Source organism: Scylla paramamosain, unplaced genomic scaffold (assembly GCF_035594125.1).
Source record: "Scylla paramamosain isolate STU-SP2022 unplaced genomic scaffold, ASM3559412v1 Contig91, whole genome shotgun sequence".
NCBI lineage: Eukaryota > Metazoa > Arthropoda > Malacostraca > Decapoda > Portunidae > Scylla > Scylla paramamosain.
Window position 1 is genome coordinate 223060 of NW_026973756.1, and position 60948 is coordinate 284007.

The 60948-nt window shown below is 41.1% G+C and overlaps 1 protein-coding gene and 2 long non-coding RNA genes across 4 annotated transcripts; 2 read left to right on the top strand and 1 right to left on the bottom strand.

Annotated features, from left to right (window-relative positions):
- Nucleotides 1-2214: 2214 nt before the first annotated feature.
- LOC135098908 (basic salivary proline-rich protein 2-like) lies at nucleotides 2215-9753 on the bottom strand. Its single transcript, XM_064001318.1, has 3 exons — nucleotides 8924-9753; nucleotides 3448-3589; nucleotides 2215-2337 (listed from the first exon to the last, which is right to left on the bottom strand). The coding sequence occupies exons 1-3, from the start codon at nucleotides 9751-9753 to the stop codon at nucleotides 2215-2217; spliced, it is 1095 nt and encodes a 364-aa protein (XP_063857388.1).
- Nucleotides 9754-27953: 18200 nt separating this feature from the next.
- Nucleotides 27954-45361, top strand: LOC135098899 (uncharacterized). 2 transcript variants are annotated; one of them, XR_010267483.1, is made up of 4 exons: nucleotides 27981-28100; nucleotides 37976-38169; nucleotides 38517-38611; nucleotides 44682-45361. It is a non-coding gene; the product is annotated as an uncharacterized LOC135098899 (long non-coding RNA). The 2 variants fall into 2 exon arrangements; XR_010267484.1 differs by lacking the exon at nucleotides 37976-38169 and having other exon boundaries at nucleotides 27954-28100.
- Nucleotides 45362-47276: 1915 nt separating this feature from the next.
- Nucleotides 47277-49755, top strand: LOC135098898 (uncharacterized). The gene is made up of 2 exons (XR_010267482.1): nucleotides 47277-47966; nucleotides 48477-49755. It is a non-coding gene; the product is annotated as an uncharacterized LOC135098898 (long non-coding RNA).
- Nucleotides 49756-60948: the final 11193 nt, after the last annotated feature.

The window sequence follows — 60948 nt, forward strand, 5'->3', positions numbered from 1 at the left end:
TTGTCGACAAAATAACAACTTCGTCACTTTATTTAATTTCACTTTTTCTTACCGGCACGCGCAGGTTTGCATTGGTATTTCATTTAAGACTTAGAAAAAATGTAAGAAACATGTACCAAATAATAATATCCAACAAGAATTAGTGTTTTCTTTATTTATCTAGCAAGTAAATTTTTTTTGTATTTATAATCTGTAATATAATCTAGTCTGGCTGTGTTTCCTTTCTCGATATTATTGTGTTTTTGTGGTACCGTTCGTAAAAGTTACAGATTGTTTTTTTTTTAGTTTTCGTTATTATTACTGAGTTCGGTAATGTTTTTATATTTTGTGTATTAGTTAAAGTAAAGGGTAAGTCAGAAAATGTAGTCTTCTTTCTTTTCGCGATTTTCAAAATGAATTGCGTTACGTAAATATAAGCCCCGAGACGGCCATTTTCCCTGCCTCCCTCTCTGTCTGTACATCAATATTCAGCTAAACTCCCGAGTGTTTCCAGACTTGAAGTGAAGAAAAAAGAGAATTGACCACGGAAATAGATAAACAACCCATAAAATGCCTCAAATAAGGCACTGAGTACTGCCCCGTTCAGAGCACCCACTCCGAAAACGCGACGTCATCAGACCTTCCCCCTTGGCCGCCACTGTGTGTGTGTGTGATTCACACACAGTGTGTGTGAATCACACACACTGCTTGTTACCCAGCAAGCCGTCTGCTTGTCACCCAGCAAGCCGTTTCCCTACGGAAAGAGCTCAGAATGATCTTCGGGTAGGACTGTGTGTGTGTGTGTGTGTGTGTGTGTGTGTGTGTGTTTGTGTGTGTGTGTGTGTATTGCGCTACGTAAATATAAGGGCTGAGAGGCAGATTTTTCCCTGCCTCCCTCCGTGTCTGTACATCAATATTTAGCTAAACTTTCGGGTGTGTTCTTAGATTCAGACGTGAAGGAAATCCAGAGTGAACCATGAAAATAGATAAATAATCCAAAAATGTCTCAAATAAGTTGAAGGATTGCAGGCCCGTTCATTGCAGGCCATGAAAACCCTCCTTCCCCCTCCAGTTCCCTCCCCAGCCTGCTCCTCCCTGCCCCCTCCCAATCCCGTGCCCTGTGTCACTGCCCACCACCTTACCTCTCCTTCCTCTGCCCTGTGTGTGTGTGTGTGTGTGTGTGTGTAATGGGATATTGTAACTTAACGGTACTAACATTCTCTCTCTCTCTCTCTCTCTCTCTCTCTCTCTCTCTCTCTCCTCTCTCTCCTCTCTCTCCTCTCTCTCTCTCTCTCTCTCTCTCTCTCTCTTCCTTCTCCTCCTCCTCCTCCTCCATATACTCTTCTAACACATCCGTGACAAAATTTCTTAGCTTTTTCCACACCTATTGGTGGAACTCCTCCAATTTCCTCCACCACTTCACTTTCCTCCATCTGCCCCAGACCTTCCTTCATCCCCCACCCGTCTCACCTCAGCCAGGGGGAGGCAAGGGGAGGCATTGAGAAGGAGAAAAGTGAGGAAAAGTAGGAGGGAGTGGGAATATGACATGGAGGAAGGATTACAGAGATAGACTGGCTGTGTGTGTGTGTGTGTGTGTGTGTGTGTGTGTGTATTATGAGTGTGATAGTGTGGTGCTAATAGTAATAGTGGTATTGGGTAGTAGTGGTGGTGGTGGTGGTAGTGATCAAGAGTATGGAGAGAGAGAGAGAGAGAGAGAGAGAGAGAGAGAGAGAGGAGAGAGAGAGAGAGTCACTCAGCATATGAAAACTAGCAAATTACAGACGAGTGGTTTGGTAGTTATGTGATTTGAAGGAAGACGCGTCACCTTGTTTTCCGCCGCACACCCCTCGAGGGTCGCGTGGCGTTGCCTGGTGCTGAGAAGAGTTTATCGTGCAGCAGACGTGAGCACATTCATGAACCTCGTGATGTCTTTTGTGGCGCTGTGATGTAAATCCGGAACATGTTTGCTCGGTGGTCACAAACGAGGGAAAACAGGTTGACCTTTGTGTTCTGTGGTGGTGTTTTCCCCACGGATCGCTGCAGCCACACGTGCCCTCAGTCACCGTGAGTGCCGGATGTGTGCAAGCAGCGGCAAGCAGGAGGGGGTGTGCGGCAGCCTGGTCACCAATTGTCCCACGTTGTGCTGCCAGTGCGATGTAACCTTCCATCCTTCGTGAACGTTTTAAGGCAGCGGGGCGTAACAAAAAGAAGGTTTGTGCAGTCCAAACATATCACTCACAAAACGTAAACATGAGGTGGTCTCTCCCCTGGGGTGGGCGTGGGGTGGGTCTTCCCATCCCCGGGGTGCGTGGGGCGGGCCTCTCCATTCCGGGGGACGTGGGTGTGGGGTGGACCTTCCTGCATCGTCACGGGAAATATGCAAAGCAGGTCTTGTGGTATTGATAGCTGGATGTCAGGCCGGGTGCGTGCACGTCCCTGCCGAGCTGCCCGTGGGGGAGGAGAAGGAGGAGGAGGAGGAGGAGGAGGAGGAGGAGGTGGAGGTAGGAGGAGTAAGAGGGCAGGAGAAGGAGTTTGCATCGAATATGACAGTGTCTCTTCTTAAGTTAAAATAAGAGCATGAAGCTTCCATTGCAAGAGATAATGAAGGCAGGGCGTGGCAGGAGCGGCAGGAGTGGCGGGGGAGGATGAGCGGCACCCACACGAGGCTGATCAGGCAGCAGGAGGCGGCGTGAGAGGGAACATAAAAGTGAAGGAGGAAGAGTAACAAAGAAAAAGATAGAATACCAGTAGAAAATTAACAAATAGGCAGGTTAGCAGGTGAGAGGCTGCATGTGACTCGTTATTCCTAAGTGCTTGTTAAATGTCCCCTTGTTGTGTTGCCTTGTGAAATGCAGCAATTGTTCGCTGGTAAAGGAGACCCGAGGCTTGGTTGCATTTCTTGTTTGTTTGGTGTGTTGTGTTTTTGTTTGTTTTGTCCTTGAGTTAGACGCGTATTCACCACCATCGCTCACCTCTCACCCCATTCTTTGTCAACACCACGCATTATTCCATACATCACCAGGCCCGCCCATCACTGCCACTTACTCCTCTCATCACGTCTCACCGCCCGTGCCTCCGCCTGCCGTCACTCGGGGAGGCAGGGGGGGAGGGGGAGGAGTAGAGGGAGTGTTCTGGGCAATCACGTGTTGCCATATTGGAAAAGTTAGTTTTTTAAGTGCAGTTAGGGAGTATAACTGGAACATTTCAACCAAAGTCTATTGTAGTGCCAGCCAACTCTCTTTTACCCCCACGAAGAGAGAGAGAGAGAGAGAGAGAGAGAGAGAGAGAGAGAGAGAGAGAGAGAGAGAGAGAGAGAGAGAGAGAGAGAGAGAGGGGTGGTACATTATTGGTAAAGGCGACAGAACTTGTTTTTCATTTAGAAGTTTCCTGCATCTCAGTTATAGTCTCTCTCTCTCTCTCTCTCTCTCTCTCTCTCTCTCTCTCTCTCTCTCTCTCTCTGTCGCTCACCTGCAGCCACACATCCCGCCTCACCTCGCCACCCACCTCCACCCGCACAGCTCCACCCCGCCTCGTCCGCCACCCACCTGCACCCACACACCCCCGTCTCGGCCTCCGTGATTTGCTATAACCTGTACCTATTTTCTTTATCCTACCGATTGCAAATGAAACTCTTAATGGCTATGTGTTGAGCGTAATAAGTGATATATATATATATATATATATATATATATATATATATATATATATATATATATATATATATATATATATATACACACAGAGTGTGTGAGTGTGGGTGTGTGAAGGAAGACAATGACAGAACAAACACATAAAATGAATCATTACAAACAAAAATAGACGCAACTTAATCCGAACAGAGAGAGGTTAGGGACAATGGAGCTGCCCTCAGAAGCCAGTCTACTGAAGGGGCGGTGCTGGTGGCGGTGATAAAGGTAGTGGTGGTGAGGGTGCGTCGGGGATTCACGGGCGAGTGGAGGCTGAGTCACGAATTGGAGTGTCGGAGAGATGCAAGACAACCAGCCAGGCGTGAGGGGGAGAAAGGTGCCGTGAAGTTGTGGTGTTTGCAGCTCACAGGCTCTCCACTGCAATTTCTACGCCATATTTAAGTCAAAGCTGGCTCGTCATCAGCTCGACACTCTTAATGCAATAAATATGCACACATAAAAAAAAATACAGTAAGGTTTTACTCAGGTAGAATATAACAACCGTGCTGATAATCCCTTTTCTTTGCAGGTAAGTGTGCCGTCACCTGTGTTCACGGAGGTCAAGGTAAGAAGCCACTGACCCACCACTCCTGCCCGCCACTCCGTCTGCTCGCCTTCACTTGGGTTAGGTGGAGTTTTTTCATCGCCTTCGTTAAGACCTTGATTCGAGCGGAAAAGTTTTGGTCTTCCGCGAGTCCATAGTAATTGCGACCCGTCTGAATTAACTAGCAGTACTTGGTTTAATTTCGAGCAATACGGCAAGGTGTGAGGTCTGTAAGGATACCTAGCGGGCAGCTCAGCAGCCTATTCACGGCCAGGCAGGCAGACAGAACAACACTTCTTTAAGTCAGCCCGCAGCACTCTTTACCTCCTCCGGTCAGGGTCCAGTAAAGTTTGTGAGGGGGGATCACTGGAGGCTGACAGGCGTTAGCAGAGTTATCTGTGGTGCGTAGGGACTGGCGGAGTTCCGGTACAAACCAATGGGAAATTAAGCACGTTAGTTATCAGAGTCAACGAGTCTGAGGTGAGGAGAGGGGGAAGGTGTACACGTTGTGGTTGCCGATAGAGAGAGAGAGAGAGAGAGAGAGAGAGAGAGAGAGAGAGAGAATGGTGGGGGAAGGAGAGAATTGCCAATATGACGTGTGGGGAAGTCTGAGAGTGTTGGATGAAAAAAAAAATAAAGTAAAAACTACTGTGATGATGGTAATTTACTCCGAACGAGACCAAGACGACTTTACTTAAGGAAAATTGCGGCCTTTTAATGTGGAAAACTGCCAACAAACATTTACTGAGATGAGGTGGGCGGGAGAGCCATTACCACGTGTGTGTGTGTGTGTGTGTATGTGTTTGGGTTGCCATCTCGTGTCATTGGTGCTTCGGACAATGAATCCCGTGTTTCACTTTGGGCTTGACTGCTTGAGGAGTCAGTGCAGTGTTCCCAAGTATCGTGTTAACTCCCACTACTGACAGACAGACAGACAGACCGACACACAGTGTTGCATGTCTCACCGAGCGTCACACAAAGAGCTACGTACATGCTGCTCATTACCCTCAACTCTTATGACCATGATTTAATTAAAACAGTGAAGGTATAACATGAATCTTTAATTAAATTACTTGCTGTAAACAAGCAATCCTCCCTCGCAAGCGGTCCGCTGTAAAAACACTTAATGAGACGCGCGGCTCATTGATGTGCTCGTAAAAAGTAAATCATTGCAGTTTCATATACAAACGAACACGGCGTGTGGCGTGGACCTCCTGCAGGCACAGGCACGGCTATAAACTAATATATAAGCGAAACGTGTCGCGCCAAACCCTCTAACACATACACGGATCACACAACACAGCCAGCCAGCCACGCGGCAGTGTTGAACAAGCTCAAGGCTAGGCTGTTCGCTTCATCATTCTCTCTCTCTCTCTCTCTCTCTCTCTCTCTGTTAAAGGCTAAAATAATGTGAAATGTAATGAAAACCTTGCATTTAACGACGAGAGCATTTCACTGTGTGGCGACAGTTGCTCGATGAAAGTAATGAAGGAACATGAACCACAAATTAGGCAAAGCGTTAACATATTGGTGGAGACTGCTTGAGTTAGATATGAAGTAATGGAAACACGTCCGCTCGGGAGAAGCAGTTAATGCAAACTCACCCCATGAATCTGAAAGCAAGGGGCTGCTGCTGATGAGAAGCATTGCTTTTCATAAACACGTAGTATCATGGGAAGGATTTGCAGCATTTTCCAGGAAGCGTGTGCTCGGTGTACTGACAGGTCGTGCTGGTGAATTAGTGACTGCCACTCTTGAATAACTTGTGCAACATGACGACATGAGAACGTAGAAGTGCTCTCTCTCTCTCTCTCTCTCTCTCTCTCTCTCTCTCTCTCTCTCTCTCTCTCTCTCTCTCTCTCTCTCTCTCTCTCTCTCTCTCTCTCTCTCTCTCACACTGCCGTGGCGTCTTAGGTGTTCTATTTTTTTCGTGGCGGGAAGAAGGATGTGAACACGCTCATTACTGAGAAACGTTTTGCATCCTGCCATGTCAAATTGTTATGAAACACACACACACACACACACACACACACACACACACACACACACACACACACACACACACAGAGAGAGAACAACAACAATAACAACAACAACATAATTGAAGGGGGTCATATTGGGGTAATAATATTGGTGTGGCGGAGAATTTCACGGCAACAGCAGGAGCAGTCCCCGAGCGTCTAGGCATGAATAGTACATCAGCCTATTACACACCAGACTCCCTCCCTCCCTCCCTCCCTCCCTCCCTCCGTTCGTCCGTCCGTCTGGTCTGTCCGTCCTTGCCTCTCTCCTTGCCTTGCTAGTTGTGTTGCCTCGTGATGAGCTCCTGAACATTCCAGGCTGCGTAACAAGTGTTTTAGTAAAGTGATACTGGCTACAGCTTATCTGGCCACGCAGGAGAGAGAGAGAGAGAGAGAGAGAGAGAGAGAGAGAGAGAGAGAGAGGGGAAGAAGAGAGAGAGAGAGAGAGAGAGAGAGAGAGAGAGAGAGAGAGAGAGAGAGAGAGAGAGAGAGAGAGAGAGAGAGAGAGAATATGTATTTTTTCAAGCAGACGTGTTTTAGACAGAATTGTGTAACACCTTCCACTAATTAATGCGAATTACCACGCGGGGAATCACTGTCATGCTTCACTCACAGTGCTATTCCATTTTTCCACATTTGCTTCCTTTTTTTTTCAGATTTCGTTATTTTTCATCCTTGTACCTTTTTATTAATTTTTTTCTATTTTTGTTTTAACTAATATTTCATTATCCGTATTCCTTTCTTTCTTTTCACAATTTTCCAACCAAACTCATCATGCCTACACTCCTTTCTTTCTCACCACTACCCCGCGCCCCTCATCCCTTCCGCCCTCCTGCAGCAAGCCTCTAGGAACTTTCCCCGCAGCCCACCGATGTCCACTCACGCTGATTTAGGTGCGCGCATTCCAGGCCGCTGAAGGATGGTAATGAGTGAGGGGAGGGGCGTGGGGAGGAGGAGGAGGAGGAGGAGGAGAAGGTGGGGAGGATTTTTTTGAGTAGTGAGCTTATCTCTTGGTCAGAGTACACCTGGCCGCGAGTTTAAGTTAAGGTCCAATTAGCATTAATCAGGTGAGGGAGATGAAGAGGGATGCCGCCTGCCGTCTTTGCTTTTAACTTTACCCCAACACTAAGAGAGAGAGAGAGAGAGAGAGAGAGAGAGAGAGAGATGGAGATTAGGGAGGTGGACAGAATAGAGATGCATCAAATCACCTGACTAACGAGGCATAAATCAAGGTATGCGCTCTCTCTCTCTCTCTCTCTCTCTCTCTCTCTCTCTCTCTCTCTCTCTCTCTCTCTCTCTCTCTCTCTCTCTCTCTCTCTCTCTCTCTCTCTAATTGAAGGAGAGAGAGAGACGTTTTGCTCCCACTTCCTTTGCTATAAGGTTTATTTTCCAATACTTCGATCATACGGTTTATTTTCCTATAACTTTCAATAAGGTTGTTTTTCGGGTAGCTTTATTTATTTTCCCCTACTTCGATCATACGGTTAATTTTCCTATACTTTCCATAAGGTACATTTTCAAGTACGTATATTAATGTTCCCATACTTCGATCATTCAGTTTATTTTCCCTTAGCTTCCAATAAGGCTCATTCTCGAGTAATTTGGTAATAAATATGCGAATAATAAAATATGCGAAGAAGAAACAAAGGAAAACTGGCATGCAAAAAACGTGATTCCCTCTCTCTCGCTCTGTCTCTGCCAAGGCAGCAGGTGGTCACGAAAATACGTGCATTGCTCACATGATGGCCGCCGCACACGGCGGTGTTGTTATTTACTTGTCCTGATAGCTTAATCTAACCTAACCTAACCTAACCTAACCTAACCTAACCTAACCTAACCTATCCTAATCTAATCTAATCTAACCTAACCTAACCTAACCTAACCTAACCTATCCTAATCTAATCTAACCTAACCTAACCTAACCTAATCTAACCTAACCTAATCTAATCTAACCTAACCTAACCTAACCTAACCTAACCTAACCTAATCTAACCTAACCTAATCTAACCTAACCTAACCTAACCTAACCTAACCTAATCTAACCTACCCTACCCTACCCTACCCTACCCTAACCTACCCTAACCTAATCTAACCTAACCTAACCTAACCTAAACTAACCTAACCTACCCTAACCTAATCTAACCTAACCTAACCTACCCTAACCTAACCTAACCTAACCTAACCTAACCTAACCTAACCTAACCTATTCTAACCTAACCTACCCCTTTCCCCCTCCCCCTCCCAAGACAGCACTCCCTCCCCCTCCCGGCTGTCTTCCCTCCCCCCTCCCCCCTCCCACCTATCCTATCCCCTCCCCCTCCCCCTCCCCCTCCCACCTAACCTATCCCCTCCCCTCCCCCTCCCCGGGCAGCCGACTGCCCTGTGGGGCCGGCTGCCCCCCTCAGTCAGGGAAGTACTCCAGCAGGGCGGAGTACACCACCAGGGTGAGGGACAGGGTCTGTGCAATGGCGAGCAGGTTGTCCCACAGGCCGTGGGACAACCTGCTTCCAGCCCTGCCCCTCCCCTGGCGAGCCTTCCCTGGCTGGGGGAGTTGGCGCTGTGGTGGGGGGGAAGGGGCCACCACTCCCTTCCCCACTCCTCGGAGGACGAGCCCCGCTCCCTCGTCCTCCGCGGGGGTCGTGGCGCTCCTGGCCTCCTTTTGCCCCTCCTCCGGGCTGGGGGCCGAGACCCACAGGCCCAGGCTATCCTTCCCCGGGCTGGCCGCCACCACCTGGCCAGCCTCAGGGGCGGGTCCGGCCTCCTTCCCCGGGCTGGCCGCCACCACCTGGCCAGCCTCAGGGGCGGGTCCGGCCTCCTTCCCCGGGCTGGCCGCCACCACCTGGCCAGCCTCAGGGGAGGGGCCGACCTCGTGTCCCAGGCTGGCCGCCACCACCTGGCCAGCCTCTGGGGCGGGGCAGGCCTCGTGCCCTGGGCTGGCCGCCACCACCTGGCCAGCCTCAGGGGCGTGGCCGGCCTCGTGCCCCGGGCTGGCCACCACCACCTGGCCAGCCTCTGGGGCGGGGCCGGCCTCCTGCCCCGCCTCTGGGACGCGGACAGCCTGGTCCTCTTGGGGGGCTTGGGGCGGCTGCCCACTCTCTTGCTGTTGCAAAAGAGCACGGGGCAGCCCTGCCCCTGCCCCCCGTGGACACCCAGACCTCCGGCCAGGCTGAAGTACAAAACGGCGTGACGCCCCGCCGTAGTGTACTTCAGTCCGGCCAGGAGGTCCCTCAGGGGCAGGTCCTGACAGAAGACTGTTGCGCCTCCTGCCAGGCAGTGCACCCTGATGGGTGTCTCCTGGTCCAAGGCGGCCAGCTTGTCCATATTCAGGCTGGCCGCCTGATCCGACACGAGGGGCTTCGCCCCCCTCGGCCCCTTGCCGGAAGGTAAAGGAGGCCAGAGAGCGCCTCCCCCTCCCACAGCAGCCCCCCGAGCGGGGGCGGGACAGCCTCACGGCGTCCACGCCACACTCGCCCAGGAGGCTCAGCCGTGCCTCCACTGACAGTCGACTGCTTTTTCCTCCCATCCTAGTTCTCATGAAATTAAAAATGTACCTTGGTTCAGTTTTGGCTGAGTGGCGAAAAGTAGGATGGTGGTGAACAGACCGCCTGAGAGAGAGAGAGAGAGAGAGAGAGAGAGAGAGAGAGAGAGAGAGAGAGAGAGAGAGAGAGAGAGAGAGAGAGAGAGAGGTTGATTGATATTGATTGATTGATATATTTTGTTTGCCTTTTGTAACATTAATGCATTTCTGCATTTCATACACAGTTCAATACGTAAGGCCAGGTCCATCAAGCCGAAGCTTTTATACAGACCTGAATAAAGAATGACACAAGTAGCGCAAATGTTTACACCCTGACTTGTTCCTATTTGAGCCGCCATTTTGCACATGATAGAGGTAATAATAGACTACTTGTTTTGTTGTTTGCAGCACATGACACAATAATGAGTGATGGAGTGTATAGTATGCTATACTGTGCCACATATATGTTCACATACGTGAACTTGGCGAACACAAACACAGGTAGACACACTTACATAGATACCCACAAACATACATACCACAACATATAACTGCATACATACACACATTCATATGTACATGCACAGACACACACACTCACACATATGCAACCTGTATGCGAACATACGTACAGCATGATGCATACATGCGGCCACACAATACACGCACACACACACACACACACACACACACACACACACACACACACACACACACACACACACACACACACACACACACACACACACACACACACACACACACACACACACACACACACACACACACACACACACACACACACACACACACACACATGGCCACATACAAACCTGTGCACATACATACACATACTCACATACATACATAACAAATGTATGCATGGTTACATACATACTTTGCCGTAACATATGTTATATTAGCCAAAGTTTTCTATTAATGATATCATTGTTGGTGATGTACATACACACGTCCACAAGATGTGCACACCTGACATGTGTGTCTGTGTATCAACACATAACAGCACATGATTCACAGACATTGCTATGGTTAACATTCATAGTTTAGAAGTAAGAAACATTTCACTTTGCTTTTAAACAAATTGATAGAGGTTAGTGATTTAATATCGTGCGGGAGGCTGTTCCACTCCCTGACGCCGCGCACACTCACACTTCTCTGTTCGTGGACAGTCCTACAGAGAGGAAGTTTGAGGTCATCTGGCCTTCTATTGTTATTAATATTATTGGATAGTAATTTATAAGATGTATTATTGGGATATATGTAAATTGATTTGAAAAGAAATATACAAGTTTGCAAGAATATTATATCGGGGACTTTCAAAAGGTTGTGTTCACAAAATAGAGGATTAGTATGATCGTACCGTTTTTTTCTATGAAACATTACTCTCGTTATTTTTTTGTGCGCAACAAATAACCCATCTAAGAGTGTTTTAAAAGCTCCCCCTGAAATTGCCGAACAGTTTATTACATGTGGATAAACAGTAGACATATATATTAATTTCAGACATTGGACAGTTATATTGTTTGTAATTTTGTACAAGACACCAGTTATTTGTGACAATTTACTACAGAGTTGATGTAGGTGTTGTTTTCATGTTAATCTATCATCTATTATTAAGCAAAGAAATTTTATGCAATTAACTTTACTCAAGAAATTGTGTTTTATCTTTATATTAATATCAACTTCATTTACGGTTGTCAGACAAGACATCATCTAGAAAGTTTTAGACACGTTGCTAGTTATCCAGTCAGATACCTTAATTAATTGATGATTTAAAGTATTAACCATTTCCTCCATATTTTGTCCCTGGACGTGTACATAATTTTGCATGTCATTTGTCCAGATGTGACCTATTAAAGTGGCAGACCTGTCAGTCACTCTAGTTGGTTTTATAATTATTTGAGAGAAGCTGTAACATTGAAACATGTTAATGTATGTTGTGGCATTTTCATTGATATGTAACAAATTGACATTAGAATCCCCCATTACATAACATTTCATCTTTAAATTCGATAATACTTGTAAAATTTCTTCCATAGACTCAAGAAAATCAGTGAATGTTGAGTTGGGAGTCTATATACCATACCAATTATAAATTTAATTGTTTTTAAGACTTTTATGAATAATGCCTCAATATGTGGTGATTGCAAACAAGCATCATCAATAATCAAAGCCAGAAGATCACCAGTAGAGCGGCCTTGACGGAACCCATACTGGCGATCAGATAGAAGGTTGTGAAGTGATAGATGTTTAAGAATCTTCCTGTTGAGGATAGATTCAAAAACTTTAGATAAGCAGGAAATTAAAGCAATAGGACGGCAGTTTGAGGGATTAGAACGGTCACCCTTTTTAGGAACAGGTTGAATGTGGGCAAACTTCCAGCAAGAAGGAAAGGTAGATGTTGACAGACAGAGCTGAAAGAGTTTGACTAGGCAAGGTGCAAGCACGGAGGCACAGTTTCGGAGAACAATAGGAGGGACCCCATCAGGTCCATAAGCCTACTGGCTCTTCTCTATCCTCTATCCTCCTACTTTCTCTATCCTCATTTTCGATCCAAAGCTGGATGCTGCGTTTATGTGCGCAATGACTTAACCTGCTCTCGTGCCCACACTCTTGAATCTTCCGAGTTTTCCACCATCTGGCTACGACTACAGAGTCACTCTCATACTAAATTTATCTGTGCTGTATACCTCTCACCTAACTCCTCTGATTATAAGAAATTCTTTGACTACTTAACTTCCAAAGTGGAGCACATTCTAACCCTCTTCCCTTTTGCAGAGATCTCCATTTTAATGAGTGTTATGTACAAGGAAAGGAATGAATACCTAGAGATGCCAGTAGAGGAAGGAAAAGAGATAGCGGAAAAAAAAATGCGACATATGTAAATGAGAGTGCTTAAGAATATTCAGTTTGTGTAAATTGAATTGAAAGGAGATGAGATGATGATGAGCACGTAAGTTCTGTGTGTTTGTGTTTTGTTGTCTTCCTTCTGATTAGCTGTTAAGTAGGTCGGTGTGTGTGTGTGTGTGTGTGTATGTGTGTGTGTGTGTGTGTGTGTGTGTGTGTGTGTGTGTTATGTAAGAGGGGACTCTGGAATAGGAAAAAAGCGTTATCCAAAATTTAAGAATAAGTATCTTGAAACCTCCCTTTTGAAACAGTTCATGTCAAGGGAATAGGAAATGCAGAAGTATGGAGGGAATTTCAGTGTGTGTGTGTGTGTGTGTGTGTGTACGTGCGCGTGTGTGTGTGTGTGTGTGTGTGTGTGTGTGTGTGTGTGTGTGTGTGTGTGTGTGTACGTGCGCGTGTGTGTCATTAGTCATGTACTACTTCGAACCCAAATAAGTGACAAGAATAAGTTATTGTCGTAGATCTGGGTAGACTGTTTAATCATCCACTGTAGTCATATTTTTATTCTGACTAACAGTTGGCGAATGCATAAAGTACGATAATTGTCAGCAGAAGTGAGTGAGTTAGAGACTACTATTGTGATTAGTAAGGAATGAACAATAAACACATATATCTAGTGAAGGGAAGGCCTGAACGCAGCCAGTCTCTGCACCGAATTAGGTAATGTTGGAGGCTGTCAGTGTGCGAGGCTGGCGAGGACCAAGGACGCGGCGCAGGGGGGTGCCATCTATCATGTGCGTCTTGAATGGGAGCGGGAAAATACGTGCTGAGGTGGGATGGAAGCTGAGAGGGGAAGATGGAGGTGGTGGTGGTGGTAGTAGAGAACGGAAGTATAAAAGAAAATAACTTGCCATTCAAAGTAATTAAAGGAAAATATTATGTATTGTTACGTTGAAGTATATCGAGTATAACACACACACACACACACACACACACACACACACACACACACACACACACACACACACATGCTAAATGCACAGCGAGAAATTCTCTCTCTCTCTCTCTCTCTCTCTCTCTCTCTCTCTCTCTCTCTCTCTCTCTCTCTCTCTCTCTCTCTCTCTCTCTCTCTCTCTCTCTCTCTCTCTCTCTCTCTCTCTCTCTCTCTCTCTCTCTCTCTCTCTCTCTCTCTCTCTCTCTCTCTCTCTCTCTCTCTCTCTCTCTCTCTCTCTCTCTCTCTCTCTCTCTCTCTCCTGTCCGCCACAAAGCACACAAACAGTGACAAGGAAGTCACAACAGTCAGTCACGACCGCTGTATTATTTCAACATAAAGTTTCCTAGCTTGTGATTTCATTTCCTTGTGTGGCCCCACTTCTTGCCAAGACCCCTGCGGTAGAAAGCCTGACGCGGCAACACACACTCACAACCTCAACACACTGACCTCCCAGTAGGTGATCCGTGAGTCATGCCTGGACCGCAGCGTGTTGGAGGCTATCCGTGTTGGTGTCACTCTCTTTGAAGCTCGTTAACCCACACATTAACCCACACGTTATCATTACTTCAACCTCTTCCATCTTCTTCCCGTCTTCTCCTTCTCTTTCCTTTCTTCTCTTCAGGTTTTGTCTTATTTTTTTCATCTTCTCTTCATCTTTTTTTTCACGTTCATTTGTTTTCTTTTACATTATTCCATATTTTTATTTATCATTCGCTAATAAACTTTTTCTTTCTTTTATTTTTTCTGCCCACTTTTTTTTTCTCTCTTCTCGCGATGTTCCACCCAATTATTCTATCGTTTTCCTCTCTCTCTTGTCTTGCCTCCTCCAGCCTCCTCCTCTCTGTGGTACTCTTCTTCATCCCTCTTGAGCCTCGCAATTCCTCTTCCCACTAAATACCTTCCCCTAAGACCCATAAACTCTGTGATTTCCCTTGAACTTTCCTTAACTCCTCGTAAACTTTTCCCCAAAGCTCATTACACTTTGGTATATTTCCCCTACACTCTCCCCCAAATACCCCCTGACTGAGCCTACGCCAAAAATCCCCATAGATATCTTTATTCTACACTGGATCCCCGCACTAACTTTCCGCAGACTTCCTAACACCTTCTGCTCGTTTCCTCTCTCTCTCTCTCTTAGTGAGTCCCTATAACTTTTATTTGTTTCAGACTGGCTCCAAAGTTTTCCCCAAATTTCCATAAAGGTTTTCCGGGGTTCTTGTGCTCCTTTCCTTCGTGTGGGGGGCGTCCTTCACGTCCCCGGCACATCAAGGGCCTTTCATGATCCCACACAGGACTCGCCATCCTTTTTCTTTGTTCACACTTGACAATTAACGGAATTGATGAGTTTCCTTCCTTTATTCGAAGTTAGATCACAGTCTTTTTTTCTTCTTTCTGATAGATTATGCATTTTCTCTCATATTCGTACATAAGTCATGCAATATTTCAGCTCTTTTTTTCTTTTTATCATAATTTCTTCACGCCTTTTCTCTCCTTTAATGGAAAATTTGTCTTGCAGTTTTCATTCTTCCCTAGCAATGGAATAAGTAGTTTTGTTTATCATTTTTATTCGTAAATGAGCGATGCATGCTTGTAGCTCTGTAGACCACACTCTACAGAACTACAAGGAGGAAGAGAGAAGCAAGGAAAGGAGGAATAGAGGCGTGAGTGGCTTGGTGGATGAATGGAAACATGGAAGGAGAGAACGGGGAGGAGGGAAAAAGAGAAGAAGCAGGAGAGTAGATGTGATGGATTAACTCTGAGTGATTGAAGGTCTGCAACGTGATGGAGGGAGGCAAGCGGGAGGGACGTGGGAGGGGAAGGGAAGGAGGGAGGGAGGAAGGAAGAAGGGGCGGGAGATGAAGAATGAGAGATGGAAGGAAGGGAGAGGGATGAGAGAAAAGCATTCGTCTTATTTTGATTAATTTTATCTTCATTGGGTGTTGTTAAAGTTTTCAAGAACGTTTTCATGATTCCAGTGGTAAAAAAAAAAAAAAAAGGTTTTTGCTTCATTAATTGAGGAAAAACTGAAAAAAAAAACTAATATTAATGATGACTAAAAAAATATTCCTTATGAGAGAGCAACGCGTTTCAGAATACTAGACTTCTTTTTATTTTTTTATTTATTTATTTTTTTACTTTCATATATTTCTTTATTTTTATTTATTTATTTATTTATTTTATTTTTTGGCTTTACTTATGCTTTTTGACACTTAAATTTTTTGTCTGGTTTCTGTGTCCGATGTTGACGATGATTTATTCCCTGTACAGCGCAGTGTGTTCTTAACAGTAAGCAGTGACTTACAATATAAGGCACACATATGTTATTCACAATATCACAACGGAAAAAGATGCGACCTTTCTCTCCCTTTCGTTTTCACTGTTACTCTTGCCAATCGAGTTTTATTGTTGCTTCTTTTCATGCCATTGTACGCTGGATATTACCTTGTCTTGTGTTGCTTTATCTCTTGACCTATCATAGTTCCTACTACTCTCACCCCTTCCCGCCACCACCACTACTTCCTCCTCCTCCTCCTCCTCCTCCTCCTCCTCCTCCTCCTCTTCCTCCTCCTTCACTTCCTCCTCCACCGTGCTGTACTCCGTCCTTTTCTCCCTCTCACTGTTTTTTTTTTTTTTTTTTTTGTCAGTATCTCTTAGTTCAGTAGATATCTATGGTATTTCTTGTTTGCATGTGTTTCTAGGTATCTATGTATTTTCCTTTTCTTCATCTTTCTTCATCCTCTTGTCAAGGTTTTTTTTTCTGTGTATTGCTATATTTTTTTTCTTTTTTTATCATCCGCTCTCTTTTGTTACGTCATTGTGATTTATGTATATGTTTTATGTATTATCATGTATTCCCTCCCTTCTTCTGTCATGGTATCAGTTCTTCTCATGTATCTCTAATGCATTCCTGTATAATCATCATTTTTTTTTTCATCCCCATTTTTTTTCATCCCCATTTTTTTTTTTTTCATTTTTCCCTATCTTCATATATCATCGTTATTTCAACCTTTTTTTTTCTCTCTCTTCCAACCTCTTTTCTTCTCTTCTTTCAAGATTCCCCTTATTTTTCTTCTACAATTTTCTTTTCTCCTCGTATCATAATCTCCTTATATGTATTACTACGTATTCTTTCCTATGTATTTCACACTCTTTTCCCTCTAATCTTGGCACCTGCTCTGTCCATGTATTCCTACTTATTCCAATTTTCTTCTTAATATCTGTCCCTCATATATATTGCCACTTATTTATGTATTTATTTTTTGTTTATCTTCTAATCTTAGTATCCACTCTTCCTATGTTATACTCTTCCTATGTATTCCTATTATTCATATGTATTTCCCATTCTTTTCTCCTCTTTCATAATCCTGGTGTCTGCTCTTCCTGTTTATTCTTATTTATTCCTATATGTTCTTCTTTCGTTGACTTGCTCCTCATCCTCCTCCTTGTAATCCTAATTTCTCCTTTTCTTATGTGTTCCTACTGTTCATGTTTATTCCGTTTTTGTTCCCTTTGCTCCCGTTACATTCAGGAACTACAAAACTAATTACGTAGTCTCTCTCTCTCTCTCTCTCTCTCTCTCTCTCTCTCTCTCTCTCTCTCTCTCTCTCTCTCTCTCTCTCTCTCTCTCTCTCACAAGCTGCAGGTTCACAGGTACACTTTTTTTCATCACATTTTCAACTTTACTCAAGTCACCAGCACCCCGGCACACTCTCCCGCCGCAGCAGGGATAGAAAAATCTACAAAAAATCATATGTGCACTGGAGGGTTCAAAGGGTGGGGGATGCCAGGGAGAAGTAGAAGGAAAAAGGTGGTGGTGGCGGTGGTAGCAGCAGCAGCAGCAGCAGTGGTTGTATTAGAAAAGGAGGAGGAGGAGGAGGAGAAGGGGGAGGAAAAGGAGGAGAAAGAAGGAGGAGGAGAAGGAAAAGGAGGAGAAGGAGGAGGAGGAGGAAGAAGAGGAAGAAGAAGAAGAAGAAGAAGAAGAAGAAGAAGAAGAAGAAGAAGAAGAACAGGTTGAGGGTTTGGGAGGGAGCAGATAAGGTTGAGAAATTTAAATATGCGGTAAAAGAAAGAATTTGTATAACAACAAAAGACGATTTTCTAAAAAAAAAATCGAAGTATTCGTATATTTGATAATTCTATTAAATTATTATTTATATTATTTTTTCTTTATCTTTGGAGCAGCTTTGTTATTTGAAATAAATTGATTTTATCTTCTAGTCATTTCTTGCTGGCTTGCTTGTTACACAGTGTGGACTTCACAACATCGCCACGTCATGCAGTGTCTCATGATGCCTTCTGTCAAGGTCAAACGTTGCACTAAATGAAGAAAGTCTGGTGTATCCCTCGTATATATATATATATATATATATATATATATATATATATATATATATATATATATATATATATATATATATATAATTTTTTTTTCTTACATGTGCTCGCGCGCGCGCGCGCGCGTGTGTGTGTGTGTGTGTGTGTGTGTGTGTGTGTGTGTGTGTGTGTGTGTGTGTGTGTGTTAGAGAAAGTACAACATAGTAGCGAGTCTTTTTGTTTTTATAAACATGAAAATTGCCTATAAAATTTTAAGTGAAGATAAACAAAGGAAAAATTTCAAGAGTCTTGATATTAACTGCAGGTGTATAGTATATACTTTTAAGTATAAAGGAAAGATGAATATTCGAAATTTAAGAAGGAAAGAGAGCGTAGTCAAGGGAAAAGAGGAAGAAGGGAAGGAAATGATGAAGAGAAGAGAAGGAAGGTGAAAAAGGAGATAGGATATTTGTAAAATGACGTAATAGAGCGAGAGAAGATGATTATAAATTTAAAAATGAAAGATTGCAATGTCCAAAGAACAAGGGAAGATGATGAAAAATGAATGGAAAGAAGAAGAGAGTTAAGAAGATGGAATACTTGTGGAATGGAGGAATAGAGAGTGAATGGATGAACATGAAATATAGGAAAGAAAGAGTGTACTGATAAAATAATATTGAAAGCATGGTAAGATGAGAGAGAGAGAGAGAGAGAGAGAGAGAGAGAGAGAGAGAGAGAGAGAGAGAGAGAGAGAGAGAGAGAGAGAGAGAGAGAGAGAGAGAGAGAGAGAGATGAAGGAATATCTGTTGAATTAATGAATATAAGGAAAAGTGGAAAACTACTGTGAAAAGAGAATGACAAATGAAGATGAAGGAGAAGGAGAAGGAGAAATATTTCCGGAATGAGGGAATTAGACAAAATGCGTGATAAATTATATGAACAAAGAAATTATAAAGAGATTCTAGAAAATAGTCAAAGCAAAAACAAATATGATCGGATGAAATTAATGAAACTAGGAAAATTGCATAGCCAGAGAAGAGAAAGACAAATAAAAGAGGTGCAATACAAAGTAAATGAAGAAGAAAGATGATTGCTCATAAAACGATATAATAATAAAAAAAAATGTAAATAGAGCATTGAAAATAATGAAAACGGAGAAGTGTAAGAAAAAATAATTGAAGAAATTTAAGAGTAAATCTGAGACAAAAAAAAGAGAAAAACAGAAAATGAAAGGAATAAATTTGAAAGATTGAAAAGATATAGATACGAAATGATAAAACTACGAAAAGAAGAACACATAATAGAAAAGTAAAAAAATAAATAAATAAAAAATAAGGTAAACATTTGAGACAAGTAATGGAAAAAAAAAAGGACATGGAAAAGAATGAAAAAAATGAAGGAATATCAGAGGAGGTAGAGATAAGGATGAAAAATGCGAAAAGGGACGTATGGAAATCTAGGGAAGAGGAGACTTGAAATGAAGGCAATAATGGAGAAAGAGGGGAAAAAAAGAACGGTAAGCGAACGAAGAGGATGAGGAGAAGGAGGAAGAGAAAGAGGAGGAGAGAAAATTGAAGGACGGACTGTATGTAAAAGAGGAAGAGAGGGAGAAATGCAAGGAAGAGAAGCTGAAGTTAGTAATACAGAAACGTTGAGATTAGAAATGCAAAAGAGAGGAAGATAAATGGGAACTGAGATAGAAAAGATAAGAAGTAATTTTGATCAGAAGTAAGTGGGGACAGACAAACGAAGAGGGAAAGGAAATAAATCAGGGTTGATAGAGATGAAAACTGAGATGAGAGAGAGAGAAAGAGAGAGAGAGAGAGAGAGAGAGAGAGAGAGAGAGAGAGAGAGAGAGAGAGAGAGAGAGAGAGAGAGAGAGAGAGAGATGAAACTATCTGAAAAGTATCACACATCATTTATAAACAATCTCTCTCTCTCTCTCTCTCTCTCTCTCTCTCTCTCTCTCTCTCTCTCTCTCTCTCTCTCTCTCTCTCTCTCTCTCTGTCTAGCACTGTACCTTCCAGTCTCCCTCCATTCATCTTTTTTGCATCTCTCCATTACACATTCTGTCTCCCTTCCTCATGTCTTTAATCTTTCCCCCTCCTATCCCTTCTCTTCATCTCTCCATGCCTCCCTTCCTCCGCCTCCTTCATCTCCCGCTTCACCTAACCCTCCCATCCTCCCCTCCACTTCTCCCTCCGGTGCTCGATGCAAGACGAGGAGATAAACTTACTATAGAGGAACTATGAAATTAGAGCTGATTGAAAAAAATTTTTTTCTTTTTTTAATGACTGTGTGATCTCTAAACCGGCGGAGAGAAGATGAGGATGAAACCTTGCCCTGAATACTCTATAAAACCGCCCATGCAGAGAGGGAAGGGAGAGGAAACGAGGGAACTGTCATGTGTGTGTGTGGAATTGTTATCATGCAGTGCCAGTGAAATGTTCTGAGTGAATTCCTTTTTTTATTTGTTTGTGTTTTTTTTTTTTTTTGTGTGTGTCTGCATATTTGGTTTTGCGTGTGGAGAGAGAGAGAGAGAGAGAGAGAGAGAGAGAGAGAGAGAGAGAGAGAGAGAGAGAGGGAATGTGGATGGGTGGGTGGGTGGGTGGGTGGGTGGGTGGGTGGGTGTGTGTGTATTTGTTGGATGAAACAATGTTTATAATAACAGGAGCTGTTCTCCATACTTTGAACTTAAAATCCGAGAAAGAATAAATTCAATTCACTTCAGTTCAAATCAATTCACATGGTCGCGCGAGCGCGCGCACACACACACACACACACACACACACACACACACACACACACACACACACACACACATCTCAATCCATTGTTCATCTCAGTTCCTCTCCCTCTCTCTCACTCTCTTCCCTCTCACCATCTACACCTTGCATCTCTCGCCATTACTCTCCTCTTGCAGTGTGTCCCCTCGCCCCCCTCCCCTCTCTCTCTCTCTCTCTCTCTCTCTCTCTCTCTCTCTCTCTCTCTCTCTCTCTCTCTCTCTCTCTCTCTCTCTCTCTCTCTCTCTCTCTCTCTCTCTCTCTCTCTCTCTCTCTCTCTCTCTCTCTCTCTGTATGTGTGTGTGTGTGTGTGTGTGTGTGTGTGTGTGTCTCCACTGCCACACTCCACTTTGTAACAGAAGCAACCCTCGTAAAGCTTGGTGTTTCCATTGTTTTGGTGCGAGTGTGTGTGTGTGTGTGTGTGTGTGTGTTTGTGTGTGTGTGTTTGGTGTTGGTGTTAATTCTTGTGTCGTAGTTTTTTTTTTTGTGTGTGTGTTGTTTCTTCTGTTCTTGATTGCTTTTGTTTGCTGTTTTCTATCTTTTTTCGTTCGTTTTTTTTTTTTACCTTTCTTCTTTATTTACTTCTTTCTCTCCTTCCGTAATTCCTTGCTTTCTTTCTTCCTTATATTATTGCATTGTTTATTCGCTTGTTCGTTTGTTTCTTTCCTTCCTTACTTTCTTCTTTCATTCATTCCACTTTCTCCTCATTTTGCCATTTCATCTTTCATTTCTTCTTTCAGTACATCTCATCTTTTTTCCTCCCTGTATTCATCTGCTCATTTATTTCTTCTTCCCATCATTCTTCTTGGTAAGTTTATTTATTTTTTTTTTTCGGTGTTTTGTGCCTGAAAGAGAGAAGGAGTAAAAGGAAACGAGAGAGAGAGACAGAGAGAGAGAGAGAGAGAGAGAGAGAGAGAGAGAGAGAGAGAGAGAGAGAGAGAGAGAGACAGAGAGAGAGAGAGACTAGCAGAGGCCTAACTTCCCCTGCAAACTTTTCCCTTATGAAGACTTTGTTGTTTTAGTGACAAGCAAAGCTACACCACGTCTTACTTACCCTGCCTCGGATTATGTAACAAATGCCTGCGTCCGCCACTCCCAATGAGAACAAGGTAGCAAACTTCATACGCTTCGCCCAAAACCACCACAAAAAATGACTCACTGCCGTGTGCTTTCTGCCTTCCCACCCCACCGACAAGTGATATTAATGTGGTGGGGGAACTGCGATGTGTTATCAAGAAGGGACGAGAGTTTGTTCACGTGTGGTGAAGTTTAAGTTATAGAATACATGAATTTGTCAAGTTAGATTTTATAGAATACGTCAGATTTATAGAACACTTATGAAATACATAGAAAGTAAGTAAGTGGTTCCCAGATGCAGTGATGTACGACTGGAAGAAACTCAATAATGGTGCTCATAATGAAGTCAATAGGGAAGATTAAAAGAAAAAAAAAAAAAAAAAAAAAAAAAAAAATATATATATATATATATATATATATATATATATATATATATATATATATATATATATATATATATATATATATATATATATATATATATATATGAATAAAGACAAGAGATGAGATACATTCATTATCAAGTTGCGGCAGAAAATTCAATTCTTTATAACAGGGTTTATACAAGTTTGAATCTAGTGAATCAAACTTAACAGAACATGACATGAGCACTATTGAATATGTACAAACTATGATTTACATTACACGCAATTATGATATAGGGATACATCAAGGGTGCTAATTGGCTATAGTGTTCTTTATGCACAAGGAAAATACAGCGAAGGACAAGAACAAATCCGGAAAAAAAAAAAATGCTAATTATCTCTCTCCTAGGATATATATATATATATATATATATATATATATATATATATATATATATATATATATATATATATATATATATATATATATATATATATATATAAACACACATGCATATAATATCCACAAAAATGTGCATATATATATATATATATATATATATATATATATATATATATATATATATATATATATATATATATATATATATATATATATATATATATATATATATATATGCATATATTCTTTTCGCCCTTTGTGTGCGCGTGTGTGTGTAGATGTGTTTGTGGATGTGGGATGTAAATAAACAAGTAATAAGGCAGTCTTGTTGGATAGGGATAGTGATGGTTTAGCTGATCTCTGCCTTAAAAAAAAAAAAAAAAAAATTATATCATGTATATATGTATTTACATTCACCAACACCACACATCACACAAACACACACACATAACTTGAAACACGAAACCAACATTATTTTACATTCAGTATTTACATTCACCAACACCACACATCACACAAACACACACACTCACACATAACTTGGAACACGAACATCAACATCAATACGAAAAAACACTCACACAAGAAACACGTACATACGACCCTTCAAAAAAAAAAAAAAAAAAAAAAACTAGCTAATCACCACACAAATATGTCACTCATTACACCTACACTTACATCCAGCTGCAAATTTATAGGTTGGAAACTCAAACCTAACTATATCAAAGTGTCTAAGAGCGAGGAAAGAACAGATTTTTACCTACACTATCAACAATAGCAACGTGGACTGCCCACACACTGTTAACTCTTACTATACTTCAATATTTCTCACTATATCCTTCTTCTATCCCCACTCTTACTTCGCTTCACCCCACTTTTCTAAAAAGAAAGAAAGAAAGGATGTGGGAGGAGGAGGCTCTCTCTCTCTCTCTCTCTCTCTCTCTCTCTCTCTCTCTCTCTCTCTCTCTCTCTCTCTCTCTCTCATCTGAGGAAATAAATGAAAGAATTTTCAATAGTCAGATTTATCCTACCAGGGCCTCGCGTGCACGCGTTGTGTATGTGTGTGTGTGTGTGTGTGTGTGTGTGTGTAGGGAAATTGATGTAAGGGTGACATACAGCCTACTAAAATTTCTCTTATTTACATTCCGATATATGTCTTGTGCGTGTTTTTTCACTGACACACACACACACACACACACACACACCGCGTAGTGTAGTGGTTAGTACACTTGGCTCAGAAGGCCCGGGTTCGAATCCCGGGCTCGGCGAGGCAAATGGGCGAGCCTCTTAATGTGTAGCTCTCTAGCAGCAAGTAGGTACGGGATGTAACCCGAGGGGTTGTGACCTCGCTGTCCCGGTGTGTGGTGTGTGGTGTGTCAGTGGTCTCAGTCCTACCCAAAGATCGGTCACTATGAGCTCTGAGCTCTTTCCGTAGGGGAACGGCTGTCTGGGTGACCACCAGACGACCGTAAGTGAATCACACAGACACACACACACACACACGCACACACTTTAAATCCGAAAATGGAACATGCCGTTTAATGTCGCAAATAACAAAAAAAAATAAAAAATAAAAAATAATTAATTAAATAAAATAAAATAAGATAAGTAAGTAAATAATATTTAAAAAAAATGGTTGCTGCTAATTTGATCTCACGATACTTATAGTCTATGAGAGAGAGAGAGAGAGAGAGAGAGAGAGAGAGAGAGAGAGAGAGAGAGAGAGAGAGAGAGAGAGAGAGAGAGAGAGATTTCAAAATTGTTGAATGGAAGGGAAAGAAACAGTGCAGATAAAGGAGGAAATAAATTGACCTCGATGTACAGGGAAAACTAGGTAAAAAAAAAGGAAAAACACGCAACTGAAAATGAGAGAGAGAGAGAGAGAGAGAGAGAGAGAGAGAGAGAGAGAGAGAGAGAGAGAGAGGAGGGAATCATTGTTGTTGTTGTTGTTGTTGTTATATAATACGTAGCGGTAGTAGTAGTAGTAGTAGTAGTAGTAGTAGTAGTGTAGTAGTAGTAGTAGTAGTAGTAGCAGCGCAGCAGCAGCAATAGTAAGATCAGTTGCATTTGTTGTTGTTGTTGCTGTTGTCGTTGTTATTTGTTGCAGAAACACAAGCAGCAGCAATAGTAGTAGTAGTAGTAGTAGTAGTAGTAATAGTTGTAGCAGAAGTAGTAATAATAGTGGTAGTAATTGTAGTAGTATCGCTACCAGTGTAATCAATATCATAATATTCACTATTACTAGCACTATCATTCCTGCACAACTCCATTGATATATATTTCAGTTGTACTTTTATCTCTCAACAATTCTCGCACTGTTCAAATAGAAATGGAATTAAACTCCGAAACATAAAAGTGAACATGGTGCGGAACCAAAACATGACACCTTGGACCCAGACACACACAAATGTTAAAGCATAGAAATTGACTACATGGACACCGATACTTTTATAAGCCCCTCCCCCCACCGCCCCCCCTCTCTCTCTCTCTCTCTCTCTCTCTCTGAACGATGAATAAATGAATAAAAAAGTAACTCCAATAAGAAGCTTAGAACGTTTTCCACTCTGGGAACGTAGAGAAAGAGAGAGAGAGAGAGAGAGAGAGAGAGAGAGAGAGAGAGAGAGAGAGAGAGAGAGAGAGAGAGAGAGAGAGAGCAGTGTCTTTCTGTCTTTAAGTTTGAACAACATTTGAGCAAATTATTACAAGAATCGCTATGCAAACCTGTCATTCTTTCAACTTACACCTGAACACACCTGTAAGTTTTCCCACGCTCTCTCTCTCTCTCTCTCTCTCTCTCTCTCTCTCTCTCTCTCTCTCTCTCTCTCTCTCTCTCTCTCTCTCTCTCTCTCTCTCGATACACCTGTCAGCCTCCCACAACTTTCCACACCTGTTGGTCAACACACACTGGTAGAAACACAACCCTGTCGTATCCTGTCAGGTGTTTCGCAGGCATGCGTCTAAAATGTATGGAGTTTTGACTAATCCAGCGTCATTTTCTATGTACGAGTATACCTGACAATTTCCTCTCTAGGTTATACTATTTCGTTTGCAGTATAAATGAAACATTTGCGTATGTTTATCTTTTATTTGTATACCATTGATGTTGCGTGTGTGTTGCGTCGTAGTTAAATTTTCTGTGTGTGTGTGTATGTGTGTGTGTGTGTGTGTGTGTGTGTGTGTGTGTGTTTAGTGCAGTAGTAATAAATTTCACGTCATTTTCTAAGTGCCCACCATAATCGTTCCTCATTTTTCTCTTTCTTTTCTTCTCTTCTGCTTCCTCTTCTTCTCTCCATATATTTTAGCTTTATTATTATTTTCTTTCTTTAATATTCTCTTCTTCTTTAACACGTACGCAGCCTCATCCGACCTCCTTCCTTTCTCTCTGGCAAAAGAAAAAAAAACTTTTTCTCTGGCAAAAGGAAAAAAAAAAAACTTTCACATCACCTTTACCCTTCTCCAGAAATTCTCTTCCTCCTCGTCCTCTCCTTCTCTCGTTTTGGCATTATTTTTCTTTATCTTCGTCTTTTTTTTTCTCTCTCAACACCCATTATTTCTTTTCTGCACAGTCATGTCTTCCTTAGTATCATCTTTCTTGCATCATACTTTTCATCTCTTTCAGTATCATTATCTGTGTGTGTGTGTGTGTGTGTGTGTGCGCGCGTTCCCCAGCATTCGTTACTCCTTTTCTGGTGCATTTTCATCATGTCTCCCTTCCATGATTTAGTCTTTTTTTCGATGCCTTATCTTTCCCTTCCCGCCATCATCCTTTCATCTCATGCAATAGTACCAGGCAACCCTTCTTTCTCAATCTATCCTCGTATTTCCTCGTTTTCTGTCATCTCTCAGCATCTATTTTCTCTTTCTGCATCCTATCATTTCTTCTACCACTGCATCATTTCCCTGCATCTCTCCTCTAAACCACTTCCACCATCCTATCATCTTTGGCAGCATCTCTCACTCTCCCAGGCACCTCCCAGGCAGTTATGGCTTTGAGCTCATCCCATGGGAGACGAATGTAAAGTCATCCAGGAAGGCGCTCATCCACCATCTCTTTCCTCGTCGTGTCTTGTTTGTTGTTGGATGAAGCAGCATCCTTATTCTTCGTTAGCGGGAGAATAAAAGATTGCAGAAGAGGCAGAAGAGAGAGAAAGAGAGAGTGAGAGAGAGAGAGAGAGAGAGAGAGAGAGAGAGAGAGAGAGAGAGAGAGAGAGAGAGAGAGAGAGAGAGAGAGAGAGAGAAAGTGCATTGAAGATGATGAAATGTCTTGTGTTATTCCTTGTGTGTGTGTGTGTGTGTGTGTGTGTGTGTGTGTGTGTGTGTGTGTGTTTATCCAGTATGCTTGTGTATTTTCAAAATTTGTGTTTCCTTTTCCACATAGCTTCCGCGTTTCTCTCTCTCTCTCTCTCTCTCTCTCTCTCTCTCTCTCTCTCTCTCTCTCTCTCTCTCTCTCTCTCTCATGTGCATTCTCCTCCTTGAGACCCTTGTGGTGGTTGGTGGTTGGTCCTGACAGCGTGTAATTGGGAGGTCACTCTTTTTAGTCCTTTTTCCTTTTCTTTTTCTTCTTTTTCTCTCCTTTACTCGGGTCTCTTCACTGCAGGTTGTGTTAAGTTTCCTTAATTTATTTATTTCCACGTGATTATTATTATTATTATTATTATTATTATTATTTTTTTTTTCAGTCTTTACGTGTGTGTGTGTGTACTCAATATCTACTTTTTTCTGCCTCGTTATGTATTTTAATGTAAACATTTCAACACCATTATCTATCATTTCCTTCTCAAGTGCCCCCTCGTATTAATATCCCTCGCAGACTCCATTCCAAACACGTGAAAATCGAATACCAATTTGTAAGCGCGCAGGAGGGTCTTTAAGTTCCTCTCGGTGGCGCAAACAACACCGTGGAATAAGTTTGTTATGGTGAAGGCGGCGGTGGCTGGCAAGCCGTTTTTTCACCAACTTCCTGCACGGCGGCATTTGGGAGGTAAAGGCTTATAATACTTCATCTTTATCACTGCTGGGGGAGAGGAACACGCAGGAACAATGTGCATTGCCACCAAAGGGTTCACAAATCCCTTCCTGACACCTCTTACAGATTCCATGCATTTCTTCCTGTGGTGATGAGCGGGCGAGCGGCGCGGCTTGCGTCAGGCAGCGAGGCGCGAGATGTGAGCGGCCAAGGTTTAGCCAATCAGCGAGTGGCGAGGCGCTGTGTTGTGGGGTCCCGCAGAGCTGCCAACATCTGCAAAGGTTTACTGATATCAGAATGCTGAGTTTCTAGACAATATTGAGAAAGGAGAGGCTGGAATATCATTGCCAGTATACACAGAACGTGCTGATATAGCGGTTGTTTTGCCTGGTAATATTCTAGTCGGCAGTGGATCTTAAGATTCATGGTTTTGTTGGTAACGCACTACCGGCAGACTTCCCACTCCATACTTGTGCGCATATCTTGAGGGACAGAGACCCAGTGAAGATGAGGGCGTTATTTATTTCTTTGTTGCCTCATCGCCTTCGTGTGGTCATCCCGCGTCACCCACGCTAACTTATTGGTAAATCATATCAAAGTTAACTTACAGCTGTAGTACGTATGTTGACTTAGTAATTCAATATTGCAAGTGAATCTCAGAGCAACAAACATTTATGTACTAATCAAATTTATTTAATTACATAACTTACGGTATCTACAATATGAGAGAGAGAGAGAGAGGGGGGGGGGGAGCAGCTACCGTGTCAAGGAAGATAAAATTGCCATGTACAGTAACTAGTGTTTGTGGGGGAGGGTATTACTGCTTATTGGTATGGTAATGTGTTGTGTGTGAGCTCGTGTTCCTAACGCAGGAGGGGGCACAGTATGGTGGTATATACAGGCATTGTAGGGCGGCCTTCCCTGTCGTTGGGTTGTTCTGATGTAATTTTGCAAGTTTTGTTTCTGAAAATGAGGGTTTGATTTATTTAGTTTTTTTTTTTTTTTCTGCAGTGGTCGTATATTTAGTATCAAGAACTAGCTCACTTTACTGAAGTTTGTCATCGGGTAAATTACTAGATTAGCAGCGCGGCTCTCATTTCCTATTTTTTTTTTTTTTTCGGCTTGTAACCCCTACAATGTTGAGGACCTGGTGGGGAAAGCGGGGTTTTTGAGTAGGGAGCCAAATTAAGCCTAAATACCGCCTCTTAACACCAAAAACAAGTAGGGAGCTGCCTGCTGCTCGTGTTATGATGACCGCCATGTTTACCTATCATGATACTTGAATATCCACTTGTGTTTATACTTTACTATGCTACACTCGTCCAAGACTACCAATTATTTTCAGCATTTAGTGTTCATACCTGTGGCAATATTCCCGATTGTGTTCCAGGAAATCATTGTGAGATGTCGGAAGTTGTAACTTTAAAACATTTAACTAATTAGCCATCAAATGAATAATAACCATCAACTGTTGCACTGCATTGTCAACATTTCCAAGAGTTCCCCAGACAGAGGCACCGCCCCGCCAGTCGACGACCTCAGCATAATGACCTGTTTTTACTCCCTCAGTGTCCACATTTCACGAGCTTCATTTTCGAATTGTATCGGTTGATATTAAATAGCGACTTCATGTTGCACTAAATGACAAATCAGTGTTGGGATAAAAACACAAACATTTAAATAATAATAACGATTGATTCATTGCGTGTTTTAAGACGAGCGAATTACCAAGAACCATCTTACTACCTCTCACCCCATCACTAGCGGGAGTTGATGCCTCTCCCTCCCTCCCTCCCTCCCTCTGCTCGGAGACTGTCACGCAGCGGTAAGTATTCGTTGTGTTGTGAATATTGGCGTCAGTGTCACGGGGCGGCGTCGGTGTGGCAGGAAAGCGACACGTAGGTAGGTACCGTGACGCGGCCGCTGCAGGTGAGGTCTGAAAACTGGTGGAAATGAAACCGTATCTGTTGGGGTTGTTAGGTAATAATGGCGGGGTTAAATAGAGGTGGATGATTGTTCCTTGCTGATTGTGCGTGGAAAGGGAAAATGTTCATCTGGTAATGACTCATAACCTCGTGTTTTGAAGCGCTTTGCTCTCTCATCAGAACAGCATTCAAAGGCCACATACGGTACATAAGCTCAGGGATGATTTTTTTTTTTTTTTTCCCCACTAATGCACATTCCTCTATTGCCATTCCTGTTACTCCCACCGACCCTCCAATGCAGCGTTCCCAGCCCGGTCCGCGTCATCACATCATTGCTAGACGCACACATGAACACATCATTCGCCTCATAAGAACAAAGGACCTCCATTACTCCGTCATCTTTCCCCTCCCTCACACTGCTCCTGTTACTCCCTCCCTCCCATCCTTCCCCTCCCTCTCCCCCTGCTATCCCTCCTTCTCCCTCTCATCCTTCTTCCCCTCTCTCCTACCACTGTCCCACCCCGACCCCACATTTCTCTCCTCACTCCTCCCTCTACTCCACCTCTACCTTCTTCCCCACCATCCTTTTCCTCTCATTTTCCCTTCTCTCATCCTGCTTATTTCCCACCATCCCGTTTTTCCCTCTCCCTCTCCCCTTTCTCACTCTTAAACTAGGTATTAATATACTGCCACAGTGACGAAAAATGGAGAGAGAGAGAGAGAGAGAGAGAGAGAGAGAGAGAGAGAGAGAGAGAGAGGCTGTTCTTTTCATATTTTCATAAGCAAACTAATTAATTGTTTCATTTGCCTTCCACTATCTTGTTCTATTTAGTTAGCGTTTTGCACTTAATTTTCTTTTTCTTTTACCTCGTATTTTTTCGTGTTATTCATCTTCTCCTCCTCATTTGTTTACCACTCATTCTTTTCCATGCAGTTCAGCCACGTACAGCTCTCTCTGCTCTGCTCTACAAGACTTTTTTTTTTTTTATCAATACCACACCCACCATCCTCCTCCTCCTCCTCCTCCTCCTCCTCCTCCTCCTCCTCCTCACACTGTGCATCCTCTAATGTGATGGTACAGAAAAATTTATGATTGTTTATGCCGAGAACATAAATTGTCTTGTGCAACGATCGGCCTGGACCCAGCCTTCCTTCCCCCTTCCCTTCCTCCCTTTTTCTCTCCCTACCCTCCCTCCTTTTCTCCCTCCTTCCCCCCTCTCACTATCTTCTTTCTTCTTCCCTCTTCCCCTTTCATTTATTTATTTATTTATTTTTATCGTAGTCGCTCTCCTGTTACCTCTCCTCCTCCTCCTCCTCCTCCTCCGTGTCTGTAATTCATTTATCTCCATTTTTTTTTTTTTCAGCGCCTGTCACTTATTTTCTTGCTTTCCTTGTTCCCCTTAGTGTGTCTCTTCACACACACATACTCTCTCTCTCTCTCTCTCTCTCTCTCTCTCTCTCTCTCTCTCTCTCTCTCTCTCTCTCTCTCTCTCTCTCTCTCTCTCTCTCTCTCTCATCCAACTTTATTTCCTTTTTAGTTTGGTTTCTGTTAAACATACCACATCTTGTTTATTGTTCTTTAAGTAGTCTTTAAGTTCCAATAGGCTGGACACCAAGCCATCTATGTTAGTATACAATAATCTTTAAACTTCTGCTTGGTGATCGTGTGTGGCATCTTTGTGTCACCATTTCCTCACTTTAATGTCCATGACTTTCCAGGTGAATCTTTTTGCTTGTTCTTGTGTTCTTTCCATTTTTTTTTTCTGAGCCTCTACTCTCAGTTCTTCACTTTCTTCTTCGTTCATGTCTCTTTATCTATATTTCCTTCATTCCTTCTTTTTTTGCCAATTTTCCTGTTCTTTGCAAGACATGTTCTGCTGGTGTTTGTGACATGAATCTTATTTTCCTTGGTTTTGTTCTGCTTCCTTTATATTTTCCAATCCTGTAAACCTTTTCAGTGTGTTCAGTTATTCCCTCTCCTTCCTCCACCACTTCTATAATTTCCTTACCCCTTTTTCACTTATTTCTCACTAGCTATTTTCATGGGTATGTCCTTCTCCTTAACCCCAAATACCACCACACACATCTTTCTCTGTACTGTGTCTCTCACAAGATTACTTTTTTCCCTTTGATACTTTAATCCTTTCTTTTTCATATCCTTATTGTGTTCCTGTTGCTGTTGCCTTATTGTCTCCTCCATCTCCACCTCTTGTTGTCGTTCTCCCTCTTCTTTCCAACTTTTAATTTCCTTTCACTAACTCCTTCATTTTTCCAACCCTAACCTTTATCTTGCAAAGCTTTCTGTAACTCTTCCTTCTCTCCCTTGAGTTTCTTAATTTCTTCACAGTACTTCTTGTTGAAGTTCACTATTTTTGTCACCTCTTCTCTTAGTTCTTTGTTTTCTTTTTTTCTTTCCATCTCTCTCTTTTCACTTTAAACACTTTAAACACTTTAAACACTTTATTATGTTTGTCTGTAATACATATATAAGCTTAAGGTACAATTGATTGAAAGACAAATAGCCCCTTATGAAGCACAAGCTTTTTGGGCACACTTAATATCTACTTAATACTGAAATGTAAAACAACACTAAACTAAAAATCTAATTGAAGAAAATGAAAAAAAAAAAAATTAATAGCAATAACAAAAGATTTAGGGATAAATGGCTTTGCAAGAACAGGAAGGAAAGGAGAAAAATTATAATTATACATGAGAAATAGAGAAAATTGAAGTGGAATCTGATTATAAACAAGCAAATATTAGTTTTGAGAATAATTAAACAAACAAATAAATATGTATATATACTAGAGGTTATAAACTATTTTAGTTACAGAGGATATGAACTATTTGGTTACAATACCAAGAAACAAAATAACTGATATTGATAAAAATTGATTGAAGTACAAGATGTGTCAGTATTGAGACAATAAATATTCTTTTAGTTTTCTCTTAAAGATATTTACGCTTAATGAATTTTTTATGTGTGACAGGGTGCTATTCCATATTTTGGGACCTTTATACATTAGAGAGTGTTGGTAGAGAGTTAAAGTATGATGGGGAATCTGTAGAGAATGTCTGTAGCGTGTGGAGTGGTTATGAGTTAGGGTCAGGGTATTATTGTTGTTGGAATTTATCAATTTGAACATGTATGATGCAATAGAGAAGTTTGATAAGTCAGAGAGTTGAAGGATTTTCATAGATTTAAAGAGTGGAGGTGTGTGTTGGAGGAAGTCACTATTAGTCATGATTCTAATAATTTTCTTGTGGAGGATGTTTAGATTTTGTAGATGACATGGGTAGGTAGTGGACCAAATTGGATTACAGTAGGTTAAGTGTGGGTATATATGGGCATAATACATGATTTTCATAATTTCCACTGGAACAAAGTTTTTTATTTTCAGCAATAGAGCTATTGATCTAGATAATTTTAGGCAAAGGTTTGATATGTGATATTTAAAGGTAAGATTATTGTCAAATGTGACTCCAAGAAATTTTGTCTTAGAAACTTGCGTGATATCTTTATCTAATATGGTAAGTCTAGGTAAGGGTTGGTATTTGGTGGTGGTATTTGTAAATAACATGTAGGAAGTTTTAGCTGTGTTAATTGTTAGGCGATTTGCAAGACACCATTCAGAAAAGGCAGATAATTCTAGGTTGGCTCTGTAGATTAGGTCAGTGGGATTATCACCAATCATGTACAAGGTGGAGTCATCAGCAAACTGTATAGTGTTGAAAGCAGTAGAGGCATTGCTGATATCATTGATATATATCAGGAAAAGATAGGGCCTAAGATGCTACCTTGTGGCATGCCAAGATGTATAGGTTTGATGGTAGATTTAGAGTTATTGTAGGATGTAAAATGAGATCGGCCAGTTAAATATGATTTGAACCAATTTTCCACACAACCGCGAATACCATAATGACGTAATTTGTCTATTAGAATGTTTGGGTCAACTGTGTCAAAAGCTTTGCTGAAATCAATGAAAATGGATATTATAGACTTATGTTTATTCAAGGCATCGTGTAGGTCAGAGGTAAACACATTTATAGCGTCAAAAGTATTTAGTCCGGGGCGGAAACCAAATTGCCTATTATTTAAGATTTTTTGTGAATTGAGGTAGTTCATGAGGAAGTTCTTCATAATGATTTCAAATATTTTAGAGAACACTGGTAAAATAGAGATTGGTCGGTAGTTTGAGATATTAGTTTTACTTCCCGATTTATGGATAGGGATAATTTTTGCCAGCTTGAATCAATTAGGGAAAACTCCATCTTTTATTGAATCATTGAATAATTTTGAGAGTGGCTCTGCTAGAAGATTTTTGTTCTTTTTGATTATTTTCACAGGTATTTCATCCGTAGGGCATTTTTTATTTTTTAAGGCAGAAATAGCTTTTACTATGTCATTTCCTGTCACTATGGGAATATTCATGGAATTTAGGAAATTACCTCTGAGATAAGAAATGTGTGAGTTTTGAGCTCTAGGAAGCTGGGAGCTAAGTTGAGGTGCAATTTGTGAAAAATAGGTGATGAATGCATTTGAAATTTCATGTGGAGTGTGTAGGACTGTGTCATTATAGTGTAGTGTGTGGGAGACCGTCTTGTTATTATTATTAATGTTTTCTATTTCGGTAATTAGTTCCCAAACTTTTTTTGTGTTAAGTCTAAAATTTTCAAACCTTTGTAGGTAATATTCAGATTTTTTACGTTTTATTAAGTTATTTAGATAATTTCTGTAATGTTTGTAGTGGTCCATTGTAATTGACCCTAGTTTGTATAGTTTGTACAGCTGATATTTATGTTTTGTTGAATTTATTAACCCCTGTGTTAACCAAGGCTTACTCAGTCTTTTGGATGTGATAGTTTTGGTTATTTTGGGGAAGCAGGAATAGTATATTTTATATAATTTATCCAGAAATATGTCGCAGTTTGTGTTTGTGTCACTGCTAGTGAGGTAGAGATTCCAGTCTGTATTTGATAGGGTCTGTGTGAATTTCAACCGATTTACTCTATTTTGTAGCCTAAAATCAACTTTGTGGTGAATACTGCACACTTTATCAGAGACTGGAATATTGATAAACACTGGAAGGTGGTCACTGATAGGAAAGTGGAAAATTCCAGAAGAGACTGGTTCATTGAAGTTTGTCCAGACGTGATCCAATAAAGATGGGGCTGCAGTTGTATTTATGTCTGAAAATCTTGTTGGTCGAGATATATGTGGGAAGTAATTGTTTGATTGCATAGTTGTAATGAAAGAGTTAGTAGGAGGGTGTGACACATGTTCAAGAAGGTTTATATTGAAGTCACCTATGAGTATATTCCTGTTGTTTGTGAAAAAGTTATTTGAAAGAAGATTATCAATATATGCATTAAATTCATTTACTTTAGCATGTTTACTATTTGGTCTGTAAATACAAGAAACAGAGTAGGAGGTAGTAGGTAGAATAATTTTCACACTACATAGTTCAGCATTTTCATCACACATGCAAAAATCCTTAATAATTTCACTTTGTAGGTCAATATTTACATAAATTGCAACACCCCCACCTGGAGAGTATAAAGGCCTGTGAACATGATATGACTTACAGCCATCAATTTCGTGAAGGTGAACATTATTTGCATTGAGCCAGGTTTCACTTATACATAAGATATCAGGGAGTTTGGGAAGAGATTTGATAAAAGAGATTACTTGGTCATAATTTTTGTTTAGTGAGCGGGCATTTATATGGAGAATATTGATATAGTCAGCGCTACTTCTTGGTATAACATTCTTGTATGAGGTAAGGTCATGATAATTACAGATATCATCTAACTCAAGAGATAAGTACATGGAATTTATTATTTTTCTATGCCGATGCTATCAGATTCATTGTTGTCTTCTAAGTCGTTGAAAAGTGTATTGAGGAGATTCTCACTAGTAAAGTTCATGATATAGAAAGGGGAATTAAAGAAAGGCTAGTAGAAAAGGGGGCAAGTATGGGTAGCAGAGAGGGAGGAGAGAGTGGAAGGGATTTGGAAAAGTTTAAGGGAGAGGAAAGGAAGGATATGATAAGTAGAGATAGAGAAGAATAATTAAAGAATAAGGAAATACATAATAAAAAATTAAAATAAAAATTAAATAAAAAGAAATTGGAAGGCTTACCAGGTATGTCATAAGAAGGGTGGAAGGTAGATTGCAAAATGTTTGCAGAATTTGGTGATCAAAAGGATTAAGTTGATAAAACTAGAAATGTTCAAGATATTGGCAAAGTAAAGATGATAGAATAAAGCTTCATACCCAAGATATTGGCAAAGTAATAGATAAATAGGCAAAGTAGTAGATGATAAAAGAAAGTTTCATATGATGAAATCTAGAAAAAATTAAGATGAATAATAATTAAGATGAATAATAATAGGTTGGAGACATGCATAGGATATGACATATAAAATATATACACAGGAAAGGATAATGAATACATATAAATTAAATAGACATAAAGATTTCTAGAATGTTTGGTAGGAAATATTGCATCATGTTGAGTTAAGAGCACATTTAAGACTGGGTCAGAACAGGATATTTATCTAGGAAAATGTTCAAAGACTGTTCAGTGGTTATCATGTGTTTTTGACTAGATGTTTTTAATTTAACAAAGATCTTTCCATCCCTTGTGTAGCACTGTTGGAAAAGCTCCTTGTTTTTTTTCCTGATACCCCAAACTGTATTGAAGATGTTGCGTCGTTTTGGAGTGAGACTTTCATTAACATAGAGGCTAGGTTTAACTTTTACACAGGCATCCATTATTTCTGCCTTCTTTGATCTATTTAGCAGCTTTACAATTATTGGTCTCTCTTTGTTTTGACTTTTTGAACCTAACCTGTGAGCAACATTGATGTCAGCATGACTTAAATTGATGTGCAGATTATCTTTAACTGAATTCACAACAAGGTCAGTTGAGTTTTCATGGTTTTGTTCTCTGGGCAATGCAGGACCACTAATTATTATAGTATCTCTTCTTTCATATTGCTCTACATCATCTAGTTGATTTTCAAGTTTGCTGACTGTATCCTCAAGTCATCTCTAATATATCACTGGATATCTTTTTTACATTGTCACCACCCACTTCTCTTCCTTCCTTCAACACCTTTATCATCGCTGTTAAGCTCCATATTTTTTTCTATTTTCACATTGTCTTCTTCAGTTTTCATGATTGGTTTATCAGTGTGTGCTACGCTGAGGTCCTCATCCATGAAGCCCTCAAAAATATGTGGCCTCATGCTGGTCACCATCTCTGTTGATATCACTGAGTGACTTCACATGCACTGAGGATCTTTGCAGGCTGCTGAGTGGTGGTGGTGGTTGCTGGTGTCCAGGTGTGGGAATACGTGTCAAGTCACCGACCCCTCCCAGCACTGGCCAAACTCTCTCTCTGTGTGTGTGTGTGTGTGTGTGTGTGTGTGTGTGTGTGTGTGTGTGTGTGTGTGTGTGTGTGTGTGTGTGTGTGTGTGTGTGTGTGTGTGTGTGTGTGTGTGTGTCACTTGACAACACTCTCTCTCTCTCTCTCTCTCTCTCTCTCTCTCTCTCTCTCTCTCTCTCTCTCTCTCTCTCTCTCTCTCTCTCTCTCTCTCTCTCTCTCTCTCTCTCTCTCTCTCTCTCTCTCTCTCTCTCTCTCTCTCTCTTAGTATTGTGTGATATTGTGGGAATAATCTTTCCATAATTAATTTGTTTCTGGTAATTGTGTTTCATAATCTAGATTGGGGGCAGAGCATATTTGTGGCACTGTTGTGTCACTAACATTAGTGGCTTTGGCTGTTGGAGCTGTTGCCCTGTAGGGTGCAGTGACAGGACCCCTACTACTAGCCTTCTCTAAAAATTACTAATTCATGTTCACCTCAGTGTCTGTTGCAATTTGGACTGCCTTTGTATTCTTCCTCTTGTTCCTCCTCCTCCCTCCTCCTCATCCTCCACACTGAAAATATGGGTGTGACTCCCCTCCCCAAGAGGGAAAGAGAGAGAGAAAACACACACACACACACACACACACACACACACACACACACACGAGGACATGGAAGAAAATTGAAAGTAATCACTTGCAGAAGGGGCATAAAGAAGTTTAGCTTCCTTCATAGAAGCACAGGGGCATGGAATGGACTGGAAGGGGAAGTGGTGTGTGCTACAAATTATTCATGACTTTAAGGAAAAGTTGGATAAAAAACAGTTATGGAGACGGGACAGTATGAGCTTAGCTCCTCTCCCCCATGTCACAACTAGGTAAATACAACTAGGTAAATACACACACACAGACCTTAGCTATCAATTTCACACATTCCTCCTTCTGACCACTGGGTGGGTGTGTCACCTGAATACAATCCTCAAGAGGCGTGTCTCTCTCTCTCTCTCTCTCTCTCTCTCTCTCTCTCTCTCTCTCTCTCTCTCTCTCTCTCTCTCTCTCTCTCTCTCTCTCTCTCTCTCTCTCCGTCTAGAGTGAAATAGTTATCCAAACAGCCTATTAAAGAGAGAGAGAGAGAGAGAGAGAGAGAGAGAGAGAGAGAGAGAGAGAGAGAGAGAGAGAGAGATGAAGGGGAGGGAAGGCCCACAGCCAAAAGGTGTGAATGGATTTACTTGATCCCCTTCCTTTGAGTGAACTGCCGCCCTTCGTATGGAAACTTTTACTTGTTAAGTTAATCCACCAGAGATTAGAAGATGTGGAAGAGTGGAAAAAGACATGCCCTGGGTCCATCATTTTTGTGAGTGACTTGTACCAGAGACGAGGGTGTGAAAAAAATAGTTATCCATCTTGTCCTACCTGGTGATGAACTCTCTTAACTACTAGTACTTATTACATCTTTCCTGACTCTGAGACCAACATGAAGCATTTCTTTTCTTTCACATCCATGTCTATGCACTATACTGGCTAGAAATTGCACAATCTGCTTCTTTAATAATTGTTTCCTTTCTTGAATGTGCATATAAATGTTTTCAGCTGTGCATTCCATGCTGTGTAATGTTGTAGTGAATGGTTAAATTCAGGACTAAGTTTGAGTCAAACATGTATCAAGCAGCAGGAGTATTGATGTGTGCATTTTCCCTGCAGGCGGTAACACGGAGAGCAAGTGGAAGAAAGAAACCTTGGGAGACTTCCATGACTCAGGAACAAGCACACCTCACTGGGAGCCTTGTGACTGACAGGTGGTTCAGGTGTATACTGTATTTTGTTGGCGCAATTGAGAATTCTCTGTTCAAAATTCCAAAATCTGAAAGTTTTTAATTGTCATGTCATGTAACAGATGGAAAATTCCACAAAGTGGTGGAAAGGTTTGCACTGCAAAAAAAAAAAGAAAAGAAAAAGGAAAAGAAAGAAATGATGAATTGTAAAGCCCACAGATGAAAGCTCTGATGCTTGACTTACTGCAATGGGAGGCATCAAAAACTGGCAAGTTACCATCACACACATGCTCTGAATATGTGATGCTCAGTTTTTTAATCTGACTGTGTGCTGAGCGCATAACAGAGGTAATAGTGTCTGGCAAGGAGGCATAAATCTCTCACTCTTATTCTCGACCTAAACCTTCCAAACCTTGGTTTAACATGACCTGTTCTTGTGCTATACATGATAGAAAGGTGGCTTACACAAGGTATTTGAGCCTTGCATCACCAGAATCTCATACACTTTATATTTCTGCCCAAAGTCATGCCACATCTGTTCTTCAACTAGCCAAAAACTCCTTCATTAATAGAAAGTGTCAAAATCTTTCAAGATCTAAGTACCCTCATGACTTCTGGCAACTAGCCAGAAACATCTCCAATAACTTTGCTTCTTTTTTCTCTCCTTTTATTTCAACCAGGTGGCACCACTGCTATCACATCAGTCTCTAAAGCCGAACTCCTTGCTCAGACCTTTGCTAAAAAGTCTACCTTGGACAATTCAGGGCTTCTTCCTCTCTCTCCTCCACACTACTACTACTACTACTACTACTACTACTACTACTACTACTACTACTACTACTACTACTACTACTACTACTACTACTACTACTACTACTACTACTACTACTACCACTACTATTACTACTACCACTATTACTACTACTACTACTACTATTACTACTACTACCTATTAAATTTCTTCGCAATGATGTTTTCCTCACTACTACTACTACTACTACTACTACTACTACTACTACTACTACTACTACTACTACTACTACTACTACTACTACCTATTAAAATTCTTCGCAATGATGTTTTCCATGCCCTCACTGGCCTAAACCCTCGGAAGGCTTATGGACCTGATGGGGTCCCTCCTGTTGTTCTCAAAAACTGCACCTCTGTGCTTGCACCTTGCCTAGTCAAACTCAACTCTGTCTGTCAACATCTACCTTTCCTTCTTGCTGGAAGTTTGCCTACATTCAGCCTGTTCCTAAAAAGTGTGACTGTTCTAATCCCTCAAACTACATCTTGTTGCTTTAATTTCCTGCCTGTCTGAAGTTTTTTAATCTATCCTCAACAGAAAGATTCTTAAACATTTATCACTTCACAACCTTCTATCTGATCACCAGTATGTATGGGTTCTGTCAAGACCACTCTACTGGTGATCTGGCTTTCCTTACTGAGTTTTGGTCATCCTCTTTTTGAGATTTTGGTGAAACTTTTGCTGTTGCCTTAGACATATCAAAAGCTTTTGATTGAGTCTGACAAAGCTTTGATTTCCAAACTACCCTCCTACGGCTTCTATCCTTCTCTCTGTAACTTCATCTCAAGTTTCCTTTCTGACTGTTCTATTGCTGCTGTGGTAGACAGTCACTGTTCTTCTCTTAAATCTCTTAACAGTGGTGTTCCTCAGGATTCTTTTCTGTTACCCACTCTCTTATTATTCATCAATGACCTTCTAAACCAAACTTCTTGTCCTATCCATTCCTTTGCTGATGATGGCACCCTGCACTTTTCCACGTCTTTTCATAGATGTCAAAACCTTCAGGAAGCAAACAGCTCATGCAGGGAAACCACAGAATGCCTGACTCCTGATCTTTCTAAAATATCTGATTGGGGCAGAGCAAACTTGGTATTGTTCAGTGCCTCAAAAACTCAATTCCTTCATCTATCAACTCAACACAACCTTCCAGGCAACTATCCCCTCTTTTTCAATGACACTCAACTGTCCCCCACTTCTACATTGAACACCCTTGGTCTCTCCTTTTCTAATTAATCTAAACTAGAAACTTCACATCTCATCTCTAGCTAAAATAGCTTCTATGAAGTTAAGGATTCTGAGATGTCTCCTCCAGTTTTTCTCATCCCCCCAGCTGCTTATCCGTCCATGTATGGAATATGCTTCACATGTCTGGGGGGATTCCACTCATACTGCTCTTCTAGACAGGGTGGAATCAAAAGCTTTTTGTCTCATCAACTCCTCTCCTCTAACTGGCTTTCTTCAGCCTCTCTCTCATCACCACAATGTTGCATCTCTAGCTGTCTTCTACCACTATTTTCATGCTAACTGCTCTTCTGATCTTGCTAACTGCATGCCTCCCCTCCCACGGCCTTGCTGCACAAGACTTTCTTCTTTCTCTCACCCCCTATTCTGTCCACCTCTCTAATGCAAGAGTTAACCAGCATTCTCAATCATTCATCCCTTTGGTAAGCTCTTGAACTCCCTGCCTGCTTCTGTTTTTCCACCTTCCTATGACTTGAATTCCTTCAAAAGGGAGGTTTCAAGACACTTATCCTTCAATTTCTGACTACTGCTTTGAACCCTTTTATGGGACTGGCATCTCAGTGGGCATTTTTTTTTTATTGGATTTTTTTTGTTGCCCTTGGCCAGTGTCCCTCCTACATAAAAAAAAAAAAAACGTGGGGAACTTTGCTAAAAACTTTTTCAGATGTAGATACACAGAGTTTGCTCATCCATCCCTCTCCTGTGTTATGTCAGTCACTCTTGAATAGAAGTTCATCATGTTGATTACATATGATTGCTTTTTGTCTAAAGCTGTACTGTTTTTCTGTTATATATATATCGTGTTTTTCTACAACTTCTGTCCAGTGCTTCTCTGTCAGTTTTTCACAGACCTTCCATACTGTGCTGGTCAGTGATGTTGGTCTACAGTCTGGTGGCTCTTCTTTCTCTCCACTTTTATAAACTGGCACAATGCACGTTTTCTTGCATTCCTTGGCCACTCTTCCCGTTGATGGTGAGCACTTCATTATGTCATGTGCTGGTTCACTCCATCTGGTCCTGTTGCTTTTCTCTTTTCCAGTTCCTCCATCATTCTATAGACTACTTTCATTGCTGTAATTTCCCACATTTGCTTTTCTGTCTTCTTGTCTTTTGGTTCTTTAAATTCTGATTCTTCTGTCAAAACTTGCTGGTACTTTTTGTTTAGCAATTCAGTTAGCAATTCAATCAGTCGTGTCTTTTGGTTCTTCATATGTTTCATGTCCATCCTTCAACCTTTCTATTTTTTTCTTTTAGTTTATTTTTTTCTATTTATGAATCTGTAGAACAGTTTTAGTTCTTCCTTGCACTTCCCAATTACATCCTTTTCTTATCCTTTCTCTTCCTCTTGCCTTATTTTCACAGATTTATTTCTTGCTATCTTAAAGTCCTCTTTATTTGTTTGGTTTCCATTTCTTTTCATTGTTATACATGCTTGGCCTCTTATTTTCTTTGCTGTTGCACTTCTTGCATTGAACCATGCCTGTCTTCCTCTTTCTTTAGGTTTGTACTCTGGGATATTCACTGCTGCCTCATATAGTTCCATAAAAATGCCATGGTCATCTTGCACCTCATTTGCTCTCTTCAGCTTTCTCCAGTCCATTGGCTCAAACAGTATCATAAGATGCTCTGTATTCACTGTGCCATAGTTTCTCCTGTTTTCTTTGTGTGCTTCATCCTCTTCGCTGACATCACCATCAGCCTCTCTTTCCATCGGTGCGTGGTTGCTTTTTTCCAAGGGACACACACGTCTTAATTCTTTAGTTGGGTGGATTCCTTTCGTTAATGTTAGGCTAAATCTTGTTGGTTTGTCGTCTCCCATCTGTCTTGTATTTTCAGTCACCCATTTCATCACTGTTTTCCATAGTCACCTTCAGATGTCTTTCTCCCCTTGCAGTCTCGTTTCCTTCTGCCTCGAACGTTTCCCGGTTCATTTCTTTGCAGTTGAAGTCACCAACCAATAATTCCCTTTTATTACTTTTGATTAATTTACTCAAGTACTGAATGGTATCTTCTGCTATTTGCTCCAACAACTTGTTTTGGGTGGTACGTGGGTTGCTATTACCATCAGTATTTTTCCATTACTAACCTCCAAGTTAATACTCACTATTTCTGCTTTTCATCCCCTATATTTCACTATTTTTGTCTTCACCTCATTTCCTGTCATTATCATTACACTTCCTCCTCCTTTGGCAGTCCTGTCTCTTCTCCACATATTGCAGTTATTGTTAGTCTGGTTTTCTTCTTTTACCTCTGTTGCCACTAAGCATGCCACCTTCGTTCAGGTTTATCTCTCTCAAATATTTTTGCTGTTCCAGTTTTCTGCATGTTGATCTGTCTATGTTGGCACACGTCACAGTTTGTTGTTCGTTTGTGCTGTTTTTCTCTACTTTATTTTAATTTATTTCTTTACTTTATGTACCATTTCTTCACTCTGTCTCCCAAAAGTCTCCAGAAAAATGTATTTTTTTCTTATTCTGTTGTTGATTCATTTTTCTCTTTTGTCTCTCCATACATTTCTTTCAGTTTTTTTTTCCATTCTTCTGTTGTTGATTCATTTTTCTCTTTTGTCTCTCCATACATTTCTTTCAATTTTTTTCCATTCTTCTTCATTTGTGTTGTTGTTAATGCATATATCCTTGCAATGTTCTTATCTTAGTTTGGATGTTCTTTGTGGTACCTGTTGTTTCCTAATTTTATAATATTCCTCTTTGTATGAGGAGACCACACCACTGCCACATATTCCAATCTTGGTCTTATCATGGAAATCAACAACTTTTTTATCATTCCTTCATCCAAATATGAGAATGCCATTCTTACTCTTTTTAACAAATTCATCGTCTCTCCAGTAATTTTATCAATGTGTCTTTCCAGAGTCAGATTTTCAGCGACTGTTACTCCTAAATCCACTTCCTCTTTTGACTTCTTTAACTTCACACCATCCACCTCATATGATATTGTATTCTTTTCTTACTCTTACCAAACTCCATTACTTTACATTTACTTAAATTGAATTCCATTTGCCAAGATTTACTCCATTTATTTATCTTAATTAAATCATCTTGCAGTACCATACTGTCATTTACATTTTCTACCCTTCTCATCAGCTTAGCATCATCTGCAAATAAGTTTACATAATTATCTATTTCTTCATTTATGTTATTTACATATATTACAAACATTATCGGTCCCAACACTGACCCCTGTGGGACACCACTAGTTCCTTTCAGCCAAGATGAATTTGTGTGTGTGTGTGTGTGTGTGTGTGTGTGTGTGTGTGTGTGTGTGTGTGTGTGTGTGAACCCATGCGTTGTCTGGGCTGCCCTATGTGGAACTGGGGGAGTCCGGTACTGCTGTGTACCAGAGACAAGGGTGTGAGGAGACCAGCTATCAATCTTGTGCTGCTTTTTGTTCAGTCTCACTGCTATTTCCCAAAACATTCTGAAGCATGTGTATTCTTCCACAGGCATCCCCACACACTATACTGGCTGGGAGTTGCACAGTCTGCTTCTTTTAATCCTTTTCCTCATGAATGTGCATATAAATTAGTTGTGCTGTGCCTTCTGTGCTGTGAAGTGCTTTGTTAATCTCTGAACTGAGAAGCATACTTGTTCATACTTCTGTGCTGCATCTCTACTGCATTCCAGAAGCTCTAGTTGAAGTTGTAAGAGTTTCTAAGGATGTGTTTATGGTTCCAGTGACAGATAACAGTGTTTCTACCTTACTAACAGGAGAAGCAGCCTTAGGGACATGGCTGATCATGTGTGTGGCTTTGAAAAATATTCATGGTAGGAGGGAAGAGTATTTCTGAATGTGGGTCCTTTTTTGATAAGTTACACAGGTATTTAGGGATGTGCTTAAGAGAGATTAATAATATTTTTACCTCATTAACAGGAGAAACAGTCTTTGGAACCCAACAGATTCTCTGTGGCCTTGGAAAATAGTCTTAGTGAGAGAGCTGAGGGTTTGTGAATGTGGACCTAACTTGTGAGTTCAGTGTGATGCCCATAATGCTACAGGAGCACTGATGTGTGTGTCCCCCTGCAGGTGATGTCACAGAGAGCAAGTAGAAGAAAGCCTGGGAGACTTGCTTAACTCAGGAGCAAGAGCTGTGCCTCACCGGGGGCTCTGCAATGTGTGGCAGCGACTGCAGGAATCAACACTCGGGTTTGTCAGCACAGTCACAACGACTTTGTTCATCAGACTGTTGGTGAAAGGTGATCAGTGTAAAAGAGGTCAGGATGTGTGTGTGTGTGTGTATTTGTTTGTTTACCTAGTTGTCATGTACAGGATGGGGGCTATGGTGGTGGTGTCTCGTCTTTGTGTCTGGTGGTGTCTGACACGGCCATAAATTCCTACATCATCTCTGCAAACACACGCACGCACGCACACACGCACGCACACACTACTTTCTCATCAGTCCATTCATGCAGCTACTGGTGTGTGGGGAAAGGTGGTATGTATGTCTTGTGATGGAATTGAATAATAGTGTTTTGTTGTCTTGAAAGATTTCATTCAGTTTAAAATTCCTGCTGCAACAATTGCTGTACCTACTTTGCAATAGTTTCATGAGTGAATATGTACATCACATCAGCAATGAAGGATCAAGCTTTTAGAGTTTGTTTGCAACAGTCATGCATGAATTGTCCTGATGAAATAGCTGTTGTACAGCTATTTCATCAGGACATCAGGTAGCAGGTGATTGTGAGTAGTGCCATGCAGCCAACACCTGGGCTGTGTCTCTCTGCCTGTCACACCCGCACTGTGAAGGAGCGCATGGAGGTGGTCTGGGGAGCCACAGTACAATTTGTGATATTGGGCCCTCTCAGGTTTTATTGTGCCATTGTCTCACCTCTTGCTTTAGCAGCCTGGAGTGGAGATTGATAGGGTTTTCAAAAGTGTTTTCGTGATTCTGGTGGTAGTTGTAACATTGTTAACCTCTTGTTTGTCCAAGGCCTCATTTGTGAGTGTTTCATTCTTGGCTATTAGTTTTAGCAAGCTGTAGTGGAAGTCAGCAGGAGTTTGAAGCCTCCGATGAGGACAAAGCACTTAAGAACGTGAACCTCCGCCCCAACATGTCTCCCTCGTGTGTGTGCATGTGTGTGTGAGAGAGAGAGGAGACCTTCACCACCTTGATGTGTGTCCTGTAGTGCAGTGAAGTATGGAATGGGACTCCTTATGTGTGTGTGTGTGTGTGTGTGTGTGTGTGTGTGTGTGTGTGTGTGTGTGTGTGTGTGTGTGTGTGTGATGGAAGGCTCTTTGATGTGAGTGTGTCCCATTGAATTGTGGAATGCAATTCTTTCTTTTCTCTGTGTTAGAGGACTCATGCTGCACACTACCAAGTCCCAGGCCATTGTGTAATGAAACTGCCTCTTCTTCTAAGCATTGTCAGTTTCCTCACTACTCTTATTACACTGTTTCTCCTTCAGATTCACAGACCGACTGGGAGACACACAATGTCAGTGCCACCGTGCAGGGAGTGAGGCCCAAGAGGAGGAAGAGGAGCATTCAAGAAATCAGCTGGCCAGCAGTCCATTCAGGTGTGCCTTTCATTACATCATTATTTGTCCATAGTTTCCCTTCTGGGGTTGGACAGACCATGAGTATCTCCCACTTGCAGCTGTAGACAATTTCTTCCTTATTGTTAAGTGTTATCATGCCTTCCTCCACACACCATCTCAAGGTCTTCCCAGTGGTTTCCTTCCAAGTACTCTGATGCTCTCTTCAGTTAGTGACCCTGATTTGTAAGCGCCAGGAAGACTGCATGGATAAGGCAGACCACAAACCTTCTGCTAGATGTGGAGTGGTGAATGGCAGCAAAAATACTGGCAGCATCTGATTCTTTGTACCAAAATAGTGTTCTTGTTAACAGATTTATTCACTGCTCACTCATTCACTCACCTCTGAAGGAGTGAAGAGTGTGCACTGAAGTAAGCATTGCAACTGGTGTGTGTGTGTGTGTGTGTGTGTGTGTGTGTGTGTGTGTGTGTGTGTGTGTGTGTGTGTGTGTGTGGTGTGTTTCTGGTGATGGAGTTTAATAACAGGGTTTTGTCATCTTGAAAGATTTCATAAAAGTACTGAATCTGATTTGGAATTCATGTTGCAACAAAAACTCTCCCTCCTTTGCAACAATTTCACAAATGTATACAGGAAGCAAAGGATGAAGGTTTTAGGCCAAAATGAACTGACAGGAATCAGGAATGATGCGTCCAGCAAAACCTGGCAACACAACAGTGATGTGCATGCTGGTATGTCAGGTCAGGGGTCACCTGCACTTTTTGGGAAATATTCATGAACTCTTGCTTAAACAGAAAATGTTGCAAAATTTCTCACAGGGACTGATCAGGTTCCTCTCCTAGGCATGGAGAGAGAGAGAGAGAGAGAGAGAGAGAGAGAGAGAGAGAGAGAGAGAGAGAGAGAGAGAGAGAGAGAGAGAGAGAGAGAAGGGGGCAGGGGGGAGAATTTAATTTTCTTTTATCTATCTTTCTCATTTCTTCTTTTATTTCTTCCTCTTCTATTATCCTCATTCTTCTCTCATGTCCTCTTCCTTCTTTGTTGTCTTCTCTCTCCTTCTCTTTCTTCCCTCCTTATTATCATCTGTCTTCTCCTCTTCCTTCTTTCTATCACTTCTGAAAAAAAAACAATGAAAATATAAATAATACATTTTGAACATAATAATAATAATGATAATTAATTCTCAATCAGTAACATTCTCTCTCTCTCTCTCTCTCTCTCTCTCTCTCTCTCTCTCTCTCTCTCTCTCTCTCTCTCTCTCTCTCTCTCTCCTTTATCTCATCCTTCTCATGTCCCCCTCTTCTCTTCCTTCCTTCCTTTCTTATATTCTTCCTCCTCTTTTCTTCCTTTGTCTCTTCTGTCAGTCATTCCTCTGAAATATGAATAAATTTAGAATAATAGTAATAAATTTAATAGAAATAATTTCTTGTATTCTCTCTCCTACACACACAAAACTCACTCTCTCTCTCTCTCTCTCTCTCTCTCTCTCTCTCTCTCTCTCTCTCTCTCTCTCTCTCTCTCTCTCTCTCTCTCTCTCTCTCTCTCTCTCTCTCTCAACAAAACCCCTTCTTTTACTCACATACTCAAAAACTCCCTCCCACTACTCACTCAAACTGATTCTCTTAGACACACACACACACACACACACACACACACACACACACACACACACACACACACACACACACACACACACACACACCCAGGCTTCCAAGTTGATAATCCAAAAGCCAGCAGATGACAGCTTCCTTCCAGCACACACTTGTATCGCCCAACTTGACCTGCCTGAATACAAGCTGATACAGTCCATGCAGCAGAGTAAAGTTTGAACCTTTTTTTGTTGTTATAACTTGTGGTATGGTCCAGCAGTCTTCCTTTTCCCACTTTTTAAGAGGGGAGAGAAAGAATGGTGGATGACACCACTTGTAAGGAAGACACAAGTTACTATAGTTTAGATGTACTAAAAATTTTTGCACACTAAATGTTTATTACCAAAAAGCTTTATATATATATATATATATATATATATATATATATATATATATATATATATATATATATATATATATATATATATAGATATAGATTGATTGATTGATGGAGATATACATTGGTCCCTCTTGTTTCAGTTTGGCAATAGGTTTGAACTGGTACCAACAACCAAACTGGCACATCAGATCCACTTTTGGTGTGCCACTTGCTGACGTAACAGAATGGTGTTGATCCAGTTTGTCGTCCATGTGCATTGTTTGATTTTTGGTAACCTCCCAACAGCCATCTTACTGTTTTTTTGCTGCAATTAACCACATCTTTGGTGTTTGTCCCCAGGAGTGCAGCCTCTACAAGTGATGGAGGGTTGAGGGAGCCAGAAGGGCATGGACACTTGGATATGGATGACACTGGTTTGGGTGCCAAATATTAATAGTGCACCTACACAATTACCACACTCGCTCCTCTCACCAGGCTTAACTATAAATAATTAAGGTAAATAACATCTGTCATCTATTATCTATTGTATTCTATATTGCTGTTAATGTTTCATGTATAATGTATAATGTTAATGTATAATGTCTTTGCTTTCAAATGCAAGTCAAAAGGGTGAACCCAGGCCTTGCCAAAGACTAATGTATAATTTTCCCATTTATAGTACTATTCACATTTGACAAATTTCACTGCTAACAGTGAGGGACTACTGTAAATGTAGTAATAATAATAATAATAATAATAATAATAATAATAATAATAATAATAATAATAATAATAATAATAAAAAGTAATGATAAAGTGCAAGACATGTTCATTAATGCAATTATTTTCTCCAACATGGAGGAGTGAGTGAGGAGGCACATTTGTCTGTGATTAAGGAATGCAAATGACGATGTTCCAAGGACGTCACCCTGTCCTGGGCCATGACATGAGAGAGAAGAGGAAAAAAAGGACTCTCTCTCTCTCTCAGTTTCCATAACATACCAAACTGCTCTGGTGTTAATTTCATGAATTGCTGTATAATAGAAATGGGAATGTTAGTTCAATGCATTTAGCTCTGAGTGTGAAAGAATGACAAGAAAGAATGCAGAGGATACTAGAACACATGCACAGAAAACTGAAAGATTTTTAAACTTCTGAATAGGTGTGAAAAAAAAAAAAAATGCAAAATCAGTGTCTCCTTAAAACAACACATGACAGCAATGATAACTTACACAACAATAATGCTTGATGAAGACTATATTTCCAACACAGATTTATGACAACATTTGGCAAAGCTGTGGACTGTTTGTGTTAAAACTATCCTCTCATGGCGAAGTTGGTTAGTCATTATAGGGTTATGATGATATAATGGTGTTTATTTTAGCTAATTTCCAATGACTCCTAATAATATAAGATTAAGTAAGTATTTCATTGTTTACATTAATTTACAAAATTTCACAACTACAACCTCAGTGATGTTTAGTTAATCCAATTTTGTTCATAACTACTACACTTTTTCCAGTGGTTTACCCATAGTACAACACAAACAACTACAATATCATTCATGTTATTTCACTTCCAAAAAAATTAAACAACTATGTACATGATCTAGTTTACAATAAAAGGATTTTGAACAATAGTTTCCCCATCAATCAACCCTAATTTTTTTTCCAGCTACAAAGAACAATTCAACTACAATACCATTCATGCTATTTCATCCATTTGAAATTTCACATGCAAGTGATTTACAGTACTTTACCAAAAAAGAATTAAGATCAACAATGTTCCCATCAATTAACCCTTTAAACTTTCCCACCTACAATCTGACAAGTGGAGTCACCAGTTTTAAATGTCAATAGTTATCCAAGATTGAATTTATGCCTTCCAATCCTCTGTGGGTCTTGGAGGCGGTCATGAGTCCCATTGCTCTCCTGAGAGCAGTGCAGGAGGTTGCCTTCAACATAAACCTTCTTGACAAAGTACTTGGATGACTTGTTGCAGCTTTGCTCTTTTCTGATGGTGACTGCAGCCTTCAACTCAAGGCATAGCTTCTCCAAGGCACCCATCATGCTTTACTTTAGCCCAGTGATCTGTGGAGAATAAGTAGTGGTGATGGTGGTGGTCCACCTCTCCAATACAAGAATTCACCATTATTAACAATTTTTCATCCTTTTCACCAGTAAACTCTGGAACTCCCTGCCTGCTTCTGTATTTTCTTTTCCTTATGACGAATTTTTTCATGAGGAAGGTCCCAAGACACTTCTCCAATCTTGGATAATCCTTACTACTACACACCATCAGACAAAAATACCGTGAAGGATGCAACTCCCTTTTTAGAAGAGCCAGAGGTCACAGGAGCAAAGGTGATGGGACCCTCCATGCCCTCGACACTCATATCAAGCCCCATTACCACCTGCATCACTCAGGAACACACCATCACCACCATTACCATTGTGTTGTGGCATCATATCAGTGGTATAATAATTGTAAGAACACAAGGGAAACTGCAAGAAGCCGTCTGGTCTACACATGGCAATCCCTGCATGAAATGTGCTTACCTATTTTCACTATCATCCTCATGCATAAATTTGTCTAATCTTTTAAAGCTCCCTAATGACTCAGCACTAACCTAACTACTGAGTCTTATTTCATTCATCTATCACTCAATCTGAGAACCAGTTCCTTCCTATTTCTTTTTTAAATCTAACTTTATCAGGCTTGACATGAAGAAACTGAGGATAGTGATAATGGTTGCTATTTCTGATTATTATTCTTACTTCCATTAACACTCAGAATATGAAGTCTGTCTTTATTCTTATTTTGGGTCCCCAGTGGAAAGGGATAGTCTCAGTGACCACTGCACTACAAGCTAAATAGCTTAAAAATGCCTTTAAAATTAAAATAATGGCTACTCTTCACAACCACAGTGCTGCATCCCTCTTTTCTAAACATCTTCATTCTAACCCTGCTTCCCTGCTCCCTCCAAGACCCAGTGACAGCCTCCCTCACCTCTGGGTTCACTTGAGGAGCTGCCGTCAGCCACCCAATGACATTCATTTGCACGTTCTTGGTGACAGAGTTCTCCTGGATATCCAAATTTTCAGGAAACACCACCAAGCCTGTAAGGAGAATTGGTGAAGAGAGAGAGAGAGAGAGAGAGAGAGAGAGAGAGAGAGAGAGAGAGAGGAGAGAGAGAGAGAGAGAGAGAGAGAGAGAGAGAGAGAGAGAGAGAGAGAGAGAGACACTGTATGTTAGATGCAGACAAAATGGTAAAGTAAGGTATTAAAATCTTGCATGCAAAAAAAGATATGCACACTAATAAATACTATATTACAAAATGTTAAAACATCCATAAACTCCTTGCACATCATACTGAGCTCACACTCCTCTTATTCCCTCAGATGCTACCAACAACTTTATTTAAACACAAATAGATAGATAGATAGATAAATGGATAAAGACAGAAAATAGATAGTCACATACACACTTTTATTCCCTCCATAGATAGATGGATAAAGACAGAAATAGATAGTCACATACACACTCTTATTCCCTCCAAGACACAACAGTGACTTGATTTCAACAGATAGACAAAGACACACACACACACACACACACATCAGGCTCGGGTCTGAGTACATGTACTCAACCAGATTCCAAATGTAGTGCAGTGGTAGATGTATAGGTAGAGGTAAGATCAGGGTGACACAAGCCTGTCCCTGGGGAAGCCAGGTGGTCTGGATTGGTACCAGTGAAGTCATATGAGTTACAGCCACTGCAGTTCCCACTCCTGCTGCTAATCTGTCAGCACCTTCGTGTAAATATGTGGAGTGAGAAACAGCTGTCAAATGCCATCTGGACTGACAGGCTGCTTCACTGAGAGGCACACAGCAATCCATCCCCATCAAGTATCAAGCGACATTCACCCCAAACTCTCCACATTCACACAGATAGACAGACATAATACACACAGAAATAAATTAATAGATACACATACACATACAGAATTGGTTACCAGGAGAGACAAAGTGGAAATGCCAGCCAGCAGGTACAAACAGGACTCCTGAGCAGCAAGTTGGTATCTAACACTGACCTCACTGATGATGACATCTACAGGAATTGTTGACAAGTTGTTCTTGGGTAAATAGATCCTGGAGGAAATACACAGAAAAGATCCATTATTGCAGGGACAAACAAAGGCTGGATATTGAGGAGATACAACAAAGAGTTAAGGAAAGGGAGGTTTTTCACTGAAGGATCAAAGAAAAGCTGGATATTTGGAAGGGCAACAGGAAAGTTGAGAAGAGGGAAATGTTGGATATGATACAAAAAATGCATGTGTTTTCTGTCTGTGCATAAAACACACACACACACCTCTCTCTCTCTCTCTCTCTCTCTCTCTCTCTCTCTCTCTCTCTCTCTCTCTCTCTCACTCACCTCTTAAAGATCTGGGCCTTCTCCTTGGGCATGCACTCACATCCCTTCCCAGTATCTCAATCAATATCTTTTGATCCTGAGAAGAAACAAGAGAACTATGTGGAATGAAAGAGACAAAATATACACAAGAAAACAACAAAACACACAGTCACTGGACTAACCATCTCAGTGACCTTTAGAAATACTGGAATTTTCAAGGGTACTTCATGATTCTGGTGATAGTTTAACAAGTATTCTGCATCACCAGAAGAAAGAAACACCTATGAGAACCTGACTCAATTATCATGAAAACAGTCCTTATGAAAGTTGATGGGATTTTCAAGGACATTTTTTTTCATGATTCAGGATATAGTTAATAGTATTCTGCATCATCAATCAACCAATCATAAAAACTAGACTCCTCTTTGAAAACAGTTCCCCATAACCACCTCAGGCATTTCACAATATGGGGATAAAAGTTAAGGTTCCCCGCAATTCTTACCACAAACCAGACTCCTCATTGAAAACAATTCCCATAACACCTCAGGCATTTCACAATATGGGGATAAAAGTTAAGGTTCCCAGTGTGTCTTACCACAAACCAGACTCTTCCTCTTTGAAAACAGTTCCCATAAGACCCAAGGCATGAGAGTTAAGGTTCCCTGTGTGTCTCACCACAAAAACTGCTCCATCCAGGAGAGGAGCCACCAGCACCCACAAACTTGAGGGAGAGGAAGAAGGGGTGAGTGGCATGGAGGATCTCTGGGTATTTGAGAGAGAGAGATGAGAGAGAGAGAGAGAGAGAGAGAGAGAGAGAGAGAGAGAGAGAGAGAGAGAGAGAGAGAGAGAGAGAGAGAGAGAGAGAGAGAGAGAGAGAGAGAGAGAGAGAGAGAGAGAGAGAGAGAGAGAGAGAGAGAGAGAGAGAGAGAGAGGAAAAAAATAAAATAAAATAAAATAAAATAAAATAAAATAAAATAAAATAAAATAAAACAAAATAAAATAAAATAAATAAATAAAAATAACTGAGGTGCCAGGCTCTACAAGACAGAGCCAAAAGAATTACCCTAAATTTAAGAAGTGTCTTGTATAAGGAAGTACAGACACAGGCAGGGAGCTCCAGAGTTTACCAGACTGACACCGATACTCAAGAAGACTCCACGTACCAGCTAGCGGAGACGACAGCAACCTTGGCTATGAGTTGCTGCCTCACGTCTGGCACCTCAAATATGACATTCTCAAAGGTGAGCATTGACACGGCCTCATCTGGTACATACAGCCTGACACAGGGTCTGTTGTCAGTATTTGTGTTGGGAAGATATGGGTGGTGGTATTTTAATTTATTTATTTTTTTCATGCAGGAGGGACACTGGCCAAGGGCAACAACTCTCCCCCTCCAACCACCAAAAAATAGAAAGACCCCATTGAGATGCCAGTCCCAGAAAAGGCTCCAAAGCAGCAATCAAAAAGTGAAGGATAAGTGTCTTGAAACCTCCCTCTTGAAGGAATTCAAATCATAGGAAGGTGGAAAGACAGAAGCAGGCAGGGAGTTCCAGAGTTTACCAGAGAAAGGAATGAATGATTGAGAATACTGGTTAACTCTTGCATTAGAGAGGTGAACATAATAGGGATGAGAGAAAGAAGAAAGTCCTTGTGCAGCGAGGCCGCGGGAGGAGGGGAGGCATGCAGTTAGCAAGATTAGAAGAGCAGTTAGCATGAAAACAGCAGTAGATGATAGCAAGAGATCCAACATTGCAGTGATGAGAAACTGGCTGAAGACAGTAAGTTAGAGGAGAGGAGCTGATGAGACAAAAAGCTTTTGATTCCACCCTGTCTAGATGAGCAGTACAAGTGGAACCCCCCACAGACATGTGAAGCATACATGGACAGATATGGCCCCTGTAAAGAGTTAGCAGTTAGGGGGGGAGATGAGAAAAACTGGTGGAGACATCTCAGAACATCTAATTTCATAAGAGCTGTTTTAGCTAGAGATGAGATGTGAAGTTTCCAGTTTAGATTATAAGAAAATGACAGACTGAGGATGTTCAGTGTAGAAAGGGGGACAGTTAAGTGTCACTGATGAAGATGGGATAGGTATCTGGAAGGTTGTGTCAAGTTAACAGATGGAGGAATTGAGTTTTTGATGAACTGAATAATACTAAGTTTGCTCTCCCCCAATCGGAAATTTTAGAGAGATCAGAAGTCAGGTCTTCTGTGGGTTCCCTGCATGAACTCTTTACTTCCTGAAGGTTTAGACTTCTACAAAAAGATGTAGAAGTGCACAGTGGTATCATCAGCGTAGGAGTGGATAAGACAAGAAGTTTGGTTTAGGTCATTGGAGAATAATAAGAAGAGCAGTGGTGGCTCGTGACTGTTACTGATTGGGGGGCTGTCTCACATTCAAATAAAATCTTAAATGCTTTTATTGTTATTGTTTAACATACAATTGATTGATAGATTATAAAGATAGATAGATAATTATTTCATTCTTTAGGTCTTATCCTAACAGTAAATGCTTGACTTCCTTAGTGCTGGCTTAGGCTATTGAAAAGGAAGTCCATTCTCCTGTTCCTGTTTTGTGCAAACAGATCAATAACTTTTTCATTTAAACCTGGCATATTATTCATAGAAATCTTCTCTATTGAAATCATGGCAAGTGCGAGTTCTTTCAATGCAGAAACCATCTTTGCTTCTTGCGCCATTTTGCAAAATACAGCTAGGCCTACATGGGAAAAGAAAAAAAACTATTTTATATGATGTTTCTGTGATTTTACACCATCTATGATAATCAAGATTGAGCACAAGCCATCACTGATTAATAATATTTTAAAATCATCCCTGACAAATTGAAAAACACGATTGAAAATAAGACCGACGCAAGAACACTCACAGTGTGTGAGTGTGGACGCAGTCCACACTCGCCATTCCACCCGGGAAGGCTCCCCCATTTCTCCCCGCTTTCGTATCATTAAATAGTAAATAATTTCCGTACTTCCTCATTGTTTTGCAGTATTTTTTTTTTCATATAAACATGTGAGAATTGGTGTTTTCATGTGAATGATAGTCAAACATAAATAAATTAACATTATTTTCGTGAATCCTAGAAATCCACTGGAGGGGATGCAGTCTCGCAGTCCCTATTGATGAGCCGCCACTGAAGAAGAGAGTGGGTAACAGGACAGAACCCTGAGGAACACCACTGTTAATAGATTTAAGGGAAGAACAGTGACCATCTACCAAAGCAGCAATAGAATGGTCAGAATGGAAACTTGAGATGAAGTTACAGAGAGAAGGATAGAAGCTGTAGGAGGGGATAATTTGGAAATCAAAGCTTTGTGCCAAACTCTATTAAAAGCTTTTGATATGTCCAAGGCAACAACAAAAGTCTCTCCAAAATCTTTAAAAGAGGATGACCAAAACTCAGTAAGGAAAGCCAGAAGATCACCAGGAGAGTGGCCTTGATGGAACCCATACTGGCGATCAGATAGAAGGTTGTCAAGTGAAAGATATTTAAAAATCTTCCTGTTGAGGATTGATTCAAAAACTTTAAATAGGCAGGAAATTAAAGCAATAGGATGGTAGTTTGAGGGATTTGAAGTCACCCTTTTTAGGAACAGGCTGAATGTAGGCAAACTTCCAGCAAGAAGGAAAGGTAGATGTTGACAGACAGAAATGAAAGAGTTTGACTAAGCAAGGTGCAAGCACAGAGGCACAGTTTCGGAGAACAATATGAGGGACCCCATCAGGTCCATAAGCCTTCTGAGGGTTTAGGCCAGCAAGGGCATGGAAAACATCATTGTGAAGAATTTTAATAAGTAGCATGAAGTAGTCAGAGAGTGGAGGAGAGGGAGGAACAAGCCATGAATCATCCAAGGCAGAGTTTTAAGCAAAGGTTTGAGTGAAGAGTTCAGGTTTAGAGATAGATGTGATAGCAGTGGTGCCATCTGGTTGATATAAAGGAGGAAAAGAAGGAGAGGCAAAGTTATTGAAGATGTTTTTGGCTAGGTGCCAGAAGTCACAAGGGGAGTTAGATCTTGAAAGATTTTGACACTTTCTATTAATGAAGTAGTTTTTGGCTAGTTGAAGAACAGACTTAGCATGGTTCCGGGCAGAAATATAATGTGAATGAGATTCTGGTGATGGAAGGCTCAAGTACCTTTTGTAGGCTACCTCTCTATCATGTATAGCACAAGAACAAGCTGTGTTAAACCAAGGTTTGGAAGGTAAAGAGTGAGGAATGTACATCTCCATGCCAGACACTATTACCTCTGTTATGTACTCTGCACACAGAGACAGGTCTCTGACACGGAAGCAGTAGTCATTCCAAGGAAAATCAGCAAAATACCTCCTCAGGTCCCTGTAGCTAGCTGAGACAAAATGCTAGAGGCACTTCTACTTATGGGGATGCTGAGGAGGGATTGGAGTGATAGGACAAGATACAGATATGAGATTGTGATTGGAGGAGCCCAACAGAGAAGAGAGGGTGACAGCATAATCAGAAGGTTTAGAGATTAGGAAAAGGTTAATAATGTTGGGCGTATCTCCAAAACAGTTAGGATTATGAGTAGAATGTTGCACCAATTGCTCTAGGTCCTGGAGGATACCAAAGTTGAAGGTTAGTTCACCAGGATGGTCAGTGAAGGGAGATGAAAAGGAAAGCCAAAGCTGGTGGTGAACATTGAAATCTCCAAGAATGGAGACCTCCACAAAAGGGAAGAGTCAGAATGTGCTCCACTTTGAAAGTAGTCAAAGAATTTCTTATAATCAGAGGAGTTAAGTGAGAGCTATACAGCACAAATACATTTAGTTTGAGAGTGACTCTGTAGTCGTAGCCAGATGGTGGAAAACTTGGAAGATTCAAGAGCATGGGCAAGAGAGCAGGTTAAGTTGTTGCACACATAAATGCAACATCCAGCTTTGGATTGAAAATGAGGATAGAGAAAGTAGGAGAGAACAGAAATGGGGCTAATGTCAGTTACCTTAGACACCTGTGTTTCAGTGAGGAAAAGAAAATGAGGTTTAGTAGAGGAGAGATGGTGTTTTACAGACTGAAAATTAAATCCAAGACTGCGAATGTTGCAGGAGTTAATGAAGAAAAAGTTGAGGGAGGTGTCAAGACACTTATGGTCGATACCAGAAGAGCAGTCTGATCTGGGGACATTTGTGGTCCCCTCCCCCGATGGTGACTCTGAGGCTGGTGTAGGAGTCGCCATGACAATTGAGTGAAGAGTGTGTGTGTAATTAGGTGCTTGTAGTTTTGTATGAAGGAAGAAAGTTGTTTTTAGAGGGCAGGCTGTGACTGCTCCCTTGTGTTGTGAGACACTAAGGGAAACATTCAGTGAGGTCACAGCTGCATTTAATGATAAGTTCACAGCACCCCATCATCCAGTGCTTTAGACCTCACTGGGAGTAATTATCATTTTGGCAGGTGCCTGCTGCCTCCTCCTTGTAACATTCTCTTCTGTTTCTTACTTGGCATACCTCTGGATAACCTCAAAGTGTCCCTCAGCAGTCTTTGCCAGCAGTTTGCCCACAAATGTCTGGCCTGAGGAGGAGAGAGAAGAGGCTCAGGAAAAAAATACAGTACAGATGCAATTTCTCTCAACTTCTGTGCTTTCTTATGGAAGGATAACAGAGAAGGTATGATTTTACTCCATTCATCTATCTACTTATCTATATACCAGGCCACCAATCCCAGACAAAGCACCACTCACTCACACACACATCACTCACACTCTTAGGCCCATTGGTCTCTGGTGGGAAGGAACAGTGTTGTGGACCTCCCTACAGCACCCTAGTAACTGTACTTACAAGACTCTGCTATGGTTATGGTCTTCACAGAAGATAGTAACACAATTCCTCTCATAAATTTTATGAGTCGTGTGGATGGTCTGGCACCAGCGTGGCAGTACATACATGCCCTGGCCTCACCTTAGGCCAACTAAGTACTGACTCATTATCCAGTAATTACTATCCCACTCCCTCCCCTCCCACCACTTAGGGGTAACATGCCACACATCTGAAAAAAAGTCTCCAAAAATCATGCACACACAAAAAAAACAGATACAGTATATGAAAAACAGCAAAACATAAGGAGTACCACAAGGTGTAATCTAAAGCCTGAGTGTAAACAAGCTATGTCTCAAACACACAGCTCAAACTTTGGCAGATTATTGCCAAAGTGCTGGATGATTTTTCAGTGTGCACAGACCAATGTTGCTTTTTGCACACATTTTCATTAAAAAAAAGTTAATTACAGTCCCTTAATTAACTTAGTAATTTCACCTTGAAAGCCTCACCATCAAACATTAAGCCAGAATTTTTGTAAACAAACTGAATGAATGTATCATGATAACAGAAATAATATTGTTTTATTACTTCATGCATGTATGCAAAAAATAAACTTGACTCGATTATTCCTGTCTACCCCACCTTTAAAGTCTTGCCATCCAAGCACTGGGCCAGAGTCCTTGTCAACAAACTGAATGCCTCTTGATAACAGAATTAATATTGTTTTATTACGCTATCCAAAAAAAATTTAACTTGATTTTGTCATCTCCTCACCTTCAATGACTTGCCATCAAACTACAATCCAGAATCTTTGTCAACAAACTGAACAATAACAGAAATTATATTGTTTTATTACTCTAAAAAAAAAAAAAAAAAAAATCATTCCTGTCTGTCTCCTCACTTCCTCACATCATGTTAACAAAGATTATATCATTTTATTACTCTTTATATGCAACATTTAAGTCAATCATGCCTGTCTGTCTCCTCACCTTGAAAGCCAGGCCATTAAGCACCAAGCCAGAGCCCTTGTCAACAAAGTGAACAGTGATGGCGGTGGGCTGTCTGGCCTGCACTATGCTGGGCTGCTGCAGGACCATTGCTGCACTCGTCTGTGTCAAGCTGAGGGGAGGCCAAAAGAAGACCAACTATTACATCACTTATGCACTGAGGGGAGACCAAAAGAAGACCAGTTATTAGATTACTTATGTGCTGAGGAGAGACCAAAAGAAGACCAACTATTAGATCACTTATGTGACTCCAATAGTAATTGTATCTTGGTAAAGCTGAGATCCTTTTCTCTCCTTTTTTGGCACGTCAGACTTGTATTTCCCTCAGTATCCTGTCAGGCTAATCCCTAGAGACACCATTAATGTACCCTGATTAAGTTAAATTTAAAAGAGATAGGAAGGAATTGGTTTTTAAATAGTGGTGGATGAATGGAATGGACTCAGAGAGAGAGAGAGAGAGAGAGAGAGAGAGAGAGAGAGAGAGAGAGAGAGAGAGAGAGAGAGAGAGAGAGAGAGAGAGAGAGAGAGAGAGAGAGAGAGAGAGAGAGAGAGAGAGAGAGAGAGAGAGAGAGAGAGAGAGAGAGAGAGAGAGAGAGAGAGAGAGAGAGAGAGAGAGAGAGAGAGAGAGAGAGAAATTATTGGTGCATCTTTGAGTCCTTTCATGGGAACCCAAAAGGCCTGAAGGTTTACTAAACACACACACACACACACACACACACACACACACACACACACACACACACACACACACACACACACACACACACACGCTAAAAATCCAGCCCTCTACGTCGCTGAGAGCTGCCCTAGTAGAAATACAGAGTCTGAGAGTTCACACTGGCTCTACTTGTTGCTGTCCCATCTCCAAAAGTGTTTTGCAGGAAGCAGTTAAATTGTTATAATGAGCAGTGAAGAGGGGACTTCTTCGGTCCCCACTATCATGTTTACCCCAACGGGGATCGTCCTGAAGGGAAGACAGAGAGACTTCTCAGGATTTGGGAAAGAGAACTGAAGGGTCGGGAAAGCAATGATGAGAAGGAAAATTATCACAGTGGAAACTGAAATGAAGGAAATGAAGGATAGACTTGAGAAGATGGAAAAGATGGTTGAGACTTTGATCACCAAGAAGGGGGGTGTGGAAAGGTGCATACGACGATCTACATAAAAAAACAAACGTTATATGAAAAAAAAGCAATGGAATATGAAGGGAAAGTGGAAGAGTTAAACGTAAAACAAGAAAATTGGAAGAAAGAACAAGAGGAAGAAAAGACTGATTTTAGGGAAATTGTGGAGGAACAAACAAAGGCAAAACAACACAAAGCTAACAGAAAAAGTTGTTCAAGTTATAAAACAGAAAGAAAACTTGGTGAGAGAAACTGAGGATAAGAAAAAAAACTTGTGGTATTCGGTCTGAAGGAAGAGTATACACCTCAGTGGACTGAAAGAGAAAAGAAGGAAAAGATATGTGTGGAAAAATTAGTGGGGACATTACAAGAAGAAAAAGAGCTCACTGGAGAGATCGAAGAAATTAAAAGAGGAGAAACCGGACATCATGGGAATTGTTGAAATTAAATTGGCAAGTGAAGGGATATATCAAATATTGGTGAAGGAAAATATAACCT

What these genes read in the sequence shown, in the direction of transcription:
- LOC135098908 (XM_064001318.1), bottom strand. Translation starts at nt 9,753, where the DNA reads ATGGGAGGAAAAAGCAGTCGACTGTCAGTGGAGGCACGGCTGAGCCTC. An exon ending in GGGAAGGATAGCCTGGGCCT is followed by an intron (nt 3,590 to 8,923) that starts GTGGGTCTCGGC and finishes TGCAATCGGTAG; the next exon opens with GATAAAGAAAATAGGTACAG. An exon ending in GGCGGGATGTGTGGCTGCAG is followed by an intron (nt 2,338 to 3,447) that starts GTGAGCGACAGA and finishes GTGACGATGCAG; the next exon opens with GAAGGTCCACCCCACACCCA.